Source organism: Gymnoscopelus microlampas (genome assembly GCF_963454915.1).
Source record: "Gymnoscopelus microlampas genome assembly, chromosome: 3".
Taxonomy (NCBI): domain Eukaryota; kingdom Metazoa; phylum Chordata; class Actinopteri; order Myctophiformes; family Myctophidae; genus Gymnoscopelus; species Gymnoscopelus microlampas.
Genome location: NC_139940.1, coordinates 6989959 through 7062047, shown reverse-complemented (window position 1 = coordinate 7062047; position 72089 = coordinate 6989959). Strand labels below are relative to the sequence as shown.

Sequence of the window (72089 nt, the reverse complement as noted above, 5' to 3'; positions counted from 1 at the left end):
TTATTAGGAGTGAAATGGTTGTGTTTCTTCACCCCAACTGCACATGACAGCAGTTTTATATCAGTTTACATGTACGTTATTTTCAGTGATGAAGACAAACCGCACAGACGTTCACTGTACTTTAGTACATTTTGTAAACTTATGACTCTGAGTAGAGTATAGCCTGACTTAAACAAACAAATAACAACTTAGTATAGTCAGATTATTTTTTACACAACTTACATTTTGTAATCAAACTACCGAAACGAAAGTTGGTCACCACCGAAACGAAAGTTAAATCCGATAAAATCACTAAGTGTGGAGGCCAAAATCGTCCCCCCAAAAACCTGTTAGGAGTACGTTTCAGGCAATTTAGAGTTGATTGGTAGTACTTTGTAGTGACTTTTTTGGTCCCTAACATTCATCGAGCTCTGGACTTAGTCAATTTATTTTTTCACCATTGTGTCACTACCGAAACGAAAGTTTGTCACTACCGAAACGAAAGTTAAATCCGAGTGTGGAGGCCAAAATACTCCCTCCAAAAACCTGTTAGGAGTACGTTTCAGGCAATTTAGAGTTGATTGGTTATTTTCGTTTCGGTAAAATTTATTTTACAGAAACGAAAGTTAAATCCGAAAAAATCACTAAGTGTGGAGGCCAAAATCGTCCCCCCAAAAAACTGTTAGGAGTACGTTTCAGGCAATTTAGAGTCGATTGGTAATTTTCGTTTCGGTAAAATTTATTTCACCGAAACGGTTTTAACTTGTTTTTCTATATACTTACTAATACTAATATATAACTAACTAACATACTTACTAATATAAAACTAACTAATATACTTACTAATACTAATATATAACTAACTAATATACTTACTAATACTAATATATAACTAACTACTATCGCATAACTAATATACTTACTAATACTAATATATAACTAACTAATATACTTACTAATAGTGTCTATATTATAGATTATAGTGCTAGTGTGTCAATATTATAGTATTAGTGTCACTATATTATAGTGTCTCTATATTATAGTGTTAGTGTCACTATAATATAGTGTCTATATTATATATAGTGTCAGTGTCTATATTGTAGTGTCTCTCTAGCACCGCCCCTTCCCCTCTAGCTCCACCCCTTCCTCTCTCTAGCTCCGCCCCTTCCTCTCTGGCTCCGCCCTTTCCCCCTCTAGCTCCGCCTCTCTAGCTCCACCCCTTCCTCTCTCTAGCTCCACCCCTTCCTCTCTGGCTCCTGGCAAAAAGTGGCAAAAGTAACGTTATATAGTATATATACAACAATTTATTAAGATATAAAATGTAGCAACTCTTGGCCACAGCACACACACTGACATTTAAACAAAGAAATTAATCACAACAGAATCACAGAGTAGCAGCTTGGAGCCTCTGCAGTCACCACCTCCCAGTGCAAGTTAGCTTTAGCTGCTAAGCTAAACTGCTAAGCATGGAGGACATTACTAGCCTACACATCAAAACAAACATTGTGGATACAAACAGCCACCATCAAAATACCCCCTAGTCATAATGCTACTTCATGTGTGTAAGATTAGCCATTTTATCTTACCTCGATCACCTGCAACAAGACAGTTAAAACACATAAAACATGAATTAGACATATTTCTGTCCAGTCTGCAACTGCATCACTGTTCACTTCCTCCCTAGTAGGCTACTGCAGGTGTAATGCAGGTAATCAGTGTGTTGCCAGATTTTGCAAAAGAAACAAGCGGACAGGTCTATGAAAACAAGCCCAAAAGAAGCAACTAGGCTCAGGCTCATGATAACGTCTGCAAATGGTTTACATACTCTTTACGAATGTCTTACGCATCATTTGCTTAACATGAATGATAATTCTAGTAATTGTTTGGTGTCTGCATTCATGAAAGCCAGGTAGTTTGCAACAGGTAAGGAGAAAGTCCACATTAACAGACAGTCATAAATTATGAACTGTCTTCACTTTACTGTAGGGCACATAATAACATGTACAAAGGATTTATAGATACTTTAGAAATGTTTAACAAAGCATATGTTAAACATGAACAAGCTACCAATAGCTTGTATATATTATGTAACATCAGTTACAAATGATTTAATAATCATTTACAGATGTATTATACATGGCTTATTCATGAATAGTTACTAATACCTTTATAGATGATTTGTAACCGTAGTTATAAAGGTTTTAGTAATCATTTACGAATGTCAATAAACAGGTTGTTAATGATTTGTTAATAGTCTACAAACTGCTTATAAACGTTTATAAATGAGAATGGGTCGTTACAAATGATTTAATAATCTTTTACAGATGTATATAAATGGCTTATTCATGAATAGTTCACTACTTACTAATACTTTACAAATGATTTGTAACTGTAGTTATAAAGGTTTTAGTAATCATTTACGAATGTCAACAAACAGGTTGTTAATGATTTGTTAATAGACTACAAACTACTTATAAACGTTTATAAATGCTTTATAACGGGTCATTATTGTAAAGTGCTACCGATAAAGTGCAATCAGACTTTCTGCACATTTCTAAAGTGACAAGTTTTAACATCTTTTAAACACCTTAAAGAAAATGTGACAAATGTGGAATGTTTTGGAAGTATTTTAAATATAAAAGGGGGAGAAAATAAGGGAAATATAATGAACAGTCCTTTTAGGGTTAAACCCTCAGTCTTTAATGTTTCCACCCTTAGTTCTGAAGCTACTATGGGGCTGGGAACTCCACATGCACGCGCGAGCACGCACCGTCAGTGGCGAGCCGTCTGTAACACCTTAAATAATGGCCTCAACCTGGCTGCTTTGCATAACATTAGAGAAAAGCCATGGAGTGTGAAAGGGTTAATCGCTTAGCAGAGAACACAAGAGCTTGTAGCCTCGAGTAGCCTACAAGAAACTCACGAAGTTATCTAGCTCTGATCCATAGCGTTAGAAGGAGTTCTCCTTAACACTATGGTACTTTCCATTCTTTCCCCTCGCACCGCGGTAGCGCAGCCTCTCGTCTGTAGTAAAAATTAAAAAATACACTTTTGGTACTCACCAAAACAAAGACGGTTTTATGGAGTTGAAAGCCTATTCTACTAAGTAGGAACACTCTGAGCCCCCACCTCACGTCTAAAATACACTTTTTGGCCAGAAAAGAAAATATTTCACTGGAAGGAAGAATCTGGTATAGGAAAATTCCATTGACCAGATCTGTAGGGCACTGTGGAGTAACCAAAAACATGTTTTAATTCCCGTGAAATATTTTCTTTTCTGGCCAAAAAGTGTATTTTAGACGTGAGGTGGGGGCTCACAGTGTTCCCATTTAGTAGAGTAGGCTTTCAACTCCATTAAACCGTCTTTGTTTTGGTGAGTAGCAAAAGGGTATTTTTTTTTTTACTTGTTATAAAAAACACAGTTTTGAAAGCAATGTAAGTCTTTAAAATAAGTAATTCAAGTAAAGACAAGTTGAATGATTATCTTAAGTCTATGAGTCTATGTAAAGGAAAATAAAATAATTGATTAATTGAAACAAATAAAAACAACAAATTAACAATGAAACAAAATAATAAGAAATATAAATACATTAATAAATAATAAATAAATACATCACATGGATGCAACTGGGACGCATCATCAGTGTTGTAGCCTGGGGTCATAGGGTGTTTCGGGTCTCGCAACATACAACATACACCCTCGCCCAGGTGACCCAGCCAGGGTTGATCAAGCCCCGACTTACGTCCCAGTAGCACCCACGGTCAGTCCTATAGGGAAAGACAGGGCCACTCAGTCCGCTTCTCCGGAAGTACTCTGCCGGGACTCGGGGAGGCTCTGGCACGTGGAGGGACTAGGCACTGTGGGTTGTCTCCTGGCCGGGCTCCTCCTTCGTCTCACCAGGTCCAGGACCTGAGCGCTGCGCCAGATCAGATTAACCGCCCCGATCCAAACATTTCCTTCTGGCGTGATGGTTCCTTGGGCCGATACCACTAGATTGGGCCGTCTAATGGTATTAGCTCCGCTTGCGGTACGCTGGAATGGAATGGCCCTCCTAAATAATAATCACATGTTGAATACAGTATTTCAACTAGCACTGAGCTGAGTGGCTATGTGCACATGCCTGCGCGCGCACGTGACGTCATAAAATACAGCACCCTTAGTTCAAAAATCCACAGCTCACCACTGTTCATAAACATCACTACAACCATACAGTGTTTCACTAAAGTACATTTAAAACATTAACACAACCACTGGTTGGTTTTATCTGGGCTCAAACAAGCAAATAAAGCGTGTTATGTCAGCATTAGCAACAGGCGAATGCCTAGTGGTTTCACAACAACACTAAACTGAATTCTCTTTGGTCTGTGGACTCTAATAAGAGAATGTCTCATTAGCTCTGATGTGTTATGGAAATAATCTAGTTTTCATACCAGTAAATAATGTACAATAAATGATTCTGTGTGTTTTCATACCAGTAGTTCTTCTTCACAGCAACCAAACAAAACCACCTGGCAGGAAGTGAAGCTTACAGAACAGGAATCAGTTCCTGAATATATAGAGAGTGTATCAGTGTATTGTCTGTGTATTGCCTCCAGTGGAAACAACATGCAACTACACCTCTCAATCACATCTCTAGTAACCCTATGACCAGTGGTGGAAAAAGTACTCAAATGCTTTACTTAAGTAAAAGTACCAATACTGCAATATAAAAATAATCTGTTACAAGTAAAAGTCCAGAATTAAAAATGTATTTGAGTAAAAGTACAAAAGTATTGGCATCAGAATGTACTTAAAGTACCACAAGTAAAAGTACTAAATATTTGAAAATAGGCGATCTACAAGCTCACAATGAGCTTGTGGATCTGCTATTTTCAAATAGCCTAGGTATAAAATAGCTTTAAGGTGGTTAATGTATGTTTCATTATATCATAATTTATATCTGAAAAGTAACTAGTAACTAAAGTTTTCAAGTACATCTAGGAGTAAAAGTACAATATTTGCCTCTGAGATGTAGTGGAGTAGAAGTAAAAGTATTGGACATTGGAAATACTCAAGTGAAGTACAAATACGTCAAAATTGTACTTAAGTATAGTACTTAAGTAAATGTACTTAGTTACTTTCCACCACTGCCTATGACCCAAAGGGTTACACTAACATACATTATGTTACACAAAACAATGATTAGCAGTGGTGGAAAGTAACTAAACTTACTCTCAAGTACTGCACTTAAGTACAATTTTGAGGTACTTTTACTTTACTGGAGTATTGCCAAGATGCTTTTACTTTACAATTTACAATTACAATTATTTGAAAACTTTAATTACTAGTTACTTTTGATTATCATTACAAAACATAAATTAATCACTTCAGCCCTATATACATTTTGGCCATTTGAAAATAGCCGATCTACACACTCGCGATGCGACGCTTTGTGAGCTTGTAAATCTGCTATTTTCAAAAGATTTTTATACATTTTGTATATTTGAAAACTTGTGAAATGGGACATTCTGCACAATGACTACTTTCCACTTTTGGTACCTTAAGTACACTTTGATACCAATACTTTTACTCAGGAAATGTTGAATTCCGGACTTTTACTCGTAACAGTATTTCTACATTGCAGTATTGATACCTTTAATTAAGTAAAACATTTGAGTACTTTTTCCACCACTGATTATTACTATCACAAATTCATAATATAGAAAGTCAAATTAAGATAGATAGATAACAAGTTTTAGCTTGTAATTAAAGTAAATAAAATATGTTACATTGTTTTCATTTACTGCTTTCTATACTTAAAGCAATTTTCGTGATCTATTTTGCAGTGGGCGGGGGCATTCGTAGCCTGGTAAACCCTCCCTCCAGAAATCTCATTTCCAGAAATCAAATGGAAAATATAGCTGCAAGCAGCGATAATACGGGGCCAGGAGAGAGAGAGAGAGAGAGAGAGAGAGAGAGAGAGAGAGAGAGAGAGAGACACACATGGAAACTGGAGAGAGAGAGAGAGACATGGAAACTGGAGAGAGAGAGAGAGAGAGAGATAGAAACGGAATAGATTGGAGAGAGAGAGAGACATGGAAACGGAATAGATTGAGGAGAGAGAGAGACATGGAAACGGAATAATTTGAAGAGAGACATGGAAACGGAATAGATTGATGAGAGAGAGAGATGGAAACATAATGGATTGATTGGACATCTCAACCTATTGCCATTAACAGGAATCGAACTCTCAACCTTCGGACTAATAGGCTGCAACACTACCTATAGTGCTATAGCTTTGTCCAGGCTGATGTTGTCTGTTGAAGATCATAAACTCTTGCCTTCTGTCATGAACCAATCCAACACTAAGATCACTCGTGCACAAACCATTTACCAATAGAGAAATTGTATGTCTCCTCGCAACCGAAAACAGTGAAAGCAGCTGATCTACAAGCTCAGAAACACGTTGCTATCTGAAAAGTTTTGAGATTGTAGATCGTCTATTTTCAGAATGAAGTATGTCATACATTGAAAAAAACGTACTCTCAAATAAGCATTTCAGGTTATCTTTACCATTTGCACATGTATTCACTGATACAGTCATGTTGTTTGCAATTCAACTTAAATGAAGTCTGCATCAAGTGAGGCTTGAACTGGCGACCTTGAGATTGTGAGGCACTCATTTAAGGGAGACGCCATTGGACCAACAGACAAGGAACTGTGAAAAAGGAGATCACACAGATGATACAGTTTCACGCAAATAGCTGAAAAATCCTGGGTTTAAGTGTTTTTCAAACTGCTCAAAATTGCGGACAATCTGAGGGCGGAGCTTACTGGTCAAAGCGATACATGTGTTCCTCATGAGTCAAGGCACAAGTGTAAGCAAGTTTCACGACTTTCGGCCAAACGAGGCATGACTTATGCCTGTTTAAAGTTTGCATTTTCAAAAAATTGCTATAGCGCCCCCCTTTGGCCAATTGGAGTAAGATTGGTTTCAGTGATATTTGGAATGACCCTCAACCTTTCTGCAAAGTTTCAAAGAAATGTGAGTCTGCATGTATGTTTTAAGCGCAGATGAATAATTTTCATAAAACTGCAATAGTAAAAATCTATGGAATCCTGGGATTTTTGAGCAATTTGCACGAAACCTTTTACTCATGAACTTTGGACCTATGCCGACATAAAATAGGGAGCGGATTTTCCATAAGTGAAAAAATGCAGAAGTTAGGAGCCAATGACTGTTTTTCATATAATTCAAAATGGTGGGAGATCTAAAGGTCAGAGGTCAAAAGTCAAACCACGAAAGTTGTCGGGCATGAAGAGACGCATGTGTGTATCGAAGTTTCATGGCTGTAGGTCAAACAGGGCATGAGTTGTACCTGTTCAAAGTTGGCATTTTCAATTGAGTGCTATAGCGCCACCTTTTGACGAAAGATTGTGAGAATTATTTTTTGATCGTTTTTCATGACCATCTACCATATGACCGAGTTTCGTAAAAAGCGACAGCACGGTTCAGCCAGAACTGCGAAAAGTGGCAGAAGAAAAAGAAGAAGTGACAGAATACTGCCAATAACAAAACAGGTCCAGAGCTGAGCTCTGGCCCCGTAATGAGATTTCTGGAGGGAGGGTTTACCAGGCTAGGGCATTCGGGCAGGTGGCTAAATATGTATTTTTTTACAAAATAACCCAGTGATATCTTTATTATTATTTACAGTAGCTCTTCTAGCCCCCAATAACTCACATCTGGCCATCAGATGTGACCACGGGACCTTTTTTATTGTGTAAAAAAAAAGACATATTTAGCCACCTGCCCGAATGCCCCCGCCCACTGTAAAAAAGATCGCGAAAATTGCAAAAAAAAGTACAAAAATGTCTGAAAATAGTAGATCTACAAGCACGTCACGATGCAACACGTTGTGAGCTTGTAGATCGGCTATTTTCAAATAGCCTATAGGTATAAAATAGGGCTAAAGTGGTTAATTTATGTTTCATAATCTCATAATTTATATCTGAAAAGTAACTAGTAACTAAAGTTTTCAAATAATTGTAGTGGAGTAAAAGTACAATGTTTGACTCTGAGATGTAGTGTAGTGGAGTATGAAGTAAAAGTACTGAAAATGGGAAATACTCCAGTAAAGTAAAACAAAAAACTCAAACTCAAAAGTGTACTTAAGTACAGTACTTTAGTACATGTAGTTAGTTACTTTACACCACCGGTTGTGATTGGTCGATCACAAAGATTGTTTCCGGGAAGTCCGTTATAGGTCATGACCAAGCTTTTCCTCCTCGGAGATGAGTAAAGTGGGTAAAGTGAGTAAACTGGTTGCCTCGTCGCTCAGTGGTACTTCTGGACGATCTACACGGTCACAGCTTTTTTCTGTTCTGGCCCCACAGTGCTGGAATGAACTCCCCACTGATGTCAGGACAGCAGAGTCAGTGCCCATCTTTCACCGCAGGCTGAACACCTACACTACAGATCACACAATGGGCCATTGATATGCATCTCTGAAAATGCACGCGGCCACAATGAACAGTATCACCCTCCTCCCCGCCTGGCTTCCCTCCCCCGAACACGGGCCAATTGTGTTCATGTAGACGCTGGACAAAGCCGGATGCACCACGCTGGATTTGAACCCACAGCCTACGTGGTGGTGGGCAGTGACTTCACCACTGCACCCCCCGAGCGCTCATATACATTTTTTACTCAAAATCTTTGCTTCTGCAGGGGGGTCCCATGAACGAAATATTTTGAGATGGGGGTCAGCGGCCAAATACATATCATTTCGGGTGGTCCTTGACATGAAAAAGTTTGAGAACCACTGATATTATAGCAACATACGTTTTTTTTCCAAAAAAAAACCTGTTAGGATTTAGAAGACATTAGAATCCCCCCAGAAGCAAAGATTTGAGTTAAAGATGTTCGCTTTAAAAAACATAATATTCAAAGATTTATAAAAATCTTCATAGCAGATCTACAAGCTCATGAGCTTGTAGATCTGCTATTTTTGAATAGCCAAAGTATAAAATAATGGTTAAAGTGGTTTAAAATATGCTTTCCCGGTCTTAATGGGTTAACAGGGCAGCTGAATGCCAGGGCTCAGAGCCTCCGGGTTCAGATGAAGAGGTTCCTCTGTGAGCGATCTCCATGGTCCCAGCCCGTCTGTTGAGCACAGAGACACAGAGCGCTGGACAAACACACATACATGTTGTGGTTGTGGTGATGTCATGATGATTGGGTCTACTGTTCACACACACCATCACCTGACTGGCAAAGTGACAGAAAAAATACAAACATTCACAAGCTTTGAGAGCCTTTTACTCAGCTTTGTGAATACGGTTTAACAACATTCAAATAAGCATGTTTTCTGATTTCAATGTATGACACATCATTTAAAATCATCGTGTTCTCTCAATTGTGTAAAAGGCTGAAAAATTACCAGGGCCTTCATGTGGCACTGATAATCTAGTATTCATTTTGTAGGTTAAATGCGAAAGCTAGAGGGTGGCAATAGGCTCTATGCGCAGCAGCCATATTGGAAAGAAATTGGGCCTCTTTCTTACTTCCTTCACAGGTCTTACCAATTATATTGATTAAGGCTCTGTTCAATTCTGGTCAAACAGAGTCATGGTGCTGATATTGTGCATGCTGACTCACAGGAAACACTCTGCTACACCAGTGGGTCTCAAAGTGTGGTCTAGGGACCCTCATGGTTCCTTGAGGGGGTTCCAAATGGCCCCTTACGGGTGTGCACTCACAGAGTTATGGGGATCCTTGAAATTAAAAGGTTCAAGAACCACTGTGCTGTGCTACACTAAATGGAACAGAGCCTTACTTGGCATAATTGGTAAGACCTGTGAAGGAAGTCAAGGAACTTAAATAAGAAGGAAGGGAAGATCTGGACACCAGATATGCGCCATGACACCCATGGGTGGCAAACTCCAACCGTAAGTTTGATGAAATATACATTGCAGCGAATGCAGTGAATTATGCACCAGGTATCGTCTCTGGCTCGGTAGTATGCTTTGGCATGTTCAGAAACGTACTTTATGCTCTTTGGACACCTCAATACGATTATACAGTGTACACATCAAAAAGCAAGACAGTGGGCGCCCGCTGGCCTAGCGGTCTGGGCACATACCACATATGGGCTTTAATGCAGCCTGACAGCGCATCGCAGGTTTGAATCCCGATCCTGACGACCTTTGCTGGTTGTCACTCCCCATCTCTCTCCGTGTTTCCTGTCTACCTCCTGAACTATCATTAAAGGCCTAAAAAATATCTTTAAAGGTGTAGTGAAATGAAAAATATGTTTTTCACACTTTTAGAGCATATCCGTGGTCATCATATGGGCATACCTAACAATAGATGCCAAAAAAAATGAAAAAAAAACAATTTTTGTGAATTTTTACATCTAAAGTCCCTAAAAAGCCAATCTTAATTACTTCCTGTAAACGAAAACGTGCTGCGTGATGACATAATACAGCCTTCACGAATATAAATGAATCTTGATTACATGCACCTGTTTGATTCCCATAGCTGCACGTTCTTCAAACACAGCTGATTTTAATTACAGAGATACTCCGTTTTGAATCTCATTGAAGATGAGTGTATTACTCATTTTAAACTTCATCTGCACACTAAAATATGTATCTGAAAACATTATAGGTTCGAAACAAGCCAGGTAGTAGCAAACGTGCTTCACTGGCCGTCTCTCTCTCACTTGTAAACAAACACTAGCCGTGTGCCAGCACGGCTGAAGTGATTGAGATCCAACGTCCCATAGCCTGAAGGGATGGGACCTTCTGATTGGTTTAGAGTCGTTGAGCCAACGTTTCGGGCTGAACCTTCAAAATAAAATGACCGAAAATGTCACTTCAGTGCGTCTTTAAAAAAACGTTACACAGCAGAAAACAACTCATGTCTCATTCCCAGTATTTTACAAAGGTCACAGCCGTTCAGAAATAGTGATTATAAGCTGTTCCACCTGGCCCTCATTTATTTTTTAAAATTTTTATCCCACGATTTTGTAACCCCATTTTTTACACCTAGTGCCAATTGTCTATGTAATCCTGGGCACTACCTTCCCTCTGCCAACCTATAGGGAGGCCAGGGCCGAGCTCATGCCTCCTTCAATGCATGAGAGCCAACTTATCACCTGACAGGGGAGAGTTTCCCTGGTTGGACGTAGCGCGTGGAAGGAACACGTTATTCCAACCAGTTCCTTTCCCCTCCTTTAGGCGCCCCGGCTGGCCAGGGGGAGGCAGTATAGTGACCAGGATTACTGACCAGGATTAATGTTTTTGTGAGGGTACCTACCCTAGGGGACACAGGGAGAACATGCAAACTCCACACAGAGAGGCCCTTTCGCCAACCCCACCTAGGGTGGGTGCAGTATGTTAGTCCGACAGCGCATTCCTCCGACAGCGCAGCGCTCCGACGTTTCCAATACTAAACCCGAACCAAACCCTAACCCTAACCCTAACCGCACGCGGATGCCACATAGTCGGAGAAAAGGTCTGTCGGATTAACGCATGCCTCCCCCTAGGGTATGGGCACTAATGACACGGAGGAGAGAACACGCCCCCAGCGCCCACAGCGTCCCCTGCGGGAATTGAACCCAGGACCTTCTAGCTGTGAGGCACCTGGCCCTCATTGACTGCAGTGTATTCTATCCAACTCCCGGCTGCAGTTTGCACCCAGTGCGACAAATCTGCGAGCTGGAATTGAAGGATAGAGAAGATGACGTTGGTGTCCTTTCCTTAATTTACCTTCCTTGAAGGAAGTAAGGAAGAGGCCCAATTTCTTTCCAATATGGCTGCTGTGTAAAGAGCCTATTATCACCCCCTGGAACCCCAAAATGACGCATGGTGTGTCATTTACCTCCCACGTTCATTGCCAAACAGTCCTGTGTGGTTGTCCTCTTGGTTCTCCATCAGCCCAGTTGTCATACTCAAATGCTGTCCCATCGCTCCAGATGAGCCACAGACCGTCCTGGAGAGGAATAGAATTGGAGGAAAACATATATTGTAAGTCAATCAAATCAATTCTTACCAAAATAAAAAAAGCTGAGCTTGTGGATCCGCTTTATCTGAACACCTTTGAGAATGTTTACATAATAGTGACACAAAATAGTGAGCATCAATAAAAGGTCAAATAATGAAATTATATAATGCTATATCATTCGCCAGGGCAGCGCTTAGCGGCTGTTAGCGGACCCGATTAACCCGTCAGCTTCCCGCTTGTCGTCGGTATAGTTATTTTATTTTTATTTTTTTCGCGCTCGCCCCCGGGGCCCCGGTCTCGTCCCTTCCCGTTCAGGAGGGTCACCGGCCATTGTTCACTTTATCAGTACTTTATCAGAGCCTCCTATCCAGGTGTAATCAGTGGTCATCCTGTAACTGCCCCTCGGCCTTGTATTTATGGGTAATGATGAGACAGTAGAGTTTCATACTGATGCTGTTTTATTCTCTCCGTAGCACCGTGAAAACTATGAAAATATGACACAAAAATATACATGAATGTCAAGTCTAAAATATCACAAAATACAATAGTCAATACACAGACAGTTGACCAAAATAACACTAAAGTTATCCAAATAAGCATGAAATTGACAATAAACAAATAATATACATCTTAAATGGGGCAAAGGCAGTCTTAGGACAATAACACATCAGTAGGCATGAAAATAACCTTTGTATACAAATCCTATGCCTTAGGTAGACTTAAGACTTAAGACATCAGACTGTTGCATTCAAGGCATCAAACGTGGTTACATTAGAGCAACAAAAACGATCTTTTTAACCTAAAAATAAACACACACTCTTGTCACTCTATGAAATGTTCATCTCACAAACCTCAATCCGCCTTCCAAGGGGTGTTAAACATTAATTAGAACGTATTATTTATTTATATCTCTCTGACAAAGGTTCGTTTGGTACTGGCTGTCGCCATCTTGGTTTTATAGAAACTCTCGCGAGATTTCCACAACGTGACTATGTAGTGACTGAAAGCACAGAAAAGCAATGGGGAAACTCTGCCATCTAGTGGACCTTTTGTAAACCACACATACACAAAACACTCAAAATGTAACAATAAAACACAACCCATGGCATCACAAAGGTAGATAAACAACCATCAATCAATGGGGATGAACAACTGTAACTGTATAGTAAATATCGAAAACCCTTTGGTCGGTGGTCATTTACACTCCCACCAAATCCTGCTATGATGAATAAACAGTTAGAAAAACATGGATGAATCATACAGGATTTTTAGATCAACAATTGACCACTCTCATGTTAGAACTGTAAAACAATGTGTAGTACAATACAATTTTCTCCTTTTTTTTTCTTTCCTTTTTATCAACAATAATGAAATGAACGTGACGTCTCTACTCATCACTCTCAAGGAGGTTGAGTGTCGCTATAGTCATAGTCATGTGAATTGTAGCATCTAGGGATTGCAACTTCTCTGAGATTCTGAACTCCAGCTTTCCACTTCTCCCACCGTGGCTTTAAGTCGTCTAGCTGTGGATCATCCTGACGGGTTGAAGGCTGGTCTCTCATGTCGACGTCGATGCTGAAGGTGTCGGCTTCTATAGGCCGCTGAAGGCCAAGTGCATTCTCTGTTTCAATTGCACCTGGTTTGAGCTTGACAGGTTCAGTGGCTGTAGCTTTTTCAGAGGGGTCTACGTAGTCAAGGGCTACCTTGTGGTTCAAGTTGAATTTGTGCAGACTTGGGCTTTCTCCTTTGCACAAATCCCGTGCTTCGATTTGTTGTTTGGCCTCTTCACATGATGAGACGCTGGCTAACTCTTTCTGTCGAATGTTATCACTGGGAAATTGTATGAAGCGAACATCCTCCTGTGACTTGCCTTTGTAGGTCCTTTCAGTGAAGTCTGACTCCAGGGTTTTCAGGATGTCAGTGGTCGATGGGGCCATTTCCTTTACTGCAACTCGATGCACCATAGTCTGGCTTCCTTGTCGATCTGGATGCCGATTAGATGATCCTATTATGCTCCAGCCAAGCTCAGTTTGTTGTGCAAAGGGTTCGTTTTTGCTGTCTATGACGACTTCAATAGGAGCTAGCGCTGATGAACAGTCGCAGCCGATTAACAGTCCCACCTCACAGTCTTGAAGTGCTGGTAACTTGTCTGCTAGGTGTTTGAGGTGAGGCCACTGTAGTGCTGTTTTCCAGGTTGGGATGTAAGACTTGTCCACTGGGATGAAGCCACGAGTGTAGGCTTGTGGTATACTGACGTTGTCTCCAGAATGGAGTGCTCGAACTTGTAGGCCGCTGACACACTTACTTGTTATGACTGTGTCAACAGCTGTCATTGTACTGAGTCTCAGCTTCACTGGTTGACTTTCAACATTTAGCTTGTCAAGCAAATCTTCTAGGATGAATGTTGAATCGCTCTGTGTGTCCAGCAGTGCATAAGTGAGAACCTCTCTCTGTGGCTCTTGTACTGAAGACACGAATACTGGGACGATGCTAGAGGTGGCAGGAGCACATCTTGTCGTTGTATGTGACACAACCTTGTGGGCTTCTTTACTTTGGTCGTTCACTGTAGCTGAGTCACTCTTTGTTGCTTCCACCGGCCTTTGTGTTCTCTCTTCGTGAAAACATGTTGGATGACGACGGCTGCAGGTGTTACAGGTGTGTCGCCTTTTACAATCTTTACTGTTGTGTCCCTTCCTTAAGCATCCAAAGCAAAGATAGTTTTGGTGGATGAATGCCTTTTTATCTCCAATGGTTTTTGAAGCAAAGGTGGGGCACCTAGCAATGCTATGCGTTTCTTCTTTGCAGACAGAGCATGGTGGTTTCGCCTTACTGGATGAGTCTTCAGTCTCTGAGGTGTCCGTCTCCTCATCCTCCTCTTCCGTGTTTGTGTTGAAGGCTCTGGCTCTCTTGGGAAACTTCTCTTCTGTTGTTTTGAAGTTAAACAGTAATGGGGAGGCGAGGGGGTTACAGGCGATCCGGGCCTCTTTGTTCAGGAATGCTGTGAAACTTGCTAGACTTGGATAACTTCCGGACAAGTCCAGTGCATCTACTACGATTCTGCTCCACTTTCGTACGATCCACTCAGGGAGTTTATTGAGCAGTTTATGATTTTCTTCACAGTCGTTTAGAATGGACAGTCCTTTGACGTGGGGAATTGCCTCTGTGCATCCCTGTAAGAAGTCAGCGAACTCTCGAAGTGCCAGCGGATCGTTTGCGTTGATCTTAGGCCATCTCATGAGCTTGTCTCGAAAGGCTTTCTGTATAATGAAAGGGTTCCCATACCTCTCTTGCAAGACTGTCCATGCCCCTCTGTATGCATCCTCTGAGTCTCTGTAGAAGAATCCTTCCACAGCCCTGCGTGCTTCTCCATTAAGGTACATTTTCAGATAGAACATCTTCTCACTTGGTGGAAGGGGCTTACAATCGATAAGGGCCATGAATGTCATTTTCCAGTCAACGAATGTCATCGGGTCTCCACTGAATGTTGTCGGTTCTGGTGCAGGCAGGCGGTTCATGCTTAATGAGCTTGCGAGTGCTTGGGCTAGACTGACAGCCTCTTGATTGGCTGACGCCCCAGGAGATGCTTGAGGTTGGAATGATGTAGCATTCGGATTCAGCATAATATCAGGTTCAGTCTTTTGGTGAGCAGTGTTTGTTTCTGGGTTATTCTCTTCTTCGTAATCGCTTCCAGAACTGTCGTAGGCCCTCACACGGGCTGCTGCTACCTTGACTCCTGTTACTGCCTTTAACTTCTGTAGCTTTGTCCTCTCCTTCTCCAGCTTAATTCGAAACTCTGCCTCCTTCCGCTTCATTCCCGCCAACATGTTTGCCTCTTCACTCTCTAGTGCGTGGAGATGTTCTTGTTGAGCCTGGATTTCTTTCATGGCTTTTGCCTCCTCCACTTTAGCTGCGAGTTCTGCTTCTGCATCTGCTCTTTTGTTTGAGTCGTTTGAATTCTTTGAAAGTTCTGAAATTGTTTCAGTCTTGGTGTGACCGAAGACAGACCCGTACACAAGGTCACTTATCTCTGTGGTCAGAGTGACACATGCTTCCATCCTCTTGAGAATCTCTTGCGTTGGGGTCTGGTTGAGTAGAATTGGCTGATACTCAAGGCAGACTACATCACGACTTGTCTGAATGTCTTGGTTTACTTTATCAAGGTCTTCTATTGAGCAGAAGGTCTTTAATTTTATCCTATTTTCCCGTGCGATTTTCTTCCACGTGTCATAAGCCTTCTTAAATGATTTCTCTCTTTTCTTGGCATCCTTGTCATGCATCTCTCTTCCTTTCTCTGTGAGTGTTTTTCGTCTAGAACTTGTCCTCTTGTCCTCCTCTTCTATCTCTACTACGTTGCTCGCTCCTTCTCCGAGGATTGACATCTTTTTCACTTAAGGGTGCTCCGATGAGGACTCACAGGAAGGGAAGACAGCACAGGATGGATGTCTCCGGCGTTCACTGGTCTCACATTCAGCGTGAGTTTTCACTGTAACTGCCCCTCGGCCTTGTATTTATGGGTAATGATGAGACAGTAGAGTTTCATACTGATGCTGTTTTATTCTCTCCGTAGCACCGTGAAAACTATGAAAATATGACACAAAAATATACATGAATGTCAAGTCTAAAATATCACAAAATACAATAGTCAATACACAGACAGTTGACCAAAATAACACTAAAGTTATCCAAATAAGCATGAAATTGACAATAAACAAATAATATACATCTTAAATGGGGCAAAGGCAGTCTTAGGACAATAACACATCAGTAGGCATGAAAATAACCTTTGTATACAAATCCTATGCCTTAGGTAGACTTAAGACTTAAGACATCAGACTGTTGCATTCAAGGCATCACACGTGGTTACATTAGAGCAACAAAAACGATCTTTTTAACCTAAAAATAAACACACACTCTTGTCACTCTATGAAATGTTCATCTCACAAACCTCAATCCGCCTTCCAAGGGGTGTTAAACATTAATTAGAACGTATTATTTAATTATATCTCTCTGACAAAGGTTCGTTTGGTACTGGCTGTCGCCATCTTGGTTTTATAGAAACTCTCGCGAGATTTCCACAACGTGACTATGTAGTGACTGAAAGCACAGAAAAGCAATGGGGAAACTCTGCCATCTAGTGGACCTTTTGTAAACCACACATACACAAAACACTCAAAATGTAACAATAAAACACAACCCATGGCATCACAAAGGTAGATAAACAACCATCAATCAATGGGGATGAACAACTGTAACTGTATAGTAAATATCGAAAACCCTTTGGTCGGTGGTCATTTACACATCCTCTGGATGGAAACGTACTCCTCTGGGCTGTGGACTGATGCCAGGTTACCTCCCTGGAGCACACAGTGTCTCTGCATCAGCGCCACACACACAGACACAGACGCACACGCGCACACGCACGCGCACACGCACACGCACACACACACACACACGCACACACACACACACACACACACACACACACACACACACACACACACACACACACACACACACACAAACACACACACACAGACACACACATATTACTTGTGAGGACATCAACATTTTTGCATGCTGACTTTATGAATGCCATTTAAAAATGTGAGCTTGTAGATTGGCTTTTTTGTGTGTGTGACAGCGACGTGCAAACAAGTATAATCAGGCATAACTCCAGCCGTAACCCCTAAACCTAGCTAGCCTGTAACAAACTGATTCGACTACTTCTCAGCCTTAAGCCCATGACCGACCCAATTCCAACACACTTTGCTAGTCTGGGATGGCTCAGGGTAGAAGACAGGATTAAGTAAATATCAATGGGAGTGTTATTTAAGATAGTCAAAGGGCCAGTGCCCTCAATACCCTCATACCTGACTAACTACTTCTCCAAAGTGAGTGACACCCACAGCCACAATACTAGAGGGAGAGACAACGATCTGGTACCACCCAAATATAGTACAGACATGGGACAATTCTCATGAAAATTCTATATCATTGTTTTGTTCAAAACTAGTCTGAAAAAAGCATCTGCCAGGAGCCCACAATGGGAGGTAAATGCAAATTCCTGTAGAGATGAGGTGTCATTCACTGTTTTTCCTTGATCTCTTTTGTACACATTCTGTTTTGTATTTGTATTTTTTTATGCTATGTTGATTAATTGAATACATAGGACCACAATGGAAACAAGTTCCCAGGACTTCAATTCTGAATGTAGCTACCACGTGCTGTTTACATTTCTGACTAATAAAGTATTCAATCAATAAATAAATAAATCAATATGGCCCTCATAATGTCTAGGCCTATAGGCCATAGCAGTACCAATATTGTCCTATTTCAGCATAATTATCTAAATAAATTAATGTTGGTCTTAACTATTTTATGGGTCTCACATTGCATTGTTATAAGTGTAGTTTTTGTCATGACTGTTATAGTCTTTGAGCCAGGACCCACAATTTGGGCCATGGGTACCATCTGGGGGGAATAATTCTCATTCTCGTAGCTTTCTGTGTGTTATCACTCCATTCATAACCCCATGCCAAAAAACTTGTCAAAAGTATAGATAGAACCGCATGAGGCATTCCACTTAGCAACTCTAGAAATGTCATCTATTACTGGCAGTTGCAACATATTGACTACATTACACAAGGTGTATTTCTGTTTTTTTCATGAAAGATGTTGAGGCAACACACCAATGCAACTTGCCGCAACTTGCAACAAGTTGCAAGACATTTCAGTGGTTTGGACTGACCGGTTGCAGGCCTGTGCCTTTGGGGAAATGGTTGCAAGTAGTTGCAAGTATTGCAGTTGCATAATTGCGTTGCGAATCATTGGAGTGGCCTGGCTTACACAAAGGTTTCCACTGTAAATAACCTTAAAATTTAATACCATGTTTAGCCTCCATGATTCTAAGGAAATTATGAAATTCAATTCAATAAACACAATTTAGTTTGTGTAATGCATAGGATAACTTTTTACTTTACCATTACATACATGAATATCACCTTTGCGGCAGGTGCTTTTTCCACAACAGTTGTTTACATGTGAAGCACCACTATGGCTTACAGAATCACTAATTCATTCATTTTTTGACCTACAGTAAGTGGGACAAATCAGATATCATGCAGGTTCCACCCTCAGTTCATGTAATCCCTAAACTAGGACCCCAAATTTACCATCTATATGGGGAATAATTCTCATAGTGATTTTTGGGAAGGTAAGTAGTACAACCCTAGTGCTAGAAAATATGTGATAATATTGTTAATTATTGGTAATTAAATCTCTGCATTCTTGAGTTTTGAGTCTTAGTTCTTCGATCGTCGCTTTAAGAGCGATCTCCCATCTGTCGGGCTCCCTTGATATATCAGGGAGCGTGTTTACAGTTTTATTAATGTCCTCTGGATACCACCTTCTGTATCCACAGGCCATTAAGATTTCTCCCAGTGGAGCTATGAATTGGGCTGTCCCTGTGTGATCGTCTAGCTGCTTTTGGGCCATGAGGCTCTTATCTTAATCAATTTGTATAAAATTAAAGAGAGACCCTGGGAAGTCTAATTCTGAATCTAATAAGATCAATGATTTTAATTATGAAAATAAGATTAGCTTTGGAATGGTTAAAGTTAACAGTTTAAATTATGACAATTTAGAGCAATGATAAGTGAACAGTTCAATTATGGTAATTCAGAGTTATAATGATATAATTCCAAATTGTCACAATGCCTCGTTTTGTGCAAAGTCAATAAAACCCATACCCATGTCCGGTTGGTGTCAGATCCTGATTCCGCCAAATGTTACAAAAAGAATATATTCCCTAGTTAATCGCTGTTCAGAAATCCGGCTCGGAAAGTTAGGGAATTATATTCAATAATTAACCAACCTATCGTGTGAAAACCAGGATCTTTACCAATAATCAAATTCCTTAAAAAGATATAAAAAGGACACACAACAACGTTTTAAAAATAGGTTATTTGTATTTCAATTACTTAGCACTAAACAGAAAAGATTGAGGCAGTTACAAACGGTTAGATCTAAGCGACTGTTCGTCTGTAATAAAAATTCTCTTCTGCCTTCGATAGCTCAGAATGTTCATGATATTAAGTGGTTTGTTTACAGTCTGATACACAAAGTACTGTAGCTGAATTGTTATCACTTCAGTTCAAGGAGCCATGATGACCTCGGTCTGGTGTTCTTCAGGAGCCCACCGCCGGGGACCCAGGCAACGTAGATTGTAGTTTTCCGGAATCCACAGCCTTCCACGGTTATCACTGATGTTAGTCAAAACTCCAGGTGCATGGCCAGCGAGACTTATCAACAACATTTCAACTACTCTTGCTAACAAGATCAAGCAGAAGGTGTCACATTACTCCAGTTTTGGCATCTTTGCACTGGCTTCCTATTCATTTTAGAGTTCAGTTTAAGGTCCTGGTGCTCACTTTTAGAGCTCTGCACAGCCAGGCACCTGAATATTTAACTGACTTACTGAAACCATATGTGCCCAGCAGGACCCTGAGGTCAGCGGACCAGGGTCTATTGGTCATTCCTCGTACCAGGTTAATCACCAAAGGTGACAGAGCCTTTCAATCTGTTGCACCTAGACTCTGGAATGCCCTTCCCTGTGGCCTGAGAGCTGCAGCGTCTGTGGATATTTTTAAGAATCAGCTAAAAACATTACTGTTTCAACATGCTTTTGAGTAATGTCATTGTGCTTCTCCTCCAATGGTGATATATGTCTGCTGTATACTTTTTCTCTGAGATGCATTGTGTTTTTGTTTTTGTTTCTGTTTCTAATCATTGAATGTTTTTTATTTTTATTTCTGCTGCATGTTAAGCACTTTGTGAGTCCTCTCTGTGAAAAGTGCTATACAAATAAAATTTACTTACTTACTTACTTACTTACTGTGTTCTGGGTCAAGTTCACGGCTGCATACTGGGGCTGGGTGCAGTCTGGAAAATCACTTGGTGGCCTTTTATGCACGTAACATGGCTGTTAATGTTAAAACCTAATACAATATGGCTTTATACAATAATAATATTTTCTAAGTTATCAGGGTCCTTGGCCAGAAAACGTCGAAGACCCCTGATTTAAAGCCATTCAACACTTATTGCACATTAATGAATGTGGTTTTAATGATAGGCAAAATATTTGTAATTTTTGTTATTTAATTTTAGATGATTGTCAGCCACAAACTCAGTCACAACTGGCCAATAAAAAAAGATACCGGTTCTGTTCAGAATTTGTCGTCTCACGTCTGTCCACAAAATAATAGAAAAAAGATCAATAGTGGCCTCGATAAAAGCTCGGATCAATAAGCAGGATCGATAAGGTGCTCATTATCAATGAAAATTAACGAGTTCCATCCCTAATCCCCACTATTCCAAACCAGTAAATATCAAAGATAACCCATGGTAAGACCCATGGTGTGTCTCTCTCTCTCTCTCTCTCTCTCTCTCTCTCTCTCTCACACACGGTTACACCTATTTCTGGTTAATAATATCCAGTGTAAATGTGGCATAAATACTCTGTAAGGGGCACTCTTATGGAAAATGCGCTGGCCACTCAAAAATATTTTTAAAAGATGGCCCCACCTAGTGATATAATCTTTCAGCATTGTGATACAAGGATGAAAAGATGGCTTCCAGGAGTTGTACCAATATTGTCCTAATTCAGCATAATTATTGAAATAAATTAATGTTGGTCTTAATTATTTTATGGGTCTCACATTGCATTGTTATAAGTGTTGTTTTTGTCATGACTGTTATAGTCTTTGAGCCAGGACCCACAATTTGGGCCATGGGTACCATCTGGGGGGAATAATTCTCATTCTCATTCTCGTGGCTTTCTGTGTGTTATCACTCAATTCATAACCCCATGCCAAAACACTTTTCAAAAGTATAGATAGAACCTAATGAGGCATTCAAATTCAAACTGATGGTTTGCACCCTCTCTCTTTGGAAAATGGTGGGCATAGCTCAGACGATATGTTTTAAAAGTTGTTAAAATTAGCAACTCTAGAAATGTCATCTATTACTGGCAGTTGCAACATATTGACTACATTACACACGGTGTATTTCTGTTTTCATGAAAGATGTTGAGGCAACACACCAATGCAACTAGTCGCAACTTGCAACCAGTTGCAAGACATTTCAGTGGTCTGGACTGACCGGTTGCAGGCCTGTGCCTTTGCGGAAATGGTTGCAAGTAGTTGCAAGTATTGCAGTTGCATAATTGCGTTGCGAATCATTGGAGTGGCCTGGCTTACACAAAGGTTTCCACTGTAAATAATCTTAAGATTTAATACCATGTTTAGTCTCCATGATTCTAAGGAAATTATGGAATTCAATTCAATAAACACAATTTAGTTTGTGTAATGCATAGGATATCTTTTTACTTTACCATTACATACATGAATATCACCTTTGCAGCAGGTGCTTTTTCCACAACAGTTGTTTACATGTGAAGCACCACTATGGCTTACAGAATCACTAATTCATTCATTTTTTGACCTACAGTAAGTGGGACAAATCAGATATCATGCAGGTTCCACCCTCAGTTCATGTAGTCCGTAAACTAGGACCCCAAATTTACCATCTAAGGGGAATAATTCTCATAGTGATTTTTGGGACGGTATACAACCCTAGTGCTAGAAAATATGTGATAATATTGTTTTTTAAAGATATTTTTGGGGCTTTTTCTGCCTTTAATTGATAGGATAGTAGGCTGACAGGAAATGGGGAGAGAAATGGGGGGTTGACATACAGCAAAGGTCGTCGGGATCGGGAGACGAACCCACGACACGCTGTCAAGCTGGATTACCAGCATATATGATATGCGCCTGGACCGCTAGGCCACCGGACGCCCCAATACAGGATGTGATAATATTGTAGGGCGAGTAGCTTTCTGTGTGTTATCAATCCATTCATAACCCCATGCCAAAATACACATTTGACCCTCTCTTTTTGAAAAACGGTGGGCATAGCTCAGACTATGTTCTCTATGACTGGCAGTGACAACATAGTGACTATACATTACACAAGATGTACTTCTGTTTTCAAGACGCAAAGGTTCTTCTGTAAATAACCTAAAGATGCAAATAGCCTATGATTAGATACATAGATTCTAAGGAGCTTATGACATTCAATAAACTAAACACAGCCTATTGTAAGTGTGTAAGTAATGAATTCTATAAATGCCTTCTAAATCCTAACAGTTCTCTGAAAAAAACATGTTGCTATATATATATATAGCTAAAGTCTAAAATGACTGATCACTGATGCTTTCCCAGATTGAATGGGTTAACATTACATATACTGTACATGAATATCACCTTTGCAGCAGGTTCTTTTTTCACCTCTACGGCTGGCAAAATCACAAACTCATTCATTCATTCATTCATTCTTGACAGTAAAGTAGTAAATAGTAAGAATTGATTATCCAGCAGGTTCCAGCCCCAGTTCATGTAAGCCAGGACCCCAAATTTGGGACCACCAGCGGTCATGGTGATTTTTGGAAAGGTATACAAATACAAAAATCTTTCACAATGTAATATCTTCTAAGTTATCAGGGTCCTTGGCCAGAAAACGTTGAAGAACCCTGATTTAAAGCCATTCAACACTTATTGCACATTAATGAATGGTTGTTTTAATGATAGGCACATTTTTAAAAAAAAATGTGTCATTTAATTTTAGATAGTGGTCAGCCACAAACTCAGTCACAACTGGCCAATAAAAAAACATACCGGTTCTGTTCAGAATTTGTCGTCTCACGTCTTTACACAAAATAATAGAAACAAGATCAATAGTGGGCTCGATAAAAGCTCGGATCAATAAGGTGCTCATTATCAATACAAATTAACGAGCTCCATCCCTAATCCCCACTATCCCAAACCAGTAAATAATATTATTTTCATATAGGCTATTGACCCGTCTCATTTTCTGGTAAATACAAGACAGCACACATATAGCTACCACTGGTGCAATGCTATCACATATTATCAAAGATAACTCAAAGGTGCCGTGTAAGATGGCGGCTGGAAAACGAGTTGCGATGATGTGATCTATAAAACATAGAAATAAAGTTTTTGTGTTTTTGGGGTTGCAGATTCAATTAGAAAACGATTAGTTTTCTTGTCAGAGCACAATTCAGTAGGTGGAGGAAAGCTTATTATAATGGAGTGAATAATAATCAGAAACTAGTGAGTATTAAGAAAAAGAGCAGCTTATAAACCACTCTATGGTTGCAGCGATCAAGATGGGTGGAGAGACAGCACTGCGGTGGTGGTGGGAGACGTCCAAGGCCCATACGTTTGACTTAGCCCAGAGGGACTCGTCCTCTTCGACCATCTTGCAGATCATCTTCATATGCACTTAATTATTATTAATAATATTTTCGGAAATCTCTACGGGAAAAATGTATGGGCTTTCGATCTGTGGCACAACAAAATGGAACATTAGCCGAAAATAGAAGATCTACAAGCTCACAACACATCTGCGACGCGCTGTGAGCTTGTAAAAAGGATTTTTTAAAAGGTTTGGTTTACAGGGAAAAAAGAGCAGACGAGACCAAGTACCAAGCCAAAGGTCAAGTTTACAAAGTATTGAGGGTTTTAGATGTTAATGTCTGAAAACACACATTTAACATGAATCCAGTATGTAGTGGGGGTCCCTGCTTCATCTCTCTCAGCTAAGGGGTCCTTGGCCTGAAAAACGTTGAAGACCCCTGCCTTAGTCCATCATTCTTTTATAGTCTGGTTGTGGTTTATATGCTTGCATCTATACTGTTAACAAGGGGGTTTCAACATTTTCTATTTGAACTCAAATTAATTATTAGTTATTGCTATTCCTGCGTCCTGTTATCATGTCCATCTCAGTTTTACCCACAGTACAGCCAACTGTAATCAGCTGGAAGGCCTTTGATCAGGCTGTGTTGTAAAAGGCCTCTTAAACTGGGCAGAATTGAGACCCACTGAGAGGCAGACTGGAAACAAAACTCAGCCTGTGAGTTAAAATTACTTACTCTAATAAATACAAACTGAAGTTAAGGGCCCAACTTGATGGTCTGAAATGATGAACATTCTTCTGTACAGTCTTATGAAACTATTTCATATCTTAACACTATACTCTAGTCTAGTCTATAGGATGAAACAAAGCTAAAAAGAGAGGGTAGTATACAAGTATACAATGCAAATGTACTGTAGTGTGTGTGTGTGTGTGTGTGTGTGTGTGTGTGTGTGTGTGTGTGTGTGTGTGTGTGTGTGTGTGTGTGTGTGTGTGTGTGTGTGTGTGTGTGTGTGTGTGTGTGTGCACGCGCGTGCGTGCGTGCGTGTGTGCGTGTGTGTGTGTGTCTACGCAGAGGGCGGCGTATAGCTATCCACCTGTTTCTGTGGGAATTCACAGGGGCACAGGCCCTATGCACAGGCCCTATGCACAGGCCTGGTGGGGGACATATCCGGTGGAGGCACTGCATATGTAGGCCTATATAGCTACAACAGGAACTGACGCCCACTCTCCGCTGGAAACTTGTGGATAGGGGAGGCAGGGGATGCAGTCACATCAGTGCCCGGGGGTGGAGGGGCCCCGCTCCTACACCCATGGACCATGGTCTCTCTCTCTCTCTCTCTCTCTCTCTCTCTCTCTCTCTCTCTCTCTCTCTCTCTCTCTCTCTCTCTCTCTCCTCAAAAATCCAGGATGGTGACCGTATTTTTAAGATGGCCCCCACCTAGTGATATAATCTTTCAGCGTTGTGATACAAGGATGACATTTGGCACTAATACTGTAAGGTCCACTTGTGTGAAAAATGGCGCTGGCCACTCAAAACATTCAACATGGCCGAAATTTTAAAGAGGACTTCCAGGAGTTGTACCAATATTGTCCTATTTCGGCATAATTATCTAAATAAATTAATGTCGGTCTTAACTATTTTATGGGTCTCGCATTGCATTATTATACGTTTTTGTCATGACTGTTATAGTCTTTGAGCCAGGACCCAAAGTTTAGGCCATGGGTACCATCTGGGGGGAATAATTCTCATTCTCGTAGCTTTCTGTGTGTTATCACTCCAATCATAACCCCATGCCAAAACACGTTTCAAAATTATAGATAGAACCGAATGAGGCATGTCACTTACTTAGCAACTCTATAAATGTCATCTATTACTGGCAGTTGCAACATATTGACTACATTACACACGGTGTATTTCTGTTTTCATGAAAGATGTTGAGGCAACACACCAATGCAACGTCGCAACTTGCAACCAGTTGCAAGACATTTCAGTGGTCTGGACTGACCGGTTGCAGGCCTGTGCCTTTGGGGAAATGGTTGCAAGTAGTTGCAAGTATTGCAGTTGCATTATTGCGTTGCGAATCATTGGAGTGGCTTACACAAAGGTTTCCACTGTAAATAACCTTAAGATTTAATACCATGTTTAGCCTCCATGATTCTAAGGAAAGTATTAAATGAAAATCAATAAACACAATTTAGTGTGTGTAATGCATAGGAGAACTTTTTACTTTACCATTACATACATGAATATCACCTTTGCAGCAGGTGTTTTTTCCACAACAGTTGTTTTAAGAAGACCAAGGAGTTGATTGTGGACTACAGGGTACCAAGGAGAGAGCACGCCCCTATTTACATCGATGGAGTAGCGGTGGAGAGGGTCATTGAATTTAAGTTTCTCGGGGTACACATCACTCAAGACCTTAAATGGTCAACACACACCACAAACGTGACAAAGAAGGCCCAACAACGCCTCCACTGCCTCCGGCAGTTGAAAAAGTTCAGTGTCAGCCCCACCATCCTCAGGTCCTTCTACAACAGCACGGTCGAGAGCGTGCTATTGTACTGCTGTACTGCTTGGTATGGCAGTTGCACCGCACTCGACAGGGGGGCCTTGCAGAGGGTGGTGAAAGCGGCCCAGCGCATCATAGGAGGTGAACTGCCATCCCTCCAACAACTCTACGAAAACAGATGCACTGCCAAAGCGGCTCGGATTATCAAAGACACTTACCACCCCAGCCATAAACTCTTCAAGGCCTGCAGAAACCCCCGCCCTGGAAAACGATTTCTTAGCATCCCAAGTACCACCAACAGGACGCTAAATAGCTTTTTCCCCACGGTAGTGAGACTGCTAAATAAGCAGTGGTGTAGGACTGGCTGTACACTCTGGACACACTGGACTTAATTATTGTTTTTCTGATCTATTTATTAATATGAGTGTATCGGTATTTTTTTTTATTTTTTTAATTTTTTTATGTTAAACGATCTTAAAGTTTTTTGCACTTTTTGCACTCTCAACTGTTGTTGTTGTTTTAAGCTGCACTACAATGTTTTTCACCCACTGTTTTACTTGTAATTCATGTGATGTGACAATAAAGTTCTATTCATACATGTGAAGCACCACTATGGCTTACAGAATCACTAATTCATTCATTTTTTGACCTACAGTAAGTGGGACAAATCAGATATCATGCAGGTTCCACCCTCAGTTCATGTAGTCCGTAAGCTAGGACCCCATTTTTACCATCTAAGGGGAATCATTCTCATATAGATTTTTGGGAAGGTATACAACACTAGTGCTAGAAAATATGTGATAATATTGTTGCGGTAGTAGCTTTCTGTCTGTTATCAATCCATTCATATTCCCATGCCAAAAATACACATTTGACCCTCTCTTTTTGAAAAACGGTGGGCATAGCTCAGGCTATGTTCTCTATGACTGGCAGTGACAACATAGTGACTATACATTACACAAGATGTACTTCTGTTGTGAAGTACATCTTGTGTACTTCACAACAACTTCACAACACAAGATCTTGTGCTTGAGACAAGCAAAAAGCACCTTTTTTTTGCCACTACACTAGTATGGGGACTAAGATCATTAATGAATAGCCTACATCTGCGCTCATTGGATGCAGAAGGGTCTCAGTTGTCTAGAACAGTGGTTCTCAACCTGTGGGTCGTGTTCCCCAGGGGGGGTCCCCAAATTATTTTGGGGGGTCCCCAGATGATTTGCTGAATGTGTAACATTTAATTCTAACTCAAGAGCAAACAAACCAACGCGCAGTTAAGTTTATACGGGGTATCTGCACAATTCAAAAGTGACAATTTAATGACTTTTAAGACCTTTTTAATCCTGCAAAAAATAAATAAATGAATACAAATAAGACCATTACTGCATCAAAAGTAATCAACAAACTATACCATAAAAACTGGTCAAAATTGTCAAATGATATAAGAAAGAGGCAACATTTGTGAAAATAGCCGATCTACAAGCTCAACAACTGAGCTTGAATATCTGCTATTTTCACAATGTTTATCTGTGGAACAGAGTCAAACAAAGTGTAAAGTCTCAACTACTACAATTCCAAGTGATTATCAGGGTGGGGGTCCCCAGTTTAAATATGATTATTTTGGGAGGTCACACCCTGAAAAGGTTTAGAACCACTGGTCAAGACATACCCAATTTATGCAATTCCATTACTGTTTAAGAATCCCCAGAGTGCAAAAATGGTCAAATACACCATTTTTACAATAGGGAGACATTAAATATTGTGAAGAAAAAAATAACTATTGGACCAGACCTTGCAGTCTGTTTTGCAATGTATATAGTATTCTATTGCACAGGCTTATATTTTGACACTACTTGCTTTTTTCACACTATGGTAGGAACCTGTTGACGAAAGATAAAAAAAAATAGAGAAGTATGGCTAAGTTGCAAAAGTTGTCAACTTAACCAGAATAGGGAAGCTAGGGTTCATGTGGTTATAAAATAACAAGTGTCAGAATCAGAATCAGGTTTATTCTCACATCACAGGTTTACAAGGTAAAAAAAAGTGGGTGAAATTCGTTTTTGTACATCGTTCCCATCGCAATGTTAATTTCCATAGAAAGAAGAGGGGGGAGGAAGAAGAGGGGTGGGGGGCAAGTGGGAAGGAGATAAAACAAGAGAAAAACAAAAGGCCAAACAAGTTATCTACATATCTACAAGGTACCTGAGTTAAAAAGACAAAACTAAGGTGCCTGAGCATAGCAGCAATGTATGTATACTGTGCATGATATACTTATGGACGTTAAGGTGCTTAGAGAAAAAGAGCACAATAAAAAAGACAAAAAAGTCAGTGCGTTATACATGGGATTAAGGTGCAAAAGGTCAGTGCGTGTCCACCTAAGGTGGACTGACCCTGGTATAATCCGCAAGTAGCTCCATGAGGGAGAGCAACAAATATATATATATACAGTATACAGCATGTGTGAAGTTGATCACATGAACAGTTCTGGAGATATGTGAAGAACATACATTACTGGAATTAGACTTGACATGACAAGACAACACAACACAACACAACACAACAGATACACAAACACACATAGATTACTTAATTTATAGAATAGATAATCATAGTTACAGTTATAGTTAGTAATACTGTAGTTATACCGTGCTTGGTGGGGGATGGCCCATTAAACAGCACATGCTGTTCAATTTAAAAGGTTCACTGTGCAGATAAATGGATACACTTATTGTAGGAATTTGAACTACATTTATATGTGATAAGTGTCACTTTGTGCCGCGCAATGAGCTTGTAGATCTGCAATTCTTTGAAAAATCGTGAAAATGTGTGCACATCTTTGATCTATTCTAAACGTGCGTGTGTCTGTGTGCGTGCGTGTGTGTGCACGTGCACGTGCGTGCACTCAAAAGTGTGTACAAAACCGCTTGCTCAGGTGTCAGACAGGAACAGACAGCAGCTCAGTTTGTTCTGCAACAGTGAAGACCAATGTAGGACAACACAGCTATTGGACAAAGTGAGTAACATGATATTTAAACATAACAAATGACTATAGCACATTATATTGTAATCACGTAACTCTTTAAGACCTGAGAACGCATCTGTGTGTCATTTTTAGATTTCGTTAGGCTATTCAAAAATAGCAGATATACAAGCTCATAGCGCGGCACCGAGTGCCGCGCTATGAGCTTGTAGATCTGCTATTTTTTTTAATCGTGAACAATTTTGTGCAAATCTTTGAATATATATATATATTTAAAGCAAGCATTTCTAACTAAAATGTTATTGCTTCTCGGGATTCTACAAATGTCTTCTAAATCAGTTTAAAACTGTTTTCTGAAACACTTATGTTGCTATAATATTAGTGTCAGTGACAAGGAGCCCCACAGCGATATGTATTTGGCTGCGGACCCCCATCTAAAAAAAAAATGTTCCAGGGACCCCCAGAAGCAAAGATTTGAGTAAAAAACAATTGCTTTATAGATATATATTCAAAGATTTTCAACAACAAAAAAAACACGATTTAAAAAGAAAATAGCAGATCTACAAGCTCATAGTGCGGCACTTGGTGCCGCGCTATGAGCTTGTAGATCTGCTATTTTTGAATAGCCAAAAGTATAAAATATGGATAAAGTGGTTACACAGATGCGTCCCCCGGTCTTAAAGGGTTAATGCATAATATATGTACATTGTAGCCGTGTACTTGTACTAATTCACTTGAGTTACTTTTCTGTGTCATTCCTTAAGATGGCTGCTAGGTCAGGCAGATCAAGGAGGATGAGGTCCGTTGCAGGAGACGGGGAGGATAGGGTGGAAGAAGGGGAGGATAGCGAAGACTACGACGACATAGACAGTCCCAGAGACCAAGGCTCCGGATCACAGGAGGCTGCAGGAGATCAAGGTACACAGTAACACACTTACACTGTTTCCCTCTCCTCTCACATCGTCACTACAGCACAGCCACTGGCGTAGGGTGGACTGTAATGTTGACCGGGCACGATCTGTATCCCCCCCCCCTGCATTGCGGGATACTTGCATTTTTATTTTTTTTTAAGTAATGAATCAATTAAACCATAAAGCAATATTAACAACACACTCTACCATCCTTCAGTGGTGGAAAACTTACTCAAATATTTTACTTAAGTAAAAGTATCAATACTGCAATGTAGAAATACTCTGTTACAAAAAGTCCGGAATTCAAAATGTACATGAGTAAAGTATAAACGTATTTGGATTGATTGATTGATTGATGTACTGTACTTTATTTAGTAAGACATGAGAACATCAGTACATGGAAGTACACATTCACAATACAAGGTCTACTAAACTGGAAGACTCATTAAGCACTGAGCTTGTTTAAGATGAGATCCCCATGCACACAAATCATGATGACATATAAGAGACAGACAGATATACACACTTCTATACATAGCGTCATACAATCAGCTTACAGGTTACTGGTATGAAGAGTGAAAAATATGTACAAGAGAAGGGGAAAAAAAGGGGAGGGGGGTGGGTTGGGGGGGTAGGTTAAGACTTAGACAGGGGCCATTTTCGAATTGCAGCCTCCTGAAGGTGTATCTTTAGGGCAGTTTTGATCAGCATCAAAATGGAAATGAAATACTCAAGTACAAATGCCTCAATTTTTTACTTAAGTACAGTACTTGAGTACATGTACTTATTTACTCACCTCTGTAATGTAATTCATGAATCCCAGGATCCATTCTCTTTTGGACTCCTCTTAGGACATGATCTAAATGCCTCCTACAGACTACAGTACTTAACAGGTCACACTTGGACCACTGTTATGCAGTGGTCCAAGTGCAGGCCGGGGCTTTACTGACCGGGCCATGGCCCCAGTGGCCCTCATGATGCTTCACCACTGTGTAAAGCAGCTTGTCACCCAATATTTAACCCTTGCATTGTGTTAGAAAACTGCATCCACTTGTGGTGTTAGCGGGTCAAATTTGACAAAAAAACTCAAAAAAATATTATTTTCATACATTTTTTTCTCCCACCTCATAGCTGACTTGTTATGCATTCTTATCCATGTAAAACACAAAAATATTATGTTGGGTTAGGGTTAGGGTTTCATCTTTCAATGTATCTCGTTTTCAATATAAAAATGTTAAAATTCACTCATTATATTTCCTTTAATGAAGACAATGGATAAAGATGTTATCTAGCTATAATAGAATAATTAAGAATAATAATTATAACACACTTCCAAAAAAAAAATATTACAAAAAATACTTGTTTTAGTTTTTTAACTTGTTAATAAAAATGTTAATATTATTACAAATAGTGACACTTGTGGTGTTAGGATCCGAAATGACCCGTATACCATAGAAGGTAAAGTCATTTATTTTTCATAAACTCAAACTTTATTTTACTCCTGATAGCAAATGCTAATTGTGGACAAGTCTCTCTCACTCTCAAACATGTAAACATTGAATATTGACAATTTGGGGGGGAATTGAGCCACACTTCTCTGCCGGGTCATTTCGGACCCTAACACCACAAGTGTCACTTTTTTTTATAGAGACCTCAATTCTTTTTAAAAATGATGATAAAACATTTTGTTGCGTTAAAATGGCTATTTCTGAGGATATCATGAAGCCTCGTTCCAATAAAGAAATGTAAAGGGTACTTCTTACCTATTTAAACTTGAAAACGGGTCAAAAATGAACCTAACACAATAGAAGGGTTAAAGTAGTACAGTAGTTTGCTTACAAGGGAAACATCCTTGTGTTTTATTTCTTTTCTCATTTCACAATGTGACATTTTTGGTCAAATGTGCAAGTTGTAAGGTTAAGATATGTTACACACACGTTGCACCAGAAACATTATATTTATATTCACTCTGCGTTCTGTGAAATGAAGCATTTGAAGCTGATCATATGAAAGTTGAACTCTATTGTACTAATATCTTCCAGGTGTCCAGAGAGCCGTCATCATTGAGAGAAGCATCTTTATAGCAGCTGCAGTGTGCCTTACAGCGCTGTGTGTTCTAGGAGTGGTGAGAACCACAGACAGGGTCATGGACTGTGAGTATACGCTGGTCAAAAGGTCAAATTAATGCACTTACAGTGGTGTAAAAAGTACTCAAATGTTTTACTCAAGTAAAAGTATCAATACTGCAATGTAGAACTTCTACATTGCAGTATTGATACTTTTACTTAAGTACTTTTACTTGTAACAGAGTACTTCTACAGTAGAAGTACTAGTGCAGAATTAAAATGTACTTGAGTAAAAGTACAAAAGTATTGGTATCAAAATGTACTTAAAGTACCAAAAGTAAAAGTTCTCATTATGCATAATGTCCGATTTCACGTTTTCAAATGTATAAAAATTAGGTCTGTGAAACGATTTTAAACAGATTGATCACAGCTTAAGAATGAATTAATCATGATCAATCACCATTCGAACTATGTCGCGATTCGAAAATATGCCATTTCTTTCTGTATTTTGTTGTGGGAATGGAAAGATAAATGACAGAAGGCGGATATATACATTTAACATACAGTATGTGAGGAGCTTTGCTTTATGCATGTTAATTATGACAAATCCACAGTGTGGTATAAATATTGAAAAATCTATATTAGACACCATAATACAATGACATCATTTCATAATCTCATAGCTATTCCTCTAAACAAGTGGTTCTCAATCAGTGGTCTGGGGACCACCAGTGGTCCTTGCAGGTTGTCCCCTGCTAAATGTGGAGAGTTGGTAACCAAATGGACCCCATCTTTAACTCTTGAGAGTGTAAAAGTCTTGGGCAGTGGTGGTATAAAGTAACAAAGTACATTTATTCAAGTGCTGTACACTTTTGAGGAATTATTACTTTACTGGAGTATTTCCCATTTCCAAAGCATTTTCAGTATGTAGATCTGCTATTTTCAAAAGATTATTATACACATTTTGACCTTGTTAAAATGGGACGTTCTGCACAATGAGCACTTTTACTTTTGGTACTTTAAGTAGGCTTATATTTTCATGCCAATACTTTTGTACTTTTACTCAAGTAAATTCATTATAATTACCAGACTTTTATTGTAAGAGTATTTCTAAACTGCAATATTGATACTTTTACTTACGTAAAATATTTGAGTAGGCTACTTTTTCTACCACTGGTCTTGGGTCTGAGAGTCTAAATCTCATCAAATGGTCGTTCCGTGGCTCAAATGCCGAACAAATAATGGACCTTGATATAAAAAGGGTTGAAATTAAAACCACTGCTCTAAACCAGTGGTTTTCAACCTTTTTCACATCAAGGAACCCCAAATTGACACATATTAGCCCACGGAACCCCATTTGAAAAGATATGCCAGGGGACTCAACCATTTTAATTTCTTGGGAGTCCCCAATCTACACTGTATCATCATTCATTTAACTCTGAGTTAAATGAGTTACAGACCCATATGGGTCAATTTGGTTCCTAACTATTAATTTGGCTGGGGACCCCCTGGAACCCCCTCAAGGACCACTGGTGGTCCCCAGTCCACTGGTTGAGAACCACTGCTCTAAACAAAACAATGACAACATTTCGGGCCGTTTCTTGCACACCCGCGGTAGAACAGGCTGCGCAGCCTCTCGTCTGTAGTCAAAATAAATAATACACTTTCCCTACTCACCAAAACAAAGACGGGTTTAAGATGTTGAAATCCTACTTTCCTTAGTGGGAAGACTGGGAGCCCCCCACCTCACGTCTAAAATACACTTTTTAACCAGAAAATAAACTATTTCACCGGAAGGAAAAAATGTTGGTCAATGGAACTTTTCTATTGAACACGTTTTCTTTCCGGCGGAATATTTTATTTTCTGGCTATTAAAAAGTGTATTTTAAACGTGAGGTGGGGGGCTCAGAGTGTTCCCACTAAGTAGAGTAGGCTTTCAACATCTTAAAACCGTCTTTGTTTTGGTGAGTAGCGAAAGTGTATTTTTAATTTTTTACTAAAGAGAGAGGCTGCGCAGCCTGCGATACCGCGGGTGTGAGGGGAACGCCTGGAAAGTAACACAGCGTTAAGGAGAACTCCTTCTAACTCTATGGACCAGAGCTAGGGGCGGGCCGTTCTGCGCATGTGTTAAATGCGTAAAAAATATATTTTAACGCAATGAATTCAAAAAAAGAATTACCGCCGTTAACGCGATAAAGCATTAATCAAAATATTTTGAAAATAGCAGATCTGCAAGCTCACAATGCGTTGCATCGCGAGGCATTGTGAGCTTGTAGATCTGCTATTTTCAAATGGCCGAAATGTATAGGGCTGAAGTGGTTAATGTATGTTTTGTAATAATAATCTAAATCTACAAAGTAACTAGTAACTCAAGTTTTCAAATAATTGTAGTGGAGTAAAAGTACAATATTTGCTACTGAAAACTGGAAATACTCCAGTAAAGTAAAAATACCTCATTTTGTACAGTACTTGAGTACATGTAGGCCTACTTAGTTACTTTACACCACTGTGCACTTAGAACAGTGAAATGAATGACGCTTCACTTTTGATAGCGTGTGGATTCACTAGTACTTACATGTTGAGACCTTTTCACATAAAACACACCTGATCAGAAACATGGCCTCATTCACAAAGCTCTACTTACATACGCTAAAATATAGTAGACATTTAAGTAAAGACCAATGTCAGATTCATGAAATGTGTGTGCAACCTTGATTTGTGTGTACACACAGGTGTATTAATGATGGATCTCACTCGTTCATATATGTTTATGACGGTGTTAATCATTTGCAAAGATCGAAGCCCCGTTATACACCAACAAAGGCAAGCACCAAAGGTTAATGTGCAACAATTACAGTACTCCATAGTATGACAGTTTTCACTCCTCAAAAAGAACAAATCTACGAGCTGACAACAACACAACGCCTCACGCTTGTTTTCTTTGTTTTGACAAATGTTGCTCACAGAAACATTTAGTTTGATGTGTGGCACAACGGTAATTTATTCTGCATAATGAATAAGGTAATCTAAAGCTATGTTCAGATATGGATACCCGTTACATTTTCGGTAAACTAATAAGCTGCCGGTTTAAGCCTTAGGAGAGAAGTTCTCACATGACTTATTTTCCTGTACAGTTTGTGTATGTAGCCTCTAAACCCTTCTCATTTTTGGCGGTATAGTCGAGTACAGTATACTTGAAGTATCTTCTCATGAGTCATGGGTGAGATATGACAGTAAGCATGCAGACTAGGCATTTGGTGATGAGAGTTATCAATATAGCATCCATCCATGTGCAGGCTAGCAGACGCTGTAACTTATCCTAATCCGTTGAAATAAAAAAGAGAACGAATAATGTGATATGATCATCATTCATTATTACAGGGATGCGGGGGTTAACAGAGGAGGACGTGCTGCTTTTCCTGCAGCCTAAAATCTCATGTCCACTCGCTTGTTCTTTTTTTTAAACAGACCCTTAATTAAAGGCATAATAATAAGATCAGCTGTGTGGTGGTACGGTCTCTTTCTCACTATTAAAGGACGACTTCACCACTTTTCAACCTGTCTTCATATAATAGGTCCTCACTAATGCTCATGATAAAATGAACACTCAAAAAATATAAATTTAACGCATATTTGCGTTGATTGCATCTTAACTGTAGCAACAGCTGAGTCTTTGTCTATTGTCACATTTTGGTCCTTTGCAGATAATTCAGCCATTAAGGAGTTACAGACAAACTACGACCTCATGACCCTGGACAGAGACCAATGGAAGAGCAGCTTTGACAACATGACCCTGAGCTATGACAACATGACCCTGCGCTATGACAACTTGACCCTGAGATATGACAACTTGACCCTGCGCTATAACAACTTGACCCTGCGCTATGACAACTTGACCCTGGACAGAGACCAGCTATATAAGGCCCTGTGTGGGACAGCAGGTGAGAAATATTACAAACCTTTCTGAAGGAAAATGTATTAGTCTATTATTATTGACATTACAAATATGCTGTGTAGCTTTGTATCTTATCTTTTCTGCCAGTGTGAACGCAGCATTAAAGTTGATGAAATACTAAAAGAGATTTACATAAAATATATATTATTAATAATAATACTACAATAAAAATAAAAGGTTTACCCTCCTTTATTCCTGAATACTTTTATTAACCACTTGAACCCTACCGTCTCTTTTCTGGAGAAGTCATACTAGGTGTACAGTACATACAGTGCAGTGAAAATAGCAGATCTACAAGCTCACAACATATTGCGTTGTGAACTGTCGGTCACCACCATGCCAGCTTGTGGTGAACATGTGTACATCACTATCAGACTTAATTCTATTCTTCAACTTCTTGTTTATGCCCCAAAATGACATGGATTTACAGGTTTTATAGCAATTTGTAGCAATTGTAGAAATATTAGACCCGCAGTTTAAGCATGTTCTAATCATACAATGTCCAGGTGCTTTGATGTGGGTGTGGGGTAATTAATGACTAGAATGTAATGTGTCATCCCCACACTTTACCAAACATAATCATTTTAAGATTTCTTTGGCTATTCAAAAATAGCAGATATACAAGCTCATAGCGCGGCACCAATGCCGCACTATGAGTTTGTAGATCTAAAAGTTTTGAAAAAACATTTTTGAAAATCTTTGAATATATATATATTTTTTAAAGCGGACATTTGTAACTCAAATCTTTGCTTCTGGGGGGGGGGGGCTTGAACAAAACATTTTGAGATGGGGGTCCGTGGCCAAATACATATAATGTTGGGGGTCCTTGACATGAAAATGTTTGAGAACCACTGATATTATAGCAACATACATTTAAAAAAAACCCTGTTAGGATTTAGAAGACATTTGTAGAATCCCTAGAAGCAAAGATTTTAGTTACAAATGTTCGCTTTCAAAAATGTATGTATAGATTTGCCCACATTTTCACGATTTTCCCAAAAAAGCTGATTTACAAGCTCATAGCGCGGCACTCGGTGCCGCGCTATGAGCTTGTGTATCTGCTATTTTTGAATAGCCAAAGAAATACAAAAATGACACGGATGCATACCCGGTCTTAATGGATTAATATGTACACATTCAGGAAATATTAGATTGTGAATATTTAGAGAAGACATATTTTTTATTTATAATGACTTTCTCAAAATATAGAAATTACCACAGACATGGACAAGTCTTATGACATGTTGGTGACTCCTGGTTGTAAAGCGTTGTGAGCTTGTAGATCAGCTATTTTCAGTGAAGAGATGTGGTGTAGAGGGTAAAAGGAGGGGTCCTAGTATAGTATAGAGCCCTGGGGGACCCCGGTCAATGAATTACATAGGGTTTAAGTGATAACTAATCAACATGTTAGAATTGATCATCAGTGCATTGAAAAGCCATCAGTAAAACTCCTGTTTGATGTTTAGTCAAGTCCTGTCCCAGTGGATGGAAGACGTTTGGATGCAGCTGTTATTACAGAACTGCTGAAGAGAAAACCTGGGAGGAACATAGAGAACTATGTCAGAAGACACCAGGAGCAGATCTGGTGATCATTAACAGTAAAGAAGAACAGGTAGTGTGTGTGTGTGTGTGTGTGTGTGTGTGTGTGTGTGTGTGTGTGTGTGTGTGTGTGTGTGTGTGTGTGTGTGTGTGTGTGTGTGTGTGTGTGTGTGTGTGTGTGTGTGTGTGTGTGTGTGTGCGCGCGCGCGCGCGTGCGTGCGTGTGTTCTTGTATTACTATGCTTTCGAGGGCCAAATGTCCCCACATGTATAGTAAAATGGGAGAAATATACATTATAGGCCTAGAGACTATTGTCCTGGTCCTCACATGATAAATGGTTGTTCTATGGTTTATAAATATAGTTTTTAGTTATAGGCTTAAAACTAGAACAAGCTTCAGGCTGGGGTTAGGGTTAGGGTTTTGTGAACCTGCATGTGAACTCAATACCGCCCCCATGTGGTGGAGTCAGGTTAACACATTTAGGGGTTACGGTTGGAGTTATGTCTGATTTATACTTAGTTACACGTCTCTGTCACACGCCGAGAAAAGCAGATCTACAAGCTCACACCGTGTCACAGCGGGCCACGTTGTGAGCTTATAGACAGCTTTTCTCTGCTTTCAGGTTATTAGGGTTCAGAATGGCCTAAAAATGGTAAAAATGGCATTCATAAAATTGGCATGGTATAGTATAGTAATACAAACGTGTGTGTGTGTGTGTGTGTGTGTGTGTGTGTGTGTGTGTGTGTGTGTGTGTGTGTGTGTGTGTGTGTGTGTGTGTGTGTGTGTGTGTGTTATGCATGTGATGTAATTGTGTGATTATAGTGAACACCTGAACGTATCAGAGAAAATTAATTATGTTTCAATCATGTACAAATGGTCAGGAATTCATCAGAGGATTCACCACTGGGGATCGGTATGTATCATTCATTGGTCTGAAACGTTCTGCTGGTAATTGGATCTGGATAGACGGAACTCCGCTGACAACACAGTGAGACATTTTACATTTTGTTCTATTGTCGTTCTATCAAAGTCACTGTATGTGAGAGACTGAGTGGATGTGATTAATACACATCATGTTGTTTACTCTGCAGGTACTGGGCCAGTGGAGAGCCTCGTAACGATGAAGACAGGAACTGTGCATCATACTGGTACAGTGGTGGAGGATGGAAGAATGTGGGATGTTCAGTTACACTCTATGGTATCTGTGAGAAGTGATGTTTCTCTTAACTTCATTGATGAAACTGCAGCTTAGTGTTCTGCTTTGTCAAGTTAAACAGTAAAACTGTAAAAAGAAAAATCAAACATTTTATTGTACAGAAGTACAAACAGTTGTACCATTACTCACCTACTGGATCAGTGAGAGGTAGGAGTAAGAGAGTTAATCAAACTAATCAATTCAATTTATTATAAAAAGTAGTTGATGATTGAAAATGTCTTAAAATAATCTATTAATAATCAATCTCTATTTTGGGTTTGTCATTACAGATGAAAAGTATAACAAATATTCAAAATAAAATATTGAAAATATCATATTTATGAGATCAATGAGCTCGTACATTGACTATATTGTGTGCGAAAAATAAACTAATAATTATTTTTTAAATGTGCTTCTAGATAATTAGAATAACTGAAAAGGTAATCAATAATAAAATAATCAATAGTTGTATTCCTGTGGTGAGAAGTGATGTTTCTCTTAACTTCATTGATGAAACTGCAGCTTAGTGTTCTGCTTTGTTAAGTTAAACAGTAGTAATCACATTAAAGGAGTAGTTCACCCCAAAAATGTCTTATTTTCTATCAATTCCACACCCCATGAAGCCTTGAATTCATGGAGGTTTTTAGTTTTTTGTCTCATTCCTAAGACAATAATGTGATGAGCGGTGGAGTCTCTACAAGTCTCCTACCAGAGAACTATTATGACTGACTGTCATAATGTTGTTCTTGTTCTCTCTGTGCTAATGTTTGAGATGTAAACCATTATTATGACTATTGACCAGTGGTGGAAAAAGTACCCACTTTTTTTACTTGAGTAAAAGTATCAATATCAGAATGTACTTAAAGTACAAAAGTACAGATAATGCAGAATGTCCCATTTCACAAGTTTTCAAATGTATAAAATGTATGAAAAATCCTTTGAAAATAGCAGATCTACAAGCTCACAATGCGTCGCATCACGACGCATTGTGAGCTTGTGGATTTGCTATTTTCAAATGGCCGAAATGTCTAAGGGCTGAAGAGGTTAATGTATGTTTTGTAATAATAATCTAAATCTACAAAGTAACTAGTTACTAAAGTTTTCAAATCATTGTAGTGGAGTAGAAGTATAATATTTGCCTCTGAGATGTAGTGGAGTAGAAGTAAAAGTACTGACAATTGGACATACTCCAGTAAAGTAGAAAATACCTCAGAATTGTACTTAAGTACAGTACTTGAGTAAATGTACTTGGTTACTTTACACCACTGCTATTGACTGAGTGTGGAGGATAAATGAACATGTTGCCAGCTGTGATTCATGTAGAATAATACACCATACTTCTTTTGTGATAAACTAGGATATCGTGGCTGTCGGGTGGAAACCTTGTATGTTCAAAACCACTAGTTTTCAGGAAATGTAAAAAAAGAGCCTGTGTTCCAATGATCAGTGTCTTTTTGGACCAATACTTCTTTTGGGCTCATTTTGATTTAGATTTATCTTAAGTTTATCTCCTTCCCATGAGATGAGAACGAGATAATATTAAGTGGTTAATGCATAATGTACATTTTACGTTCCCTAGAAATGTAGTGGAGTTAAAAGTACAATATTTTCCTTTGAGTTGTAGTGGAGTTAAAGTCACACAAAGTATCCAGAAATACCATTACTAATACAAAAGTACAGTACTCAAGTAAATGTACTTAGTACTGTCAACCATTGATAATAACTACATTGGATCCATTAGAACACAGGTTTATTTTATTTTTCATTTCCATTTACAGTGATGACATGTCGAGTGATTTCACTTATTTTCTGATAGCATACTATGTATATATTTGGCCTGTTTTGCCTTTTTTTTTTTTTCTTTTATTGATACCGTGTAAGTTTAATAATTGTTTATTTCTAATAATTAGGCCTATATCAGACAGAATGGCCTGAAGACCCTGTCTGTTTCTCTATCTGTGAATAGTTAATCTCAGGCAATATTGGGCCGATCGTAAAACTGCAAATTATAATCCCAAAAGCGTTTTCTTTTGTTCAAATCGGCCTCATGGTGGCGCTATAACCCGTCACTTCAAGATTCGGCCTATAATGCTTGAACCATAGGTTGTACAATAATAATTAAAAAAAACCTTGGATGATGACGCAACTTCCCATCTATGTACATACTCCCATTTGCGCCTGACAAGATTTTCCACCATTTTGTGTTTTCTTCAGACACACTTTTTGCTACTAAAGATGATCAGTATCAGTCCTATTTTTTGTATTCCATTCCGATTGTCTATGCTTGGCACCGCTCGCCATGGGCATTCGCTCGGCTGGCACGCCTCATGGGGCACCTGCCTTGTTTTAATGTTTTCAGCAGGCGTGCCAACCTATTAGGAGTTGGGAGTGAGAACTAGCCTGGTTCCAGACCATAGACCCCGCCCACTCTCTGAGTGGACTGCCTCTTGGTCTGGTGTTGTAATGTGAACCTAGGATTTATTCGGTACAAAAAGTACCGTTCAATGAGAGTCGGAGGTGGGGGTGCGGATCCCTTGTGATTGGTTTAGGGAAATTCTAAACGAATTCTAATTGGTTTTGGGAAATTCTAATCCCCTCCCCCTTGTAATCGCCTACACTGGAGCTTAATGTCAGACTGAAGATCCACACAGCTTCAGTGTGATAATCAGGCGAAGTGAGAACGGCTCTTCCAGTGGGTAGGATTACCGGGCCATTGAAAAACCACACGGCTGGGGAGTGCCATCACGTCAAAACGGTGCTTTGGCCCCAACTCGTTACTATTGAGAGACATTATGATGGGAATTCAAACAGACAAACCCTACATCACAATCTACAGCTGTGTGCATGCAATTTAACTATTTAAGCCCGGTTTTATACTTCACTGTACAATGCTGTCCCACAGCAAAAAAAAAGCAGATCTACAAGCAATTTTACAAATTCTACACATTTACAAATCTTTACATGCTCAGAATAGTGGCATCATGGTTAATGTGGTTAAGTAGCCTACTCTTTCTTTTATTCTAAATGTTGCAACATAATTATGCTATTTGTACTGTGTTTGGTATTTAGCCTTTATTTTTTATCTTATTATATTGTCATTGTTGTCACAGTGTTGAGGTTTTAAGTAGAATAATTTCACTGCCTGTGATGTTGTCACTGCTGTATTGTAAGTACATGTGATATCAAACCTTTACTGTTATAGTGATGCATTAATAATGTGTTTGTATTGTAACCAGGTTTATTATCAACTTGTAAACTGGGCAGTGGAAATATTTAATAAATCTTTACTTGACAACAGCATTGTTCAAGTCTATGAATTGACTATGACAGTGGTTCTCAGAGCAGGGTCCTTGAGGGGGTCCCAGGGGGTCCCCAGCAACATGTGTTAACATAGCATCACAATCAGTTTAACTTTAACCCTATACACAATGGCTATTTGAAAATAGCCGATCTACAAGCTCACAAGGCGTCACAGCACATTGTGAGGTTGTAGATCTGCTTTGTTTTGATCATTTTAACAACACATCTTGTATGGGGGTCCCTGGCACAACATATTTTCAGATGGGGGTCCGTGGCCAACTGCATATTAATATGGGGGTCCTTGACATGAAAAGGCTTGAGAACTACTGGTCTATATGGTATAGTATTGTACTGGCTTATAGGCTTATAAATATATGGGCCCTCACTTGCACACCGCCTTACCCCTTATGTCTAAACTTTATATGCATTTTTTACTATTTTGAGAAAACATAGTAATAGTTCAAATAGACGATCTACAATAGACGATCTACAATAGACGATCTACACATTGTGAGCTTATATCGACTATTTGAACGATTTAAAAACTGTTTTTCAAAATAGTAAACAATGCCTAAAATGTTTAGGCCTATGAAGTAAGAAGACGCACAAGATAGAGCTCTATATCTCACTGACAGTATTTTGTTTCACTCTGTGGGAGGTAAATTATGAAAAAAAGAATTTAAATAAAGAGAGAAGTATGACTATAAAGTTATAGAAGCTGTCATTTTAACCAGAATAGTGAAGCTAGGGTTCATGTGGTTATAGAATAACAAGTGTCCAGTATACAGCATGTGTGAAGTTGATCACATGAACAGTTCTGGAGATAATGTGAAGAACATACATTACTGGAATTAGACTTGACATGACTGCCAACAAAACAGCATATTAAACATAATTACATTGTATTCTCTACAACATGGAGTTGTATTTTCTTAAATGCAGACCTGATCATATATTGCTGATTGTAGCATCAGCCCACTGCTCCATACAGAGATGCCCCCCAGGAGAGAGAGAGGACAGCCAGGGAGGAGAGAAACACACAGTCTGTGTCTGTCTGACAGCTTGTCTATAGCAGTGTGTGATGTGAATATTTCAAAAGAAGAAGGAAAAAAGGTTTTTGTTTTTTTCGACAATCAAAATCTATTGGAATTATTTTGACATGGAGTCATAATTAAACGTAATGTTGATACGGCACAGTGACCATCAAGACAATACAAACATGGCACTTCATGTCAAATAGGTTGCTGACCCCTGCACTAAGCCCTAGTGTATCAACCAGGTAACAGGAAAGGTGGGCACCAAAACATTCTGGTCACAAGGGAGAACTGGGCACTAGAGAAGACTGGGCACTGGGGAAACTGGGCACTAGGAATAGTACTGAGGTCGGAAGTGCAATATAACAAAGTTCAAAAAAGTACAATATAAGATATTGTAACTAATATTAAATATTATTTGCCAAAATAGTGAATATAGTACTGTTATTATTATTTTTTTTTAAAGACAAATACCTGACAATTGTAAGGACTCCAAAAATATCTGAACTGAATGCGAGGATAGAAAAACATAAACAGTAGGCTACACTATGTAGATAATGTGTGTGTTTTTATTGACCATGCACCAGCAGCAGGTAAGCTACCATGCAATCAGTCAACAGAAACAACTTCATATAAACTTCATATAAATATATTTAAAGACCTAGAGACTGACATCTATACTTGGACAAACTGGATATAAATATAATGTGCAATCTATCAACAAAACAGGAAGAAAAAGAAAAGGATTTAATGACTGTTTTGGCCTATAATGATAAGCCCAAAGTGTGGTGATGCAACAGCTGTAATTATTTTGCAGAGATCAGAGTCACACCCTGAAGTCACGTGACCTACACAAACCACAAGGTGAATTATACTGGTGTAATAATTAGTACATTTAAGCATCAACACTGTTTGTCTGCATATCAAACAAAAATATAATTCTGTAATGGAAGATAATTACACCATATTACAGGATTTTATACAACATTTAAAGAGTATTGTTGACGTTTATTTGGCTCTGTAGGCTACAGTTCAGTCACATCAGTTGATCAGAATCTCCCATGTCCAATAGATTTATGAGACCAGAAATAACTGTTGTATACATTATATACCATATGTATATAGACCTTATAATGTGTCTTAGTAAAGTAGGAAGGTAAGTCAAGTTATAATAATAATAATCTGTGTGTGTGTGTGTGTGTGTGTGTGTGTGTGTGTGTGTGTGTGTGTGTGTGTGTGTGTGTGTGTGTGTGTGTGTGTGTGTGTGTGTGTGTGTGTGTGTGTGTGTGTGTGTGTGTGTGTAAAGTTTGCTGTCCTCAGTGATGTCAGTGACAAGCCTGTACTCTGCAGTGATGAACATGTACCAGTGGGGGGCAGTGGGGGAGAACCACTGACATAAAGTGAGTTGGCTTGTGGGTTCTACACACAGATACACAATGCCTCAAATCATGAACGCAGCGTGCAATTTCTGTGAAATTTTAGACGCACATTCCCACCGGGCGAAATGCCACCCTTTTCAAATTGGCCTGTTATAGCACCACCAGCAGGTCTAATTTATTAAAACACATTTTTGGAGTAAAATGCCTCAATTCATGAATGCAGCGTCCCATTGCCGTGAAAGGCCTAAGAATAAATGGCACCCTTTTCACATTGACCTATTATAGCGCCACCAGGAGGCCACAATAACCTACCTGACCTGGCGGAGACCTGTGCTCCAAAGAGCACTTTTTCATTATAATTCACCAGGCCTCCCTCAGAAAAGACATATTGGATCTATTCTCCAGATGGATAAATGGATCAAATTGACATTATATCATTAAAGGGACCACAACATATTTTGGGCCTAAGTGACGTCCTGATTTAAATAGTTAGTTTTGTACTACGGAGATGTCAGTAAATGTCTGTAAAATATGGACATTAATAAAAACAAGTAGACTGACATCGTGCAATGAAGTCTTTTTTTAAATCAACAAAGTGGAGGCTTTGTAAAGCAGTTTGTGTTCGACTTCACTCAGGGTGGATTTTCACACCTTTTTTTTTCTTTTCAGTTCAGTGAAAACAATGTATGTTGCAATGCACCCCCTCATATCTTTGACTTCTTGGAATTGTGTACATGTGTGTAGATGTTTGATGGTTGTGTGTTCACTTAAGTGTAGAGGTGGTGTGTGTTAGTGGTTTTTCTGTGTATTTGTGCTTCATGGATCATGTGACCGTGGTCATCTCATGCAGCTTGACAGAGTTTAGTGGTTTTACTCAACAGGATGGGTGCATGTTTTAATATCACACTTCTAACTGACTGACTGTGGGTGAGCTGTAAACAATACAGCTCAAAGGAAACAGGATAGAGAGAGTGTGTGTGTGTGTGTGTGTGTGTGTGTGTGTGTGTGTGTGCGTGCGTGCGTGCGTGCGTGCGTGCGTGCGTGCGTGCGTGCGTGCGTGCGTGCGTGCGTGTGTGTGTGTGTAGAAGTATAGAAAACAAGGGTAGGCTATAAGGATCTGATAATGCATCTGTTTTAGGGCATAGCAGTCAGGGCCAGTGCAGACCCAATTGCCGCTCCAGGCAAGCTATCTCAGATGCTCAGATGTGCAGATTCTTTGATTATTGAAAACCACAAAACTAAGGGTATTTATTAAATATAGCATATCATCCTCCTATAATTCTACAAAGCTCTGTGAGGGGGGTGTGAGGGGGTGAGGTGATGAGCCCAAAAACTCTTCTGCCATCATGTCTGTCTGACCATATCATGTCTCACCATATCATATCATATCTGTCTGACCATATCATGTCTGTATCTGTCTCACCATATCATATCATATCTGTCTGACCATATCATGTCTGTGTAAATGGTAAATGGTGCATTTATATAGCGCTTCTATCCGAAGCGCTTTACATTGATTGTGCCATTAACCCATTCACACACACATTCATACACCGATGGCGGAGGAAACCATGCGAGGCACCAACCTGCTCATCGGGAGCAATTAGGGGTTCAGCGTCTTGCTCAAGGACACTTCGACACTAACTCAAGGGGAGCGCCCCAGCCCGGGATCGAACTGGGAACCTTGCGGTTTTACATTTCACTCTACCCGGCCACTCTACCCCTGAGGTCTGTCTGACCATATCATGTCTGTGTCTGTCTCACCATATCATGTCATGGCCCTGTCGAGGATGTTAAGCAGGGATCTTTTGAGAGACTGAGAGGGGGTGATGGTGGGGTTATCAGAATCTGTATTTTCAAAAAATGTGGGGGTCAAAACCCCCGAAATGCATAGACAACTATGCATTATACCTATAACACAATACTGGTCTTACACCTGCATTAGGCTACTACAGCGCTACTCAACCCGCTCATGGTCAAAAAAATAATAATTTGAAAAATTGCCGCCGCGCCCAGGATAGGTGTCCCTTATTTCAATCTCTGGGAGTTGGCAACCCTAACCTTGCCATACCTTAGCTTTTGCTGAACTGACGCCACTGGACATACACACAAAATAAACAGGTACAGTGAAAAGAATATGATGTCAAAATGTACATTTTCTTATAACAATAACAATGTGTTGTGTGTGTTACAAAATCGAAAAATCCAAAATAGGACCGTCATTTTTAGCTCGCGGCCCCTTGGACTTTTGGTATTTTGCTGAGTGGCCCCTGAGCCATCTTAAGTTGAGTAGCCCTGGGCTACTACATCACACTTACTGTAACATGGTTGTAACAAGTTCTATTCAGACCATAATCACAAGGAAATTAAATGCAATGCTTCAGGCATACATCAGATATGTATTGTCTACGTATGTATGTTTTGCAGTTTGACATTGGCTGTTGTTTGCAAAATGTGAAAAAGTAAATAATAAAAGTATGCTTTGGAAAAGGGTATGAAATAAGTAGGCTATACATGATGATTTGAACCTCCAAAATGTACCCTTCACCTTATTGTTTATGTCATAATGACATTCACAGGTTTTATAGCAATTGTTCAAATGAGGCCTTAAATGTGAAATGTTCTACAAGCATGTTCAAATCGGATACAGGATAGGTGGGCACTAGAGACCTCTTCTGCTCTTTTTTCAAAAAAGAGCAGAAGAGCAAAAAAAGTTAATCTGAAACACAATTTTATACAATATACAGGGGGTCCCTGCTTCATCTCTCTCTCAGCTAGGGGGTCCTTGGCCTGAAAACGTTGAAGACCCCTGTATTAAGTAATGTAAAGTATACTGTACATGATGTGACTCAGTCTAGTCTAGTCGCCGAGATGAGAAGTCGCATGAAGACGCGCTCTCCGCGCTCCCGCTTGGAGACGCGCTCTCATGGCAACATATTTGCCAGTTTTTCACTGGATATACTCTTCATTTTCATCCTTTTGTGGACGACGGATTCATTCCTTGAATATCCACAAAATCTACACCTGATGGAGACAGAAAAGGGTAATCCACGGGAAATGAAAAACGAAAAACACTCGGACTTCTACCTACTCGACGACACTACAGAATCAAAACATCTGGGGTTTGCAGCTGGAGCTCTCCATATGCTCCTAGCCATGGACTCGACTAGAAAGTACGCGCCCCCGACAGGACGCATGGACCGAAGATTTTTAATCATCCTTTTTCTTCTCCTGTCGGGTGATATCCACGTTAATCCAGGCCCAGTTACCACCAGGCAAACTTCTGCCCGTCTGGCGAGAGAGGCAAACTTGGCCAACGAAGCTAGCGCTGCTAACGTTGCTATCGTTGCCAGCGACAACGTCGCACAACAACAACAACTCCACGCCGCTAGCTCTCGGTCCCAAAAAGCCAACGCACCCTCGGACCACTACGACACCGCAGCTGTAATCGACGCACCACGACGCGCGACGGAGAGACGCTGCGCAACGGAAGAAACCTATCCACGGACACATCTGGCGTTTCCAGGCGGCACACGGACCAGGATGGACCCCCGTGGACACAGACGAAGGCCCCCCTCAACCCCCCATCCCCCCATCCCCCAAGCCCCACAGCTGGTTGCTTACCAACAAGAACCAGACGATGCCCAACCCCCCACCCCCCCCCAACCCCCACAGATGGCCGCGTACAGCGAAACAGAGGCTTTGATGGACGCTAACACCTCAACACCCCCCTCCCCCCCCGACACTGCTCCTCTCTGTGGACTCTCAGTGGACAGACATCTTTCCATTGAACAAATGAAAAAATCGTTTGGCGTTGGCTTGCACATGATACACCTCAATGTGAATTCCCTTGTAGGAGACAAGCTAACACAAATCAAGCAGATGTTTTATGATGGTAAGGTTGACATTTTAACTTTCTCTGAAACGAAACTTGATCATACGATAGATGATACTGATATTGAGATTGAAAACTACAAACTTTTCAGAAAAGATAGGAACAGAAACGGGGGCGGCGTATGCATGTATGTACATAAAGACAATGTCTGCATCCTTCGCGAAGACCTGAATGATGCAGACATTGAAGCTGTGTGGGTCGAGATCATTTTTGAAAATGCTAAACCTGTGCTAGTCGGTACCATATACAGACCTCCTAACCAGACTGATTTCTATGATAGACTTGATGAATGTTTAGCTAAAGTGGACAATGAGGAGACAGTACTTCTTGGTGACTTTAACACTGACATGCTCCGTAAGGAAGCGTCAGTGTTTAAGTCATTCAGGGGGTTTTGTAATCGGCACTCACTCCACCAGCTGATCACTCAGCCCACAAGGCTGTGTGTTTCCACTCAAACTATCATAGATCTCATTCTAACAACGGACAAGGACAAAATCCTCAATAGTGGTGTTTCTACCTGTGGCATATCTGATCATAACATGATCTTCTGCACCAGAAAGAAACGTAAACCTAAGACCGGTTACCACCAAACAGTCACGATCAGAGACCTCAAAAACTACAAGAGTGAGGACTTAGATCACAGACTGGAGGAACAGGATTGGTCCGACGTACTAAACAGCACACAGGTAGACGAATCTTGGCTTGGTTTCAAAACCAAATTCATTCAAATTTTGGACAGTGTGGCTCCCATGAAAACCATCAGGGTCAAAACCCGCTCGGTTCCATGGATGAATTCGGATATCCTTACTACCATGAAAGTCAGAGACAAAAAGTGTTCTGACTATCATAAAAGTAGGATCAAACTTGCCAAAAGCTTCAATAAAGGTCTCGAATCCCACGTAGCGAAACTCAAAAAAGAAAAAAAAACATGCTAAGAAACAAGGTTAATGGCATGCTGTTGTTAGCAGAAAAAAGCTACCTCGATGGCAAAATTGAGGAAAATCAAAACAAACCACGTGAGCTCTGGAAGCTATTCAACAACCTACTAGGCTGCAGCAAGAAATTGAAAACCAGGTTTACAAACATAAACCTCAAGGTGAATGACACTCTCATTTCATCCAAACGGGAAGTGAGTAAAATCCTCAACATATTCTTCACGACCGTGGCCTCAGAGTTGGTTGAAAAACTACCCCCTCACTCTGGGAGTCATGGTGGAGAGTATGTTGATTCATTTTACGATAAACAGGGTGTACGCAAAGATGATTTTAAACTCTCCCCTGTGTCAACAGATGAGGTGTTTAAAAAATTGAGTGCACTCCAACAACACAGAGCCACAGGTCCCGACAACATCCCCGCTAAATTTCTAAAAGACTCAGCCGCCTCCATTGCCCCAATCATTACCCACATAATAAACCTCTCCATCATACAGGGACGGGTCCCTAACGACTTCAAAAAAGCAAGAGTGACCCCTCTGTACAAAAAAGGAAACCAATTAGACCCTGGCAACTACCGCCCTATTTATATTCTTAGCTCCATCTCGAAAGTCATGGAAAAAATAGTCTATGAACAGGTTGATAAGTACCTTGCCGAAAAAAATCTAATTTACGAATTCCAATCTGGTTTCAGAACAAACCACTCCACTGACACATGCCTTCTCTATTTGAACGACTCTATCAAACAAGATGTCGACAAGGGCAAATATTGCGGCATGGTCATGCTGGACCTCCAGAAGGCTTTTGACACCGTTAATCACCCAATTATGATCAATAAGCTCAAAGCAATAGGCTTTGATGACACGTCGGTGAACTGGATGAGATCCTACCTGGAAGGGAGGGAGCAAGTGGTGGAAGTAAACGGCACCCAGTCCCCTCCCCTCCCAGTGACTTGTGGTGTTCCTCAAGGAAGCATACTAGGACCACTACTGTTCCTGATATATGTGAATGATATGTCCTCAGCTTGCGACTGCAAACTGTTCCTGTTCGCAGATGACTCGGCTCTGCTGGTCTCGGACAGGGACAGGCTGCAGGTTGAGAAAACTCTCAGCACTGAACTCAACAAGATCTGCATCTGGCTCTCCGACAACAAACTCTCATTACACCTGGGTAAAACTGAATCCATCCTCTTTGGGTCCAACCCTAACCTTAGAAAGGCTGAGAGTTTCACGATCAAAGTGGGTGAAAATGTTATCACAAGAAAGGAGGAAATTACCTACCTGGGTTCCATCTTGGAGGCAAACCTCTCAGGTGACAAAAACGCTGAAAAGACGATCAAAAAGGTCCACAAAATAACACGGAGGATGTGGAGGCTTGTTCGTAAAGTCAGTAAGAATACTCTGAAGATTCTTGTAGGGGCCCTCATACAAGGTCATTATGATTATGCATGCACTTCATGGTATCACAACACCTCCAAGGCCCTAAAAACAAGGCTCCAAACATCCCAAAACAAACTTGTAAGGCTACTTCTTGGCCTCAATTACAAAGCCCATCTAACCCATGCCCATTTTGCTAGGCTTGGATGGCTTAGGGTTGAGGACAGAGTACAGCAACTTGCTATGGGCCTGGTCTTCAAGATACACCACAACATTGGGATCCCCCTGTATTTGTCAAAATACTTCCAAAATGTTAATCAAGTCCATGATCATAACACCAGAGGCAGCTCCACAAACCATGTTCAACCCAGATTTGGCACAACAAAGGGAATGAACTCTTTCTCATGCTATTCATCTAAAATGTGGAATGCCCTACCAAAAGGAGTAAAGGAGTGTAAAACCCTACTCACTTTCAAAAATGCCCTAAAGATACACCTTCAGGAGGCTGCAATTCAAAAATGGCCCCTGTCCAAGTCCTAACCTACCCCATGTCCTAACCTAACCTACCCCCCCCCCCCCCCCCCTCTCTTTCTTTTTTGTACATATTTTTCACCCTTCATACTTCATACCAGTAACCTGTAAACTGATTGTATGACATTCTGTATAGTAGTGTGTATATCTGTCTGTCTCTTATATGTCAACATGATTTGTGTGCATGGGGATCTCATCTTAAACAAGCTACGTGCTTAACTGAGCTATCCAGTTTAGTAGACCTTGTATTGCGAATTTGTACTTCCATGTACTGTTATGTACTGCCATGTACTGTTCTCATGTCTTACTAAATAAAGTACATCAATCAATCAATCAATCAACATGCACGGTACATCATTAATAGACTTAATGTTATCCTTCACAGTGCACACGCACGCACGCACGCACACACACACACACACACACACACACAGGGAGTGCAGCCTACCTGCTGCAACAGCCGCGGGGGGAGGAGGAGGAGGAGAGGACACAGCTCATTCTGTCAGAATATCCACAGTTTTGGGGCCATGAAGCACGTTGGCTGTTATGCTGTTGTAGCTCTCAGTCCGTGTCTAACTAATAAGCTAGTATGATATACTAACTAACGTCTTAACCTCACATGCAGCAACTTATTTTAGGTAGAGCAATGTTAGATGCATCCACCTTTATTTTGTTTCGCCCGCTTGAACATGTCTGTTCCAGCATGTAGCTCTGGTCTGGTCCATGTCGTACGGACACAAGGACTGAGGTGCAGAATTAAGGCTCTGAAACATCTCCACTCACGGGCTTAACACAGTGTTTCTGTCCCACTGTTTAGGATCTAGCATCTGCCTCTCAGTCTATCTCCTCTCCATTGCACATTTTTCCACAAACACAATGAGGAAAGTCTCACACAACAAACACACGGGACAGCGCACTGTGAGCCTGCCCTGTCAACACAGCGGCACCCCCAGGGTCCTAGCGCCCTTCACATACAGCACACAAACACGTAGGCAGGCAGACGCACATATTTTTTTTTCAGGTGGGTATAAAATGGTGCCCACCTACAGTCTATGGTGCCCAGCTAATCAAAATGAATAAATGTTACAGATATATTTTGTGGTGTTTTTTTTCTGAGTCATCAGAACCAAGGACGGGTGTTCTTGATGAATCTATCATGGTTAAAATGGGGTTTTAAGTTACAATGGGTTTGTATAGGAAGGGGGCGTGTCTGATCAAATGAATGTCAAATATCTAAAAACTGAATCAAGCAACTTAAAAACTTGGGTGTTCACAAAGCCTAGTAAATGTAGACGATAAAATGACCCAATTGTTTTTTAGCCCAAACATTAGCGTAACTATCCTACAACGGGGGCATAAATAATTGGTCCGCACAATCAGACAATTATCGTGATGATCCTAAATGGGGATTATTATTTTATTTTTTGGGGGGGGGACCACCGGCCGATTACTGGTCGGCCTACCGGGCATATGCCCGCAGCCCGCTCTGTCAAACGGCCAGTCCACCGGTGAATGCAAGTAGGAAATGGAAAAGGAATAATCAAAGAATAGTGAGTATTAAGAAAAAGAGCAGCTATCTTAAAACCACTCTATGGTTGCAGCAAGCAAGATGGGTGGAGAGACAGCACTGTGGTGGTGCGTTGTGGGAGTATTCCAAGGTCCATACGTTCGACTTAGCCCAGACGGACTCATCCTGTCCGAACATCTTGCGAATCATCTTCACACACACTGCATCAGCTTTCTTCTCTCAACCATGGCACCACATGAGGCACGTGAAACCTTCCAGTTCTTCCTTATAGCAACTTGAGAGACACTGTGCCACACCAAGTTCCCTGAATGAGCAAATTACATTTGGGTCAAGGAAGTGAAATGATGAAAAGAGGGCCACGTTACCTGACTGTATAGCCTGGTACTGTACTTCTACTTCATGAGGTTCTTCTGCAGCTTCTTCAGGGGTCCAACTTTGTCCTGGAAGACGCTGGTGAACACACAGTACCTACAGTAAGTAAGGTGTCACAATATTCAGAGCCAGTTGTCGACCCTTGCCAGTACCGATATTAACTCATTCACTGCCAGACTTATTTCTGTCTGTGTTTGCCCACTGTCAGACATTTTCATTTTTTATACCTTTTCAACTGGCCACAGTAAAATTAGATCCGTTATTATCGCTCATCCGGCCGTTTGTAAACCCACCCGGTATCCGTGTGCGTTGCCCAGGAAAAAAAAACGATTCAACCGCGACGGCCCCTTACTCTTCTAGTAGCACGTTGAAAATAACATGTCTCGCGAAATCCAACTCAGCCTGAGCCTACATCTGGGTTCATTGGATGCACAAGAATCTCAGCTGTCCAGACATACCCAAATTCTAAGTGGAAACATTTACATATTGTAAAGAATGTTTTAAAAAAAATGCATAAATGTGGCATGTCTGTACAGAGGCCGCTTGTAGGTACCCATGTAACTCATTTCCAGTCACATTGAGGTGACAGGTCAAGGGATTTGGAAAATGTTGATGGCAGTTTTTCCAAAATGTTGCATCATCGGGCATTTAGCCTTCTTCCTGACAAGGCTGGTCCCATTGGAAACCTGAGGTCGTTTACAATCAAATGGTATCTCTACCTTTTGGCTGACTCAAAAATGTCTGTGTCTCACCGGTGTTCCTGCCAGCAATCCTGCAGGTCTCATAGCGGTAATAAAACAAACAGAACAAAAAAGAGCCTTGGGATCATCAAAATCTTTATTTGAGAAGTCCTACTGTATGGATGCCCTCATAAGTACTCTAATAATTAGCTCTAGGTCCTTCAACATGCAGTCAGTCTATCAAATAAATACAAACTAAAGGGCCCCAGCAGGATGGTCTGTTGGGCAAACCATAGGCTACTGTACTACACAGGCTTACGAAACAACCTCATATTTTGACACTATTTTGATACGTATTTGCTCCTCCTGTTATTACATTAGTCACACTAATCAATCCATAATAATCAATAATCGATCCATTATAGTTATGGTTATAGTTATAATTACTAGGACGCACCCTTTGAGCGCCAGCCTATTTGGGGCCATGCATGTCGGGAACGATGCATGCCATTTCAAACAGGTTCACTGTGCAGACCAATGGATGCACAACATACACAACATTGCAAACAGTACTGTTGTTCTTACTGCAGCACATATAATAGGAGGCAGGATGTGAGGAGCTGTGCGTTGAAAACACTCTGTTTCCTGTGAGAAAAAAGTTGGGGTCGTTGACCACGACCTCATGTTCACAGTCATTTAACATAAAAAATGGATGAAGCCTAAATGTTTCCATTGTGGTCCATTAAACATTAAACACTCAAACAACTGGACAAAACAACAGTTCAGCAGACAATGACACGGCATAAAAAATATACGGTTTTAAGCAACTCATAATAAAGTGTACATCTACTACAGTTGTTCAGGAAGGAGGAGAGAACCTTTTGTTCTCTTTCTCCGCCCATAATTTTCAGACTCATGTTCACACGTACATTCTGCGGTTGAGAGTCTATTGGCTACCTTGCATTGTGTGTGTGTGTGTGTGTGTGTGTGTGTGTGTGTGTGTGTGTGTGTGTGTGTGTGTGTGTGTGTGTGTGTGTGTGTGTGTGTGTGTGTGTGTGTGTGTGTGTGTGTGTGTGTGTGTGTGCAAAACCACCTGCTTGGGTGAAGCAGTGTTAAAGTCAGACTAGAACAGACAGCAGCTCACAGTCTGTTGAGCAACAGTAAAGACCAATGTAGGACAAAGCAGATATTGGACAAAGTGAGTAACATGATATTTAAACATATTCATGAATATAACACATTACATTGTAATCACTTAATGCATAATATATGTACATGTTATAAGCGTAAACTTGTACTAATTAACTGGAGGTACTTTTTTGCGTTGTTCCTTCAGATGTCTGGCAGGCCAGGCAGACCAAGGAGGGTGAGGAACGTTGGAGGAGACAGGGAGGACAGGGTGGAGGAGGAGGACGATCCCAGAGACCAAGGCCCACAGGATGCTACAGGAGATCAAGGTACACAGTAACACACTTATGTTTCTCTCTTTTTTTTTTTATTACAGCAGCTTGTCAGTCAAAATTTGAAGTAGTAGTTGCCAGTGATTTCAAGGAACATGTCTCCATGTTGGACCAATAACAACAAAAGAAACATAATGAACGTTAGAGTCTGTTCCTCCTTGTGTTTTTTTCTCCTCTCCTCTCATGATGTGATATTTTTGATAAATTCACAATTGCATGCAGTAAAATGAAGATCATTTATATAAATTATATGTATTGTCTCCACCAGTCATCATGGTGAAACTTTGCACGCACACTCCCTATAGGCCAAGGAAAAACCTCTGAGTGTGTGTTCACATCTGCCTTTTGTAGCGCCACCAGGAAGCCGACATTTGCAAAAAGGATTCTTTTTTTTATAATACTCCTTTGAGATGCTCTCCAAAAATCACACAAATCGGTGCAGAGTATTAGTTTTAAATTAATCTAAATATTTGAGCTTGGTTCAACCCAGCCCGACAGAACGTCAGCCCAGCTCGACGCAAAGCCTGATACATAATTGCTGTATTGCTGCATGCAATCTTTTTTCTCATTAAATCTTGATAATTTGTTAAGAACTGGAGTCATTCTACCCTTTTCCAACTGTCTTTATTTTTTGTTAAACAGCTTGGAGCAAATTGGGCTATATAAATATATACAATTAGGCTATAATTGTAATAACCGTCTTAATTAAGGAACAAATAAACATCGTAGCCTCGCTCAGAGGACACGGCCTCTCACACACACACACGCACACGCACACACACACACACACACACACACACACACACACACACACACACGCACGCACGCACGCACGCACGCACGCACGCACAGTCACAGAGACAGACAACATGATATATCGTGCTGCGATTGCCTGCAACCGGATCTGAGTAATACGACAAGTTTCTTATTGTGAACACAATACGTTGTAAATTAAAGGTAGGGTAAGTGATTTTTTTTGTTTGTATTTTATTTATTTTTTGTTAAAAAGGTACTACTAAAGTACTACATTCTGATAGTAATCATTGTTACAGAGCGTTTGTTCGGTCACAGGGGTCTCTCTCGACCTGGCCGGTCGCGTCGGGCTCAGGCTGAAATCTTAAGCTCTACACGGTATCTCTATAGTCATGTGATCAAGATGGATCTATCTGATTACTCATATTCCATCCTGATTGACTAACATTGGCTTCCAAAGTTTGCAGGATTGGTCCGTTTTGAACACAATGCCTCAAATCATGAACGCAGTGTGCAGTTTCCGTGAAATTGTGCACGCTCATTCCCACTAGGCCGAGGAAGAAATACCAGCCTTTTCACATTGGCCTGTTATAGCGCCACCAGCAGGTAGATTTTTGCAAAACAAATCATGAACGCAGCATCCAATTGCCATGCATGAAAGGCCTAGGAAGAAATGGCACCCTTTTCACATTGGCATATTACAGCGACACCAGGAGGCCACAATAACCTACCTGACCTGGCGGAGACCTGTGCTCTGAGGAGCACTTTTTCTAGTATTCACTCTGAGTTCTTTGAAATGAAACATTGAAGCTGATCATATTAAAGTTGAACTCTATTGTACTAATATCCTCCAGGTGTCCAGAGAGCCATCACCATTGAGAGAAGCATCTTGAGAGCAGCTGCAGTTTGTCTTACAGCGCTGTGTGTTCTAGGAGTGGTGAGAACCACAGACAGGGTCATGGACTGTGAGTATACGCTGGTCAAATGTCAAATTGAATGCACTGACAATAATAAAATGACGCTTCACTTTTGAAGTGTGTGGATTCACTAGTACTTAATTATACATGATGAGACCTTTTCACATAAAAACACACCTGATCAGAAACATGGGCCTCATTCACAAAGCTTTACTTACATACACTATAAAATATAGTAGACATTTAAGTAAAGACCAATGTCAGATTCATGGAATGTGTGTGCAACCTTGATGTATTAATGATGGATCCCACTCGTTCATACATTGGCTGTGTATGACGGTGTTAATCATTTGCAATGATCAATGCCCCGTTTAACACCAAAAAAGGCAAGCACCAAAGGTTAATGTGCAACAATTATAGAGTATTCCATAGTAAGACAGTTTTCACTCCTCAAAAAGAACAAATCTACAAGCTAACAACAACGCCTCAAATCGCAACGCTTGTGTCCTGTGTTTTGACAAATGTTGGGCACAGAAACATTTAGTTTGATGTTTCGCACAAAGGTAATTTATTCTGCATAATAAGAATAAGGTAATCTAAAGCTATATGTTCAGATATGGATACCATTACATTTTCGGTAAACTAATAAGATATGACAGTATAAGCATGCAGACTAGGCATTTGGTGATGAGAGTTATCAATAAAGCATCCATCCATGTGCAGGCTAGCAGACGCTGTAACTTAATCTGTTGAAATGAAAAAGAAAACGAATAACGTGATGATCCACCAGAACCAGATCCAGAGACCACATCACCCCAGTCCTCCATGACCTTCACTGGCTCCCAGTAAAATATAGAAATTAGAATAGATTTCAAAATACTCATCACCACCTACAAAGCCCCCAATAACCAGGCTACCTCTCTAACCTCCTCAAACACCACGTCCCCTCCCGCTCCCTCAGGTCTGAGGACGCAAACCTCCTGGACTTCCCCCCCCAAAAAAACTAACAAACGCACCTGAAGTGACAGGGCTTTTTCAGTTGCAGACCCCACCCTTTGGCACCCACTCCCACCTCACATCAAAGCCGCCCCCACTCTTGCCGTGTTCAAAGCCTCCCTCAAAACCCACCTTTTTAGACTTGCTTTCCCTGACTAACCCAAACATAATCTCCCTTTCTTCCTCTTAGTTTTAGCTTATTGTTTTTAGCCTTTTAACGTTTTTCTTTTCTTTTGCTCCTAATAAAATAGTTTTTAAGCTGTTTAGTAAAGGGACTTTGGGTACTAAGAAAATATGTATTATTTATTATTATTATTATTATTATTATTATTATTATTATCATCATCATCATTTATTATTACAGGGATGCGTAAAAGCCTAAAATCTCCTCATGTCCACTCGCTTGTTCTTTTTTAAACAGACCCTTAATTAAAGGCATAATAAGATCAGCTGTGTGGTGGTACGGTCTCTCTCTCACTATTAAAGCATGCTTGCTTTACCCACCAACAAAAACTACCGTCTCTGTTGCTCTAGCACACTCAACCACTTCCCCCTCTCTCTCTCTCTCTGCAGTATAGGCTCTCTCTCTCTCTCTCTCTCTCTCTCTCTCTCTCTCTCTCTCTCTCTCTCTCTCTCTCTCTCTCTCTCTCTAGTATAGGCTAGTAGTCTACAATAGGCCTAAATGAACACTCCTCCATTAATGTAAAAAATATAAATTGAACACATATTTGCGTTGATTGCATCTTAACTGTAACATTTTGGTCCTTTGCAGATAATTCAGCCATTAAGGAGTTACAGGCAAACTACGACCTCATGACCCTGGACAGAGACCAATGCAAGAGCAGCTTTGACAACATGACCCTGCGCTATGACAACTTGACCCTGGACAGAGACCAGCTTGGTGAGAGAGATTACAAACCTTTCTGAAGGAAAATGTATTAGTCTATTATTATTGATATTGTAATTATTGTCAGGGAAGTGTGAATGGCATTAATGCTGAGTTCACACTGGCAGCTACACATATACAGTCTACCATTCATTTTCAATGGAAGCCAGAGACATGAAGATACAAAGATACATCTGACGTTTGTAGCTGCTATAAAGATACAACAGATACAAAGATACAACAAAGCTGATCTGGTTTCAACTTCAGACACAAATATGCTGTGTAGCTTTGTATCTTATCTTTTGTATCTGCCAGTGTGAACCCAGCATTAAAGTTGATGAAATACTAAAACAGATTTATATAAAAAATACATATTATTAATAATAATACAATAAAGATAATTAGGTTTACCCTCCTTTATCCCTGAAAACTTTTATTAACCACTTGAACCCTACCGTCTCTTTTCTGGAGAAGTCATACTAGGTGTACAGTACATACAGTGCAGTGAAAATAGCAGATCTACAAGCTCACAACATATTGCATCGGTCACCACCATGCCAGCTTGTGGTGAACATGTGTACATCATCATCAGACTTAATTCTATCCTTCAACTTCTTGTTTATGCCCCAAAATGACATGGATTTACAGCTTTTATAGCAATTTGTAGCAATTGTAGAAATATTAGACCTGCAGTTTAAGCATGTTCTAATCATACAATGTACAGGTGCTTTGATGTGGGTGTGGGGTAATTAATGACTAGAATGTAATGTGTCATCCCCACACTTTACCAAACATAATCATTTTAAGATTTCTTTGGCTATTCAAAAATAGCAGATATACAAGCTCATAGCGCGGCACCAATGCCGCACTATGAGCTTGTAGATCTAAAAGTTTTGAAAAAACATTTTTTTAAATCTTTGAATATATATATTTTTTAAAGCGAACATTTGCAACTCAAATCTTTGCTTCTGATCTTCTGATTGCTTCAAATCTATGCCAATTAACTCTCTAAATGTCAGAAACATTTAGTTTGATGTTTGGCACAACGGTAATTTATTCTGCATAATGAATAAGGTAATCTAAAGCTATGTTCAGATATGGATATCCGTTACATTTTCGGTAAACTAAATAAGGAGAGAAGTTCTCACATGCCCTATTTTCCTGTACAGTTTGTGTATGTAGCCTATACCCTTCTCATTTTTGGCGGTATAGTCGAGTACAGTACTTGAAGTAGCTTCTCATGAGTCATGTGAGATATAACAGTAAGCATGCAGACTAGGCATTTGGTGATGAGATTTATCAATATAGCATCCATCCAAGTGCAGGCTAGCAGACCTGTAACTTAGCCTAATCTGTTGAAATAAAAAAGAGAACGAATAATGTGATATGATCATCATTCATTATTACAGGGATGCGGGGGTTAACAGAGGAGGACGTGCTGCTTTTCCTGCAGCCTAAAATCTCATGTCCACTCGCTTGTTCTTTTTTTTTAAACAGACCTTAAAGGGATATTTCACTTTCAGAAAAACTTTTGGTGATTTTATCATCTACTCAAGCCTTTGTGAGCCCCCCAGACAGTTTTTAAGTTGCTCGATTCAGTATTTATATATTTGATTTTCATTTTATCAGACACGCCCCCTTCCTAAACAAACCCATTATAACTTCAAACTCCATTTTAACCATGTTAGATTCATCAAAAACACCCGTCCTTGGTTCTGGTGACTCACCCTGCCCTCCTAATGCGTGAGGGGGCCGTGTTTTTCCAAGATTTTTTTTCATTTATTTTATTTTATTTTTTTATTGTATTTTTTTTTTTTTTTCATTTTCCAAAAAAAATAAAAAAAATAAATGAAAAAAGTAATCGAAAAAACACGGCCCCCTCATGTATTAGGGGGGCGGTAGGAGACGGGTGAACCAAGGATGGGTGTTTTTGATGAATCTAACATGTTAAAAATGGAGTTTGAAGTTACAATGGGTTTGTATAGGAAGGGGGCGTGTCTGATAAAATTAATATCTAATATCTAAATACTGAATCAAACAACTTAAAAACTGTCAGCGGGGCTTACAAAAGCCAGAGTAGACGTTACAATCACCAAAAGTTGTTTTGAAAGTGAAATATCCCTTTAATTAAAGGCATAATAAGATCAGCTGTGGTACGGTCTCTCTCTCACTATTAAAGCATGCTTGCTTTACCCCCCCCCCCCCCCTAAAAAAAACTGCGGTCTGTTGCTCTAGCACACTCAACCACTCCCCCCCCCCCCCCCTCTCTCTCTCTCTCTCTCTCTCTCTCTCTCTCTCTCTCTCTCTCTCTCTCTCTCTAGTATAGACGCCTTAACAGACGACGTCACACTGATACGAAACAGTATGCGCACGCAGGTCGGCAGCAAAAGAACCCCACCGCTCATAAGATGCAATGTAAAAGTGGTCACAGTCTCACGTGTAAAAATGCATCCCATCACACTTTCAGATGCTGTTTTTCTCCCAGTGTGGAGGAAGAATGCTTAGGATTTTTACTGTGATCTCTCGCTCTTGAAATATATAATCCTTGGTTTCTGTTGTGTGTAAACAATAATAACAATTCAAAGCAGTTGTCCTCAAAACTCCACCTCCAGTGGCTGTCATAGGAACGGAGGGAGCGCTCTATGATCATGGCATCAGAACCTGCTTGGCTCGCGCAGCTGCAGCCCGTCAAGACTAATTTATGCTCCGTCCCGCGAAGGTGTCGCGCGCAGAGAACGGCCGAGAATAGCAGATCTCCAAGCTCACAGCGGTCGCATCCGTGACGCGGTTGTGAGCTTGTATGTCAGCTGTTCTCGGTGCGCTATACCGTTGCGCGATGAAGTATATATATGTGTCGCCAGGGCGCACCCCACTAGCCTACACACAGAGGAGGTTGAATGAACTGAAACAAGCTCACCCCAAAACAGCAGGTTTGGGGATCTGTTGGGAATTGATTACATGAAGCAGTCACCTGTGCGTCCAGTCTCAATGTTTGTAAACAAATAATTGGTCTATAGGCTAGTAGTCTACAATAGGCCTAAATGAACACTCCTCCATTAATGTAAAAAATATAAATTGAACACATATTTGTGTTGATTGCATCTTAACTGTAGCAACAGCTGAGTCTTTGTCTATTGTCACATTTTGGTCCTTTGCAGATAATTCAGCCATTAAGGAGTTACAGGCAAACTACGACCTCATGACCCTGGACAGAGACCAATGGAAGAGCAGCTTTGACAACTTGACCCTGGACAGAGACCAGCTATATAAGGACCTGTGTGGGACAGCAGGTGAGAAATATTAAAAACCTTTCTGAAGGAAAATGTATTAGTCTATTATTATTGATATTTTAATTATTGTCAGGGAAGTGTGAATGGCATTAATGCTGAGTTCACACTGGCAGCTACACAGATACAGTCTACCATTCATTTTCAATGGAAGCCAGAGACATGAAGATACAAAGATACATCTGACGTTTGTAGCTGCTACAAAAGATACAACAGATACAAAGATACCAAAAAGTTGATCTGGTTTCAACTTCAGACACAAATATGCTGTGTAGCTTTGTCTCTTATCTTTTATATCTGCCAGTGTGAACCCAGCATTAAAGTTGATGAAATACTAAAAGAGATTTACATAAAAAAAATAAAAAAAATATTATTAACAATAATTAAATACAAATAAATAGGTAAATATGTTTACCCTCCTTTATCCCTGAATACTTTTAGTAACCACTTGAACCCTACCGTCTCTTTACTGGAGAAGTCATACTAGGTGTACAGTACATACAGTGCAGTGAAAATAGCAGATCTACAAGCTCACAACATATTGCGTTGTGAACTGTCGGTCACCACCATGCCAGCTTGTGGTGAACATGTGTACATCACTATCAGACTTAATTCTATTCTTCAACTTCTTGTTTATGCCCCAAAATGACATGGATTTACAGGTTTTATAGCAATTGTAGAAATATTAGACCTGCAGTTTAAGCATGTTCTAATCATACATACTTTACTTAAAAACATTTTACAAATATTTAACATTAAAAATGGCTGTCTCAAACCTACATCAGCCATAGAACATGTCCATGCCCTAGAGGAGACTCATCGTAACTACATTAAAAGTTGTAAGGCTTGCTTGTCCTCACCTGACCCAATAATTAACTTGGGGTCAGCTAATTGTCCTCTAGTTCAGTGGTTCTCAACCTGAGGGTCGGGACCCCCAGGGAGGTCCCCAGATGACAGTGAAGTGACAATTTAAGGACCTTTAAGTGCTTTTTTAATACCTAAAAAAGAAAGAAAAGAAAAAGACCATTGCTGCATCAAAAGTAGGCTAATCAACAAACTGTAAAACACTGGTCAAACATTGGCCTAATTGTTAAATATTATAAGAAAGAGGGAAATATTTTAAAAATAGCCGATCTACAAGCCCACAACGCCTCGCAACACGAGGCGTTGTGAGCTTGTAGATCGGCTATTTTCACAATTTGTATCTGTGGAACCGAGTCAAACAAAATGTAATGCCTCAACTACTAGCCAAGTGCTTGTCAGGGTGGGGGGTCCCTAGTTCAAATATGATTATTTTGGGGGGTCACAGCCTGAAAATGTTGAGAACCACTGCTCTAGTTTCATATCCATTTGACATTTAATGGCAGAAAATGTGCATTTAGTAAAATATCTCCACTTTCCCACGAGATTAAGACTTCATTCTCTCCACTTCCTCCAGTGAGCACATAATGGTATGGGGGGGGGCACACAATGTACAGGTGCTTTGATGTGGGTGTGGGGTAATTTATGACTAGAATGTAATGTGTCATCCCCACACTTTACCAAACGCAATCATTTTAAGATTTCTTTGGCTATTCAAAAATAGCAGATATACAAGCTCAGAGCGCGGCACCAATGCCGCGCTCTGAACCTGTAGATCTAAAAGTTTTGAAAAAACGTTTTTGAAAATCTTTGAATATCTATTTTTTAAAGCGAACATTTGTAACTCAAATCTTTGCTTCTGGGGGGGTCCCTTGAACAAAACATTTTGAGATGGGGGTCCGCGGCCAAATACATATCATTTCGGGGGTCCTTGACACTGATATTATAGCAACATACGTTTAGAAAAAAAAAACTGTTAGGATTTAGAAGACATTGTATTTTAGTTACAAATGTTCGCTTTCAAAAATGTATATATAGATTTGCCCACATTTTCACGATTTTCCCCAAAAAGCTGATCTACAAGCTCATAGCGCGGCACTCGGTGCCGCGCTATGAGCTTGTATATCTGCTATTTTTGAATAGCCAAAAAAAATAAAAAAAATGACACAGATGCATACCCGGTCTTAATGGATTAATATGTACACATTCAGTAAATATTAGATTGTGAATATTTAGAGAAGACATATTTTTATTTATAATGACTTTCTCAAAATCTATAAATTGCCACAGACATGGACAAGTCTTGTGACATGTTGGTGACTCCTGGTTGTGAAGCGTTGTGAGCTTGTAGATCAGCTATTTTCAGTGAAGAGATGTGGTGTAGAGGGTAAAAGGAGGGGTCCTAGTATAGTATAGAGCCCTGGGGGACCCCGGTCAATGAATTACATAGGGTTTAAGTGATAACTAATCAACATGTTAGAATTGATCATCAGTGCATTGAAAAGCCATCAGTAAAACTCCTGTTTGATGTTTAGTCAAGTCCTGTCCCAGTGGATGGAAGACGTTTGGATGCAGCTGTTATTACAGAACTGCTGAAGAGAAAACCTGGGAGGAACATAGAGAACTATGTCAGAAGACACCAGGAGCAGATCTGGTGATCATTAACAGTAAAGAAGAACAGGTAGTGTGTGTGTGTGTGTGTGTGTGTGTGTGTGTGTGTGTGTGTGTGTGTGTGTGTGTGTGTGTGTGTGTGTGTGTGTGTGTGTGTGTGTGTGTGTGTGTGTGTGTGTGTGTGTGTGTGTGTGTGTGTGTGTGTGTGTGCGCGCGTGCGTGCGTGTGTTCTTGTATTACTATGCTTTCGAGGGCCAAATGTCCCCACATGTATAGTAAAATGGGAGAAATATACATTATAGGCCTAGAGACTATTGTCCTGGTCCTCACATGATAAATGGTTGTTCTATGGTTTATAAATATAGTTTTTAGTTATAGGCTTAAAACTAGAACAAGCTTCAGGCTGGGGTTAGGGTTAGGGTTTTGTGAACCTGCATGTGAACTCAATACCGCCCCCATGTGGTGGAGTCAGGTTAACACATTTAGGGGTTACGGTTGGAGTTATGTCTGATTTATACTTAGTTACACGTCTCTGTCACACGCCGAGAAAAGCAGATCTACAAGCTCACACCGTGTCACAGCGGGCCACGTTGTGAGCTTATAGACAGCTTTTCTCTGCTTTCAGGTTATTAGGGTTCAGAATGGCCTAAAAATGGTAAAAATGGCATTCATAAAATTGGCATGGTATAGTATAGTAATACAAACGTGTGTGTGTGTGTGTGTGTGTGTGTGTGTGTGTGTGTGTGTGTGTGTGTGTGTGTGTGTGTGTGTGTGTGTGTGTGTGTGTGTGTGTGTGTGTGTGTGTGTGTGTGTGTGTGTGTTATGCATGTGATGTAATTGTGTGATTATAGTGAACACCTGAACGTATCAGAGAAAATTAATTATGTTTCAATCATGTACAAATGGTCAGGAATTCATCAGAGGATTCACCACTGGGGATGGGTATGTATCATTCATTGGTCTGAAACGTTCTGCTGGTAATTGGATCTGGATAGACGGAACTCCGCTGACAACACAGTGAGACATTTTACATTTTGTTCTATTGTCGTTCTATCAAAGTCACTGTATGTGAGAGACTGAGTGGATGTGATTAATAAACATCATGTTGTTCACTCTGCAGGTACTGGGCCAGTGGATGGCCTCGTAACCATGAAGACAGGAACTGTGCATTCTACTCGTACAGTCGTGGAGGATGGGGGAATGTGGGATGTTCATCTACCCCCTACGGTATCTGTGAGAAGTGATGTTTCTCTTAACTTCATTGATGAAACAGCAGCTTAGTGTTCTGCTTTGTCAAGTTAAACAGTAAAACTGTAAAAAGAAAAATCAAACATTTTATTGTACAGAAGTACAAACAGTTGTACCATTACTCACCTACTGGATCAGTGAGAGGTAGGAGTAAGAGAGTTAATCAAACTAATACATTTAATTTATTATGAAAAATAGTCGATGATTGAAAATGTCTTAAAATAATCTATTAATAATCAATGTCTATTTTGGGTTTGTCATTACAGATGAAAAGTATAAAAAATATTTTAACATTTTAGAAAATAGTGAAAATATCATATTTATGAGCTCAATGAGCTTGTAGATCGGCTATTTTGTTTGCGAAAAATAAATGAATAATTTTCTTTTTTAAATGTGCTTCTAGGTCATTCAAATAATTGAAAAGGTAATCAATAAGAAAATAATCAATAGTTGTATTCCTGTGGTGAGAAGTGATGTTTCTATTAACTTCATTGATGAAACTGCAGCTTAGTGTTCTGCTTTGTCAACAGTAGTAATTAGTACCAAAAAAAAGCTCAAACATTTTATTGTACAGAAGTACAAACTCTTGTAATCACATTAAAGGAGTAGTTCACCACAAACATTTCTTATTTTCTATCAATTACAAACCCCATCAAGCCTTGAATTCATGGAGGTTTTTGTAAACCATTATTATGACTATTGACCAGTGGTGGAAAAAGTACTCACATGTTTTACTTGAGTAAAAGTATCAATACTGCAATGTAGAAATACTCTGTTACAAATATAGGTCCGTAATTCAAAATGTACTTACAGTACAAAAGTATTGGTATCAGAATGTACTTAAAGTACAAAAGTAAAAGTACTGATAATGCAGAATGTCCCATTTCACAAATTTTCAAATGTATAAAATGTATGAAAAACTATTTAGAAAATAGCAGATCTACAAGCTCACAATGCGTCACATCACGACGCATTGTGAGCTTGTAGATCGGCTATTTTCAAATGGCCGAAATGTCTATAGGGCTGAAGTGATTAATGTATGTTTTGTAATAATAATCTAAATCTACAAAGTAACTAGTTACTAAAGTTTTCAAATAATTGTAGTGGAGTAGAAGTATAATATTTGCCTCTGAGATGTAGTGGAGTAGAAGTAAAAGTACTGACAATTGGACATATTCAAGTCAAAATTGTACTTCAGTAAAGTACTTGAGTAAATGTACTTGGTTACTTTACACCACTGCTATTGACTAAGTGTGGAGGATAAATGAACATGTTGCCAGCTGTGATTCATGTAGAATAATACACCATACTTCTTTTGTGATAAACTAGGATATCGTGGCTGTCGGGTGGAAACCTTGTATGTTCAAAACCACTAGTTTTCAGGAAATGTAAAAAAAAGAGCCTGTGTTCCAATGATCAGTGTCTTTTTGGACCAATACTTCTTTTGGGCTCATTTTGATTTAGATTTATCTTAAGTTTATCTCCTTCCCATGAGATGAGAACGAGATAATATTAAGTGGTTAATGCATAATGTACATTTTACGTTCCTAGAAATGTAGTGGAGTTAAAAGTACAATATTTTCCTTTGAGTTGTAGTGGAGTTAAAGTCACACAAAGTATCCAGAAATACAAATACTAATATTAGAACACAGGTTTATTTTATTTTTCATTTACATTTCCAGTGATGACATGTCGAGTGATTTCACTTATTTTCTGATGTACTATATATATTTGTCCTGTTTTTCTCTTTTATTGATACAGTGTAAGTTTAATAATTGTTTATTTTTAATAGTTAGGCCTATATCAGACAGAATGGCCAGAAGGCAGAGATTATATTTCCGTCCCTGTCTGTTTGACTGTCCGTGAATTGTTAATCTCAGGCAAAATTGGACCAATCAGCATGAAAATGTGTAACTCCAATCAGGAGTGATCTTGTTTTTTCTCCAAATCGGCCTCATGGTGGCGCTATAACACGTCACTTCAAGGTTCAACTTTTGAACCATAGGTTGTACAATAATAAAAAACAAACCTTGGATGATGATGCAACTTCCCATCTATGTATATACTCCCCATTTGCACCTGACAAGATTTTCCACCATTTTGTATTTTCTTCAGACACACTTTTTGCTACTAAAGATGATCAGTATCAGTCCTATTTTATAATTTTACAAATTCTACAAATTTTAAAATCTTGACATGCTCAAAATGTTGCTATGTAATGCTATTTGTACTGTTTTTGGTATTTTGCCTTTATTTTTTTTATCTTATTATACTGTTATTGTTGTCACAGTGTTGAGGTTTTAAGTAGAATAATTTCACTGCCTGTGATGTTGTCACTGCTGTATTGTAAGTACATGTGATATCAAACCTTTACTGTTATAGTGATACATTAATAATGTGTTTGTATTGTAACCAGGTTTATTATCAACTTGTAAACTGGGCAGTGGAAATATCTAATAAATCTTTACTTGACAACAGCATTGTTCAAGTCTATGAATTGACTATGACAGTGGTTCTCAGGTCCCAGGGGGTCCCCAGCAAAATGTGTTAACATAGCATCACAACAATCAGTTTAACTTTAACCACTTTAACCCTATACACAATGACTATTTGAAAATAGCCAATCTACAAGCTCACAAGGCGTCACAGCACATTATGAGGTTGTAGATCTGCTTTGTTTTGATCATTTTAACAACACACATCTTGTATGGGGGTCTCTGGCACAATATTTTCAGATGTGGGTCCGTGGCCAACTGCATATTAATATGGGGGTCCTTGACATGAAAAGGATTGAGAACTACTGGTCTATATGGTATAGTATTGTACTGGCTTATAGGCTCATAAAAATATGGGCCCTATCTTGCACGCCGCCTTACCCCTTATGTCTAAACTTTTTATGCATTTTTTACTATTTTGAGAAAACATAGTAATAGTTCAAATAGACAATCTACATTGACACATTGTGAGCTTGTATCGACTATTTGAACTATTCAAAAACTGTTTTTCAAAATAGTAAACAATGCCAAAAAGGTTTAGGCCTATGAGGTAAGAAGACGCACAAGATAGAGCTCTATATCTCATTGACAGTATTTTTATTCACTCTGTGGGAGGTAAATTATGAAAAAAAGAATTTAAATAAAGAGAGAAGTATGACTATAAAGTTATAGAAGCTGTCATTTTAACCAGAATAGTGAAGCTAGGGTTCATGTGGTTATAGAATAATAAGTGTATACAGCATGTGTGAAGTTGATCACATGAACAGTTCTGGAGATAATGTGAAGAACATACATTACTGGAATTAGACTTGACATGACTGCCAACAAAACAGCATATTAAACATAATTACATTGTATTCTCTACAACATGGAGTTGTATTTTCTTAAATGCAGACCTGATCATATATTGCTGATTGTAGCATCAGTCCACTGCTCCATAAAGAGATGCCCCCCAGGAGAGAGAGAGGACAGCCAGGGAGGAGAGAAACACACAGTCTGTGTTTGTCTGACAGCTTGTCTATAGCAGTGTGTGATGTGAATATTTCAAAAGAAAAAGGAAAAAAGGTTTTATTTTTTTGGACAATCAGAATCTATTGGAATTATTTTGACATGGAGTCATAATTAAACGTAATGTTGATACGGCACAGTGACCATCAAGACAATACAAACATGGCACTTCATGTCAAAAAGGTTGCTGACCCCTGCACTAAGCCCTAGTGTATCAACCAGGTAACAGGAAAGGTGGGCACTAAAACATTGTGGGCACTAGAGAAGACTGGGCGCTGGGAAAACTGGGCACTAGGAATAGTACTGAGGTTGGAAGTACAATATAGAAGAGTTTAAAAAAGTACAATATAAGAGCATATTTGCCAAAATACTGAATATAGTACTGTTAAAGATTTTCTTTTAAAAGACAAATACCTGAACATTGTAAGGACTCCAAAAATAGCTGAACTGAATGCAAGGATAGAAAAACATAGCTAAACAGTCGGCTACACTATGTAGATAATGTGTGTGTTTTTATTGACCATGCACCAGCAGCAGGCATAGGTAGGTTACCATGCAATCAGTCAACAGAAACAACTTCATATAAACTTCATATAAATATATTTAAAGACCTAGAGACTGACATCTACACTTGGACTAACCGGATATAAATACATATAATGTACAATCTATCAACAAAACAGGAAGGAAAAGAAAAGGATTTGAGGACTGTTTTGGCCGAAGTGTGGTGATGCAACAGCTGTAATTATTATGCAGAGATCGGAGTCACACCCTGAAGTCACGTGACATACACAAACCACAAGGTGAATTATACTGTTGTAATAATTAGTACATTTAAGCATCAACACGGTTTGTCTGCATATCAAACACAAATATTATTCTGTAATGGAAGATAATTAAACCATATTAGCGGATTTTCTACAACATTTAAAAGAGTTATGTTGACGTTTATTTGTCTCTGTAGGCTACAGTTCAGTCACATCAGTTGATCAGAATCTCCCGTGTCCTTTAGAATTATGAGACCAGAAGAACTGTTTTATACATGATATACCGTATGTATATAGACTTTATATTGTATCTGTCTTAGTAGTAATAATACTAATCATCTTTATTTATTTAGCAAATTTCTTAGACATAATTTACAAAGCACTCAGCAGAATGTATAAAATAACAAGCCAAGACAAATAGACAAATAGATAAAATAAATAATATAAACTAGAAAAAGTGCTCCTCGGAGCACAGTCTCTGCCAGGTCAGGTAGGATATTGTGGCCTCCTGGTGGCGCTATAACAGGCCAATGTGAAAAGGATGGCATATCTTTCTAGGCCTAGTGGGAATATGCGTGCAAAATTTCACAGAAATTGCACGCTACGTTCATATTTTGAGGCATTTTGTTTAAAACGGACCTCTCCTGCTAAGTTTGGAAGCCAATGTTAGCCAAATAAGATGGAATATGAAAAATCAGACAGATCTGTGTTGATCACTCACATGACTATAAAGATACCGTTTACCGATTTGCGTGTTTTTTGGACAGAATCTGTAGGAGTAATATAGCAAAAAATGTGTTTTGCACAAATCGGCCTCCTGGTGGCACTGTAACAGGCCAATCTGAAAGATTTGGGGCAGAGGTTCGGCTTTGGCATCCAGGGAGCGTGTGTGCACAGTTTCGCAGCGGCCGGGCCAGCGGTACCGGAGATTAGCTGTTCACAGACAGACACACACACACTCACACACAGACGATGCCGAGACAATAACAATAAGTGAAATTGGAAGTGATGCCACTAAGAAATGAGCAGACTAAATTGGAGCTGTAACTCTAAAATTGAAGCTGATAAACGGGTACCCTTTCCTGATTGGCTTAAAATGTTCAACCCACCTGAAAAAAAATATTTTGTTTATTAAAGAGCTGGAGAGACAGGGAGGCCTCTGTTACTGAACAAACACTAACAATGATTACTATTAGAATATAGTGCTTTAACCCTTTTGACAAAAATAAGTTTTGTTTTAACCAAAACATATCACTTACCCTACCTTAAAGTGGTGCACCATTTAAGGAACATGCATTTGTGGGATGACGAGCAGCACAGCTGAGTATGAGATTTGTCTGCATTGGCAGATAAATCTCTGCCAATGCCAAACAGTCTACAT

General features: G+C 39.8%; 1 protein-coding gene across 1 annotated transcript; it reads left to right on the top strand.

Annotated features, from left to right (window-relative positions):
• Positions 1-25752: 25752 nt before the first annotated feature.
• On the top strand, positions 25753-66337 carry LOC311039536 (uncharacterized protein; the record flags this gene model as incomplete). Its single annotated transcript, XM_084049473.1, has 9 exons — positions 25753-25814; positions 26520-27072; positions 29679-29759; positions 55756-55876; positions 57487-57597; positions 59318-59446; positions 62590-62721; positions 65115-65260; positions 66311-66337. The coding sequence occupies 9 exons, from the start codon at positions 25753-25755 to the stop codon at positions 66335-66337; spliced, it is 1362 nt and encodes a 453-aa protein (XP_083905599.1).
• Between the last annotated feature and the right edge of the window lie 5752 nt (positions 66338-72089).